This window comes from Monodelphis domestica, chromosome 6 (genome assembly GCF_027887165.1).
Source record: "Monodelphis domestica isolate mMonDom1 chromosome 6, mMonDom1.pri, whole genome shotgun sequence".
Lineage (NCBI taxonomy): Eukaryota > Metazoa > Chordata > Mammalia > Didelphimorphia > Didelphidae > Monodelphis > Monodelphis domestica.
In genome coordinates, this window is record NC_077232.1 from 96,778,946 (window position 1) to 96,851,034 (window position 72,089).

The 72,089-nt window shown below is 35.6% G+C and overlaps 1 protein-coding gene and 1 long non-coding RNA gene across 2 annotated transcripts; both read right to left on the reverse strand.

Moving 5' to 3' along the window:
• Positions 1–19,993: 19,993 nt before the first annotated feature.
• LOC100016081 (Golgi-associated RAB2 interactor protein 4-like) lies at positions 19,994–22,056 on the reverse strand. The gene has a single exon (XM_001369981.4). It carries the CDS (start codon positions 21,938–21,940, stop codon positions 20,078–20,080), a length of 1,863 nt encoding a protein of 620 aa, XP_001370018.1. The 5' UTR covers positions 21,941–22,056; the 3' UTR covers positions 19,994–20,077.
• Positions 22,057–22,514: 458 nt separating this feature from the next.
• Positions 22,515–33,755, reverse strand: LOC103100440 (uncharacterized). The gene is made up of 3 exons (XR_469172.3): positions 33,647–33,755; positions 25,914–26,087; positions 22,515–22,666 (listed from the first exon to the last, which is right to left on the reverse strand). It is a non-coding gene; the product is annotated as an uncharacterized LOC103100440 (long non-coding RNA).
• Between the last annotated feature and the right edge of the window lie 38,334 nt (positions 33,756–72,089).

A 72,089-nucleotide genomic window follows, 5' to 3' on the forward strand; every position in this document is an offset into this window, starting at 1 on the left:
GGGCAATGGCAGATGGAGGGGGATCAGAAAAAGCTCCATGTAGAAGGTAGTTCATGTAGAAGCATCAGTTAGGTGGCCCAGTGGAAAGAATATCTTCCTTTTTAATCATGATATTTATTGTCTTAAAAGACATGCTGTTGAAAATGAATAAAAAAGGAAAAATGCTAAATCCCAGTGATTACCTACAGATTAAAGACAGACTAAAAAGAACAAGATAATCTTGAATTTCCTACAAGTCACTTTTTTTCCCTTCTTGTTGCTTGACTAGATTTTTAATAAAAAAAAGTAAACTCCCTTTCCTCTAAAAATGTCCCCAAATGGTCACAGACCAACATTGGTCATTTGCTATTTCTTTTTCCAAATCATTCAAGTGACTTTAGAATCCACTCAAAAAAGATTTCATACGTAAATTAATGCCTTGCCCTAAACCACAGAACGCCCAAACAGGGTTTGCTCTATAAATAGGAATTCTCTCAGGGTATTTACATATACTAGATTTTATATAATGGTGAATAATTCCATTCAACAAGGATTTAATAAGCACCTACTAAGTGTGAATACTGCTAGGTTTTGAAGATACAAGAACAAATAAAACAAGTTCCTCCCCAAAGAAGTTTATGTTAGCATGAATGTACTCTCAGGTTTTTTTTCTTTCCGATAATAATTTAATAGTGAAGTTTGATTTGAAAGGACTCATCTATTAATAAATTGTAGAACTGGTCCATGCAAGGTCAAATGGAATTGAGCTCTTTAACCTTTGTAGCACTGTTTTCTAGGCTGAAGTTCTCCAATTTTTAAAAAAAAATCACATACCCCAAATAATAAAATAATTTAAAGCACATTCCAATGTAAAAATTAAATTAATGTACAATAACTTCAATATTATATTTTGTACACTTTATTAATAATCACTAGAAGTAACAAAATAAAACCATGTGCCCATGGCTAATTTATCTACTCAAGCAGCCTGCTCTACCAATGTCCCGACTCAGGGAGGAAAGAGACCTAAACATGGAACTCCACCCAGTTTATCTTTTTTCTACTTAGCACATAATGACAGGAAGTGAGTGGGCTCATGGGTAATGCAGTTCAAAGGTACAAGATTTCTAATTACACATTCCCTCAAAGATCCTTTGGAAAACTAGTCTCTCCAGTGGATCTTGTAAACATAACCAACTTTTAAATTACAATAATTTGGGGATAAAAGGAAAAGAGAATAAAACCAATGGTTGCTAGGTTTATTGACAAAAAGCCAATTAGGGGGCAGTCCCTTTTGGCATAAAAGTATGCATATAAAACAAATGTGTTCAACCCCCCAGAGTTCAAATCACCACATCCCAAAGGTCATTCTGGATCTTCTGGTGCAGCATGTGGTCTGTGCAGGCATCTTCATGGTGCCTCTCCAAACAGTTCACTTTCTGGATTCAGAGAGGTAGCAACTTTCTTATCCTGAAATTGCTCTCAAAAGAATTTAAACTTTGCATTATAGCATAATAACACATTCCACCTGAGGAGGATGGTGACAAACACAGGGATCACTTAGGGATGCATGGCTGAGTTATGAGGTATATGAATCAATTGGCAAGAGAAATCAAAAACAGCAAAAAATCCAAATAGAAGAGAAAAAATAGCTTCTAATAATAGGTCCTTGAATCAGGGTCCAATTAAAGTGATTTATGCAATTATGCACTTACCCAGTTAGTAGCCAAGAATACAGAAAGTTTGCCACACTATGAAAGACAGAAAAGGCACTAGATTATGGGAGCCAGGAAGGCAGCCAAAGTGAGGTGCTTGATAAAATGTGGGACTCAGGGAAGACCTGCCTCTGACATGTCAAAACTTGCACCACCTTGAACCTCAAACAAATTAAAGTCCTCTTTTCTTGTCTCAAAATTGGTTGGTCTCTTTGACCATGTGTTCTTTGTCATTATGCAGGTTAGCTTTTGTTCTTCTTTGGCACTGTAAAGTGGCTCTTTTTGTATTCCCTTCTCCTAGAATCAGACAGAACCATTAAGTAAAGTCCCATAATTTTTTAAAACACTCAATGACATCATTTTTATAGTCTAAAGCTTTTTGGGTATGCATTGACATTGGGGCAAATATACTTTAAACTTATATTACTACAAAATCAAAAAAGTTAAAGAAAATCTTCTCAATACTGGTGACGTGCTTCAAGTACAAAAAGGAGAGAAAAAATAAAATTCAAATACTATATATACTGCACATGCAAGGAAAAACAATAATAAAAAGTTTTAAAAATAAAAAATACAATCAATGACACACTCTGTCAGACAAGGAGAGGTAGAACACAAAGGTTTCTTACCCCAAAAATGAGATCCATTTCCTTTTTTAACTTGGCCATGAACCACAACGTGAGTGTAAATGATTTTTTTTTACAAAGTAACAGCTTTATAAAATAGTAGTACAGTAGATAATGCATATTTAAAGAAGGTAACAAAAATTCCCAAAATTCACAATAGCCCAGTTAATAACAATAGCAGACAAACTCACTCTCATATAGGATTAAGAGCCAGGCTTAGAGTTGGGAGGTCCTGAGTTCAAGTCTGACTTTAGACATTTCCTAACTCTGTGATCCTGGGCAAGTCACTTAACTCCAATTGCCTATCTCTTACTTTTCTGCTTTGGAAACAATACTTAGTACAAGATATAAGGTAAGAGTTTTTTTTAAAAAGTAGGAGTGACATAGTTATACCTATGTTTTAGGAAAAACATTTTGGCAGCTGGCGACACAGTGAATAGAACATTAAGCTTGGAATCAGGAAGATTTGAATGAAATCTGGCCTCAGACACTTTCTAGCATCATGACCCTGGGCAAGTCATTTAACTTATGTTTGCTTCAGTTTCCTCAGCTGTAAAATGGTGATAACAGTAGCACCTGGCACATAGTTAATGATTGTCTCCTTCCTTTCTTCTTTTTTATGTAGAAGATAGATTGGAGGGAGGGAGAAATTTAAATCAGGGAGACTAATTAAAAGGTTATTGAAATACTTTTGATGATGAAGACATGAACTAGGGTACTGGTTATATGAATTATAGGGAAAAGTATAGATGTGAACTGTATTGTGTAGGTAGAAATGAAAATATTTGGCAACTATTTATATATATATAGGGTTAATGTGAGGAGCCAGGAATAACTTGGAAATTATGAATTTGGTTGGCTAAAAAGATAGTAGTATCCTGGGGAATAGCAAGGAAGTTCAGAAAAGAGGTAGATTTACCTGGGAAAGATAAAGTAATGATATCTGTAATACAGATTATAAATTATTAATGCCTGCTTGTTCTGTGCTTGTGTGTGTCCAGTCTTTCCTACCCCAAAAATAAAAGTGTGGATTAGGGTCTTAGTGCCTCAGGAAGCTGAATCTATCCACTATGCGATGCTTGTCATGGCCATGAGGTGATATCACTACCTTCATGGTGGCTTTCCTTATTCCTTAGTTGTTTGTGCTTTTCTTACCATGCAATATTTTTGTGTATTCACATTGTGTATTCAAATAGATTTTTTATCTCATTGCTGTAAATATTCAATCAACATATCATTCAATCAGGCAGAATTTACTAAATGTCCCTTATGTGCCAAGTACTGTGCTAGGTATTAGAGATAAAAGGACAAAGAATGAAGTTATCATTTCTCTCAATACGCTTATAGTCTAGTGGGAAAGACTATAAGTACATTTAAAATATCAACAGCTTAAAATAAACACAAAATAAAGTGAATATATACCTATATTATACACACACAACTGTTAAATACAAGGTATAATTGGATGGAAAACACTAGCATTTGGGAGGATCTGAAAAGACTGCATGCTGAAGATGGTGCCTTAATGGAAGACAGGGATTTTATGAGGTAGAAATAGAGAAAGTGCATTCCAGGCATAAAAGGCTAGCAAAGGCAATGGAGGAGGGGCATGTAGTATTATGATTGAGGAACAGAAAAAAAATCCCATTTGATTGGATCAGCAAATATGGGAGAGGGAATGATGCCCAATGAAGTTAGAAAGACAGATTAAGGCCAGATCATTCGTGGCTTTGAAAGCAAAATGGATAAATTTACTTTTTTCTCCTTAAGTGGGTTGGAAGCTCCTGAAATTGTCTGAGCAAAAATCAGATCTATGGCCAGATCTGAGCTGAAGAAAAATCACTTTGGTAGCAGTGTGTAGATTGGACTGGAATTGTGAGATGTTTGAGGCAAAAAGATCATTTAGGGAGTTATCTGGGCAAGAAGTAATGAGGAACTGAATTCAGGTAGTAGCTAAGTGAATAGAGAGGAAAGATTAAAATGTTGAGGGAGAAATGGCAAATTATGAGTTGATATATGGGGCACAGGAGTGTGAGGAATTCAGAATAATGTCAAGATTATGAACCTGAGATATTGGAAGGTTGGTAGTGCTTTCAACAGATCTAGAGAAACTTGGAAGAGAGGAGGATTTAGAAGGAAAGATATGTTTACTTTTAGACATATTCTCTTTAAGTACACCTAGTCCTATATCCAATAGGCCATTAGTGATATAGTTCTAAAACTCAGGAGAGAAACTGGGAATAGATGTATACATCTGGAATTCATCTGAATAAAGATGATAGTAAAATCAATGGGAGCTGATCAGATTATCAAGATAGAGAATACAAAGGGTGAAGAGAGGAGATCCTGGTTCAGAACCTTGGGAAAACACTCGTAGTAATGACTATGATATAGATAAGAAGTGTTGATCTCCTTACTAGAAGACTGCAAGTGACCAAGGAAAAAATCTTTGTCTCTCTGACAAAGACTTCATTTCTCAAATATAAAGAGAACCGAGTCAAATCTATAACAATACACAGAATTTCTCAATTGACAAATAGTCAAAGGGTATGAACAAGCAATGAAGGAAGTAAAACTATCTTTGGTCATATGAAAAAATGTATCAAATCACTATTAAGGACAGGTAAATTAAAATAACTCTGAGGTACTGTATCACATCTATCAGACTAGCTAACATGACAGAAAAGGATAATGGTAAATGATAAAGGACATGTGGAACAATCAGGACACAAATACACTGCTGGTGGTGTTGCTTAATCCTGCAACACTACTGCTTGGTCTGTATCCCAAAGAGATTAAAGATAAGGGAAAAGAATCTACCTGTACAAAGATATTTATAACTACTCTTTTTCTGGTGGCAAAGAATTGGAAACTGAAGGGATGTCCATCAATTGGGGAACTGCTGAATAAATTGTGGTATATGTTTGCAGTGGAATACTATTATAATACCACAAGAAAAGACCCATAAGATAATCACAAAAAAAACCCTCAAAATTGGAAAGACTTCTATGAAGTGATGCAAAGCGAAGTAAGCAGAACCAGGAGAACATTGTACATGGTAACAATAACAATGTATGATGATCAACTGTGAATGACTTAACTGTTATAAAAAAGGCAAGGATCCAGGACAGCTTCAAGAGACTCAAGAAAAAAAGGATAGACATAGAAAGGAGACAGATATTCTGAACACAAATTGAAATATACCATACTTTACCTTATTTCTTTCGTGAGTTTTTACCAGCATAAGCAATATATGTTTTCTTTGCCTACTTCTGTGGGAGGGAGATGTGGGAGGGAGAGAGAGAACACAGATTGTAAAATATCAAAAAATGAATATTAGGAAATTGTATTGATGAGTAATTTTTAGAAAAATAAAATTTATAAAAATATAATTGGTGGATGTTTAACAAAAGAAAATACATTTGTTGCTCATTTGTTTTAGTTGGGTCTGACTCCTCATGACTCCCATTTGGAGTTTTCTTGGCAAAGATAACAGTGGTATACCATTCCCTTTTCCAGTTCATTTTACAGATGAAGAAATTGAAGGAAACTGTGGCAGATATAGTAAGTTTCTGAGGCCAGATTTTTATTCAACCCTTTCTGACTCCATTCTCCATGCTCCATCAATTATACCACATAGTGATGGAGAGGAGGGGAAAGATATGAGAGATACTAAGATGGTAGAGTTAGCAAGATATGGCAACTGATTAATTAGATGCAGGAGGAGAAGGAGATAAGAGAGAAGGAAGAGGCAAAGATGACTCCAAGTCTGAGATCACAAAAACTGGTCTCCTTGTGCACAATACAATATAGATAAAGTTACTTTATAATTTTATAAATCAATATATGGCCTGGGTTATATTTGAATTTTATACCATTGATATGCACCATGAATCAGCCAAGGAACATAATTATTATAGGCAATTCTTAGAAGTAGAACAAGTAGGAGGAGAATTAGGAGAGAGTATTGTCATTAAAATTCAGACATTAAAGTAAATTCAGAAGATCAGAAGTGTCAAATACTGCAGATTCAGATTATGAAGAGTTGAGTGAGAGGAGAAATGGAGTCAGCAAGCATACATTTTCAAGGAATTTGAGAAACGGAGGAAACAAGACAATAGCTTGAGGGAATAGTAGAATCTGGTTATGGATTTTTTTTAATAAAGGAGGTGGTTTGGGTATTTTTTGAAGGCAAAAGTAAAAGAAATAGTTGGTAGGAGGAGGTTGGGAATTGTAGAGGGAATAATTATTATGTATACAGTTTTCTGGAGAAGATAGGAAGGGATGAAATCAAGAAGACAAAAGTATGGGGATTGGTCCTGGAAAGGGACAGAGCTTCCTCATTTTCAGTGACCAGAGTAAAGTTGGAGAAAAGTGAGAAATGATCTCAAGGCATTTTGAGGTTAAGAAAATATGACCAAAGAGAACTCTGACTATACTCATTTTTTTTCAATAGAGGCAATTTCTACATATAAGAGGGTAAGAGAAGAAGGAATTTAGGTGGTTGAAGAAAGAGAAAGTTTGAAATTGATTCTGTGGCAAGTGAGATAGGGAATGGATTAAGGATGAATTAGAGAAGTGCCTTGCTGCATTAAGGGTCCAGTAGAGGTTGAATAACTTTCTTAATGCAACTGATCAACAAGACTGAGGAAAATCCTATAGCTTTATTCATCAGCTCATGCAGGGCACAACCAATGAATGCCAGCCTATGCTGTGTGACTTTTATAAGTGGCCTCCTCTACATTCCACCCAAGTACAAGACCCAATATCAGAGTATTTCATCTACTTTGTCTTGTTATGGAGAGGATACCAATGGATAATAGTCTGTGATTCCCTCCTTTTCACTAGGTTATAAATAATATGTCAGTTTACTTAATCTATGCTTTATATCTCTTCATCTATATGAATGTTGTTTACCCAAGTAAATATTAACTCCTTGAGGACAAAGACTATTTCATTGTGGCTTTGTATCTGCAACTTCTAGTATTGTAATTCACCCATAGTAGGAACTCAATAAATGTTTATTCAATTAAATTGAATAAAGGATTCTCAGAAAGTTTCCCAATAAGATCTCTGAATTAATGTCTGTAAATAGGTTTCTCCAAGGAGCTTATCATTCCAAAATAAATGGAGACTAAGATGTATTTTTCAAAGGCCAAAATTGTGATAGGGATCATATATCATATGGCAATATAATTATCAATTTTATCTCAATAATAAAGAATGGCCACAAATAACAAAGATAATTTTGTTATCCTAGAAAAGTTGACAAAAATTTAAATATCTCTTTGAATATTATGAAAATTTGTGCATGTTTATCTCTAAATCTTAAATTTTTATTACTCATGAGATGTTCTTTGTCCTTTTTCTAAGAGGACCAATGACATCATGGTATGATGTTTTGACTTATGTGTAAATTGATTTAAGTGAGGCAGAGTAACTGCACAGAGGCAGCAGGCTTATTTTTCCCCCCTACAATAATAAAAGTCCAATGGCAAAACAAAAGTTAGGATGAATGGCAATGGCCCAGGATGCAGGGATGAATCTTTCAATCTTCAATGTCTGATCAAGCTTTAAGTGTTCCATAATATTTGCTTCTGCAGCCTTTATGGCAATGGGAACAAATTGTTCTCACCTGCCCATTCTGCCAGGAAAAATCTTCACATGATTGCAGTAGACATTACCCTAACTCTCTAATGGGGTAGTGTCAATTACTTTCAACTTGATTTAGAGATGATTTTCCTAGGTGTGAAGATTAAATTTAAGTCTCCCCTGATTGTGAAAATGAAATTAATTAACTCTCCCCTGATTAGAAAAATTAAATTAACTCCCCTGTCCATTTTTAGATTTAATCACCAAAGGTATAAACACTCCATTCACACTTGAGTTGGGGAGGTTGGTGACCCACATATGCAATAGTGGGTGACGAATCAGAATTAAACTGACTGCTCCAGGGCAGTCCTAAAGCAAAGCTTCAACTGTGATTGGTAGATATAAAATTAGGGGAAGGTACAGGAAATGCTGCAAAACAAAGTGTCTTTAAAAGGGAGTTACAACTTCCTGAGTGCAGTTTTTACTTGGAGTTCTACTTGGAGTTGAACTTCCTATGAAAGACAGTTCTTCATTCTTTGGAGTTGAGACTGGAGAAGAGTCTGCTGACTGGACCTGAGATCCTTTCCAAGTGTGGCTGTTCTTAAATCTCTTCTTTGGACTGATTCATGGTAAGTGAAAAAGCTGACTCCTTTCCTGGATTTTCTGAAAAAACTAGCCTCAGGAGAGACCTGCCTCTTGAGAGGGACTTCCCCAGGTCCTCGGCTTTGCCTGCCTGGATTGAGCCAGGAGCCAGGAGTAAGTTACTTAGTGTTTAGGCTAGATATCTTACCCTATCCTCTCTCTGATTTTCTTACTTCACCCTTTCTATATTTTGTAAATAAATCTCTTTGGAATAAATTAAATTCCTAGCGACCCTATTTTAAATATAATCCAGTCCAACCTTTTTATATAATGTAGCCCTTTTCCCTCCTTATATGGTATATGGCCTCTTTGCATGCATCAGCCTTTTGGAGTCACAAGTGAGAGTTGGGTGAATGATGGACACCAAAGGTAGATGAGCAGTCTTGAAAAGGGCTCAACAAATCCTAATAACAGAGGTGTTAGTCCCCTCTGAAGACTCCAGACTATTTACATTATCCTACAGAGTTTTGCTATTCTACTTAGGCTTAAAAAGATGAATTTGGTAACTTTCAGAGAAGAACCTCCCCAAAGCGTAGTGTAGTCTTGTGGAAAGAGCAATACTTGGAAGTCAACTTTTTGGCAGTTTAGTAGTAGACCATGGTCTCCACCCATAGAGGCAGTGTCTTGGGATGGTAGATGACTTATAGTTCCTAGATGATTTGAGGATGGTGACATTTGGGCTTTTTGCCCTTGTTGACAAGATTTACATTTCTGACTTGGTTTTTGATCAGCATTCTTGCAAGATCTAAAAGTATCTTCATTGAAAAAAACATGCAACTAGTGTCTGAGTCAAGTATACCTTTCCAGAGGGTATTGACTACAGGAGAAATAGCAGCTTCAGCAACCCTGTAGGTCATAAGCTGGGTAGAAAGCTGACATTGTGATTGATTATTCTATTAAATCAACTCTTTTAATTGTTTCATGATGTACTTTAATTATATGACCTCTCCAGCTGTTGACAAAATCCTTTCTCTTAAATGTTTCTTATCAATTCGGCTGATGGAGTTTCCAGAGTGAGCCTGGACACCCCTGAACACCCCTCACTATCGAATTACATATGCAGCCCAGCCACCAGAAGTGTTGCCTGGCAACAGCCTCAGCCTTTCCACTTAGGAGACAGGAGGGAGAAAAATAGACAACCCGTAAAACCCCAGCACAGTAATTTCTCATCCCATTTGTGGCAGAGAACAAAGTGAATCTTCGGCTTTAATGGTATCTCTAAACTGCAGCCCGAAGATATTTTTGCTACAAAAAGAGAATCATTAGTATCTATTGCACTTAAAGTCACAGGCCTAGTTAGGGCTTCTAGCTGCCCTCCTTTGGATACCATTTCATACTCAGGAGCTAAAGAAGTAATCAATAACCCTGGTAACAGACTGGTTACTTAAGGAGATGTGAGTGGGAAAAGATCTGACAGCCCCTGAGCTTGTATAGACTCATGAGTAAGTTATAGATGCTCATAGTTGGAAGGACCCATAATCCAATCCCATCATTTTTATAGGTATGGAGAGAATGGAGGAAGAAAGAGAAAGAGAGAGAGAGAGAAACAGAAATAGACACAGAGACAGAAAGAGAGACAAAGAGGGAGGTGGAAACAAACAGAGAGGCAGAGATGAAGGAGTATAGAAAGTCAGAGACAGAGAAATGGAGATGTAGAGAAAGAGATGCAGAAAAAGACAGAAAGACAGTGATAGAGAAAAAAAAAGAAGAGATAGAGAAAGAGGCAGAGACAGAGAGACACAAAGACTGAGATTGACAATAAGGGACAATAGCCTTTTGTTTGGACTATCTGCTTCAAATCCCTACCCACTCCGAGTCTATCTTCCACTTAACCATTAAAAGCACCTTCCTAAAATCAGCTCTGACCAAGCTTCTTATTCAATAAACTTCAGTAGTTCCCCTACTACCTCCAAGATCATAGCTAAAATTCTTCATTTGGCATTCAAAGCCCATCAAATGCCTGCCACAGTTTGTTTCCAACTTCCTAGTCATCTCATATTTTGCTCCCTTACATCTACTTTCCCCATGACACTGTTCTCCTTAAGGTTCCTCAACTACAACCTTCCATCTTCCATCTCTATTTCCACTGGTGTCCCCCATGCTAGAAATTCTTTCCCTCCTCATCTCCATCTCCTGACTTGCTTGGTTTCTTTCAAGTCCCAGTCAAAATTCTACCTTCTACAAGAAGACCTGTATATTTCTTATTTATCAAAACTTGTTTGTTTTCTTTCCCATTAAATTGAGAACTCTTTGCGATCATGGACTTTTATTTTATTTTATTTTTTGCCTTGTGTTGTATCTGCACAGTGCTTGGCACATATTAAGTTTTGATAAATGATCTTTGACTGGCTGAGAGAAAATATGGGCTTAGAGACCAGAAGACCTGTATTTGAATTCCAACTTTGGTATTTATTCACTGAGTAACCTTGGGCAAGTCTTTTTCTATCCGAGTCCACCTTTCCTCATTTCTAAAATAAAGATAATAATAATTTCATGAATTACCTCCCATGGATTTTATTAGGAATGAACTTGATAATGCATGCAAATTGCTACAGAAATGGACATTTTTTCCCTTTAGTAGATTGTTGTATCATATATTGTGCCACCTTCCTAATTGTTAGTATCTTCTTCCTCCTCAAATTTCCTTGCCTTCTATTATGTTTGCATATATTGTATTCCTTGCTCCTTCCCCTAGATTCTCAGTAGTATAATGAATCATAGGATGACACATTTAGAGAGAGAAGGAACCTCAGAGGCCATCCAACCCCCTCATTTTATGGATGAGGAAATGAACACTCTGGGTGGCTGTGACTGCTTCCAAGTTATACCAGTCATATCCACCCATTCTGTCTGGTTAGGTCTTACTATCTAGGGGTAGACATCCCCCTAATCCACTGATAGGTTTGAGGTGTGTCAGGTGGGAAAGGAATTCCAGCAACCAGGAGAGGATTGCTAAGAGCCATGAATGTTCTCTAATCTTGAGCCCAATTTGTCCTGGACACTATATACTCCTGGGAAACTGTGTCACAGACTGTGACAGAGCTGGAACTTGATGTCAGGTTCTCTGATTCCAAATTTTTCTGGTGTGCTACAAATGTAAGTTATTCAAGGATGAATTTTTTTTGCCTTGAAATTTTCAGTCAAGGGATCTTAAAACCCAGAAATGCTTCATGATTTTTTTGTTGAATTATTTCCCTGAATGGGATTTAGAATAGAAAGGAAACTTACAGATCAACTAAACATCTCTCTCCCCAACCCACCCCCTGCCCATATTTCATAGGTAAGAATACTGAGATGAGTGAAGTGAATTGTGTGAGGATACCCAGCTCAGAAGAGGCAGCACTAGGACACAAACCCTTTGGACTCCATGTCCAACTCTCTTTCCATTACTATATACTATTTCACTCTAAAGGATCACTCTAGTGCAAATATCAATGGTATGGAAATGGGTCTTGATCAATGACACAAGTAAAACCCAGAGGAATTGTGCATCAGCTACAGGAGGGGATTTTATTATTTTATTTTTATTTTTTTATTAATATAATATATATTTATATATATAATATAATTTTTTATTAATAAAATTAAGAAAACCCAACAACAATATATTATTTTATGGTTGTCTCCCAATAACACATGATGTAGGTAGTATTGACATTTTTATTCTTAATTGATCAAACTGATTTCAAGTGAAGCACTACCCAAAGAAGGTAGGTGGTACAGCAATTGAATTCTGTGCTTTGGAATCAGGAAGATTCATCTTCCTGAGTTCAAATATAGCCTCAGATAGTTATTAGTTATATGAAGCTGGGCAAGTCACTTGACCCTGTTTACCTCAGCTACTCATCTGTAAAATGAGCTGGAGAAGGAAATGAAAAACCACTCTAGTATTTCTGCCAAAAAACCCCACAAAATGGGGTTGTAAAAAGTCAGACATAACTGAAATAACTGAACCACCAGTACAACAAGGTCACTCAGCTAATAAGTGGTGGATTACAGATTCAAGTGTAGATATTTTGAATTAAGACCTATTAATATCCCCATTATATGCTGCTTCATACTTATTCCATGGAGAAGCCTTTGAGATCCTTTTCATTAAAAATGGTAGGATGGCTTCAAGATCTTTAAAACACATGTGGGAATCTGTTTATGTATCATAAACTTCTCAATCCTATTTGTGAAAAGGTAAAGAATAAAATGGATTGTAATTGTCCCTTTCACTATTTTGGACTTTAAAGGCTCAGACTTGGCAGTAATTCAAACATGGATTCAGGATGGAGTGGAGGGAGGGTAGGTGAGGCAAATGGAGTACCTTAAAAAGAGCAGCTGAGAGTGTCCTGAGCCTGTGCCTGGAGAGGGGCCAGTTCATTCCTGCCCACTTATTCCCTGAGTCTTCAGGTTCTTTCCTCTGGAGAATGGGGATAATAATATCTATAACTATCTAATTTACCAGGATGTTGTGAAGATTAAATGAAGTAATGCATTTAAGAACTCTTCCAAACTTAAAGCAGTGTCAGGAGCGCTAACCATAGTATCATAATAAATTCAGAATTTCAGAGCCACAAGGGATGTTGGAGGACAAATTATATCTGACTAGCAATTTCTTCTATACCACTATGTGGAAGAGAATAAGCATTTACATAGCACCTGCTATGTGTTGAGGACTGTGATAAATGTTTTTACAAATAAAATCTCTCTTGATCCTCACAACAACTTTGAGAAGTAAGTATTATTATGATTCCTATTTTACAGTTGAGGAAAGTAAGGCAAGAAAAAGTTAGATGACTTATCCAAGTCAAACAAAACCAGGTTTGAGATTGGTTTTGAACTCAGGTTTACCTGTTTCCTGCCATTATGCTCTATTCATTATACCTCTAGTTGCTTCTGCCATTGCTGACTTTGGGCATAAATCACCATCAGCCTTACTCTTTCTTTCAGGCATGGAAGTCTTGTGGCAAGACAAAGAACAAAAATGATCCAAATAAAGTGGTCATCTGGCTTATGCTTGAATAGCTTTGGTGAGGGGAAACCCAGGACCACCTGAAACAACCCATTCTTTACCAGGGTTTTTTGAACACTCTCTGCAAAATCCACTAATGGACCAACAAATTACTTCGCTTCTCTCAACTTGTACTAACTTGTCAAGTTGACTTCTGTATCCAGTTGCAGAACTTTATATGTATTCTCATTCCATTTTATTTTACTATATTCAGCATATCATTGTTAACATATTTTGGGGTTCTGTTCCTGTAATCCAAAATGCTGGCACTCCTTCCTAGTTTTGACACATTTGCTAACTGAAAAGCCCCCCACCCCAAATATGAAATAACACTTGGTCAAGGACAAATTCCCTGGGGTGTTCATTAGTGACCTCCTTTTACATTGATATCAACCCATTAATATCTTCAGATCTGATTATTCAATCACTTTTTAATCTGCCTAATTCAGTTCCTGGGACTCTTTTTCCTAGGTGAGGTTTTACTTTTTTTGTCCAGAAACAAGTCATCCTACCATCTTCTAGTCATTCCCAAACCATTTTGGCTGGTGAGAACTTGCTTGGTAATCCTACTTTGTAAGAAGACCTTAGTTAGTGTCCCAGTCTCTTTACCACTCTGAATCTCTTTTCTAGAAACCACAGTCAAATCAACACAACAATTTACATAGAGTAGTATTCAATCAATTTATTTAAGAATAACTCACTATGATTTCCCAGACCCAAACACTCCACTCTGTCTACTACTCCTTTTAGAATGTAAACATCTTGAGGTCAAGGACTGTCTCCTCAGTTTCTATTTCTAACTCCAGTGGTTAGCATAATAAGCACTTGCCATATAGTAAACACTTGATAAACACATTTTCATTAATTTCTGAATTCATTTATTCTCATTTAATCTGTGCCTCTTTACTCTAATTTCTATACCAAAATATTATATAGCTCAAATTTTTCCATCACAGCTACAAGGACAGTGTGAAAGATATTACCAAATGCTTTGATAAAATAGATGCAGGGGAAAATCTCTAATTTGCTAATCTGTAGTTCTGTCAACAAACAAAAGGCTTTGAAAATAATTTTTTATGACCTTCTCTTCATTGAAGCCATTCTGGCACACAGTGTAATATTTATTGGGAAAGGAAATGGGATTGGAAAAATAGGGAATAAATAGGGAGGTTTGTATGGGTAAGTAGGAGTTAAGGGGAGAAAAGGAACACTGCTTGGTGAGGCAAGGGAGGGAGATGTCCCCTGCTGAGAGGAAACAGCAGGGGTCCGATAAGATCTTTTTGTCCTGGAATGATTGAGCTGAAGTTTAGCTTCCTCTATGACCAGAAAAGATAGTCCACTTATCTGAATGCGAATTCAAATAATATAAAGTTTAATAATCCAGTCGGAATTGGAGTTTTTCCTTAGCTTCAGAGTATAGGGCCAGGCCCTAGAGGCTGGCGGAGGGTTTTCCCACTTCCGTCTCCTCTATATCAGTCCAGTTGTGTATAATTCAGAATCTTAGCAGTAGATAGAAAGCAAACAAGAACAAATCTAACCTTCAGAAGCCTGTGTCTTCGGGCTGAACCAAGAAGGGCATGCCACTCCAGACTGGGCTGAACAAGCTCCTCTCTCCTCCAACACCTGGAAGCACATGCTCCCACATGGCAGCAAGGAAGTGCTAGTCACAAGACCCAACTGCCACTCCCAGTTGGGCCCTTCCCTCACAAACTGTCAGTCTTGTTTCCTTTCCACAACAGTGATCAGTTTATGATCTTAGTGATAACTGCTTCCTTTTCAATGAGGTCATAACATTAATCAAACCAAAAGCATTTATTAAGTGCTTTTGCTTTAGTAAGATATTCTAGAATTTTGCTAGAATTAGAAGTCAAACCATTAGTCTGTAATTTGCATCATAAACTGAGTTCCTATTTAACTTCAGACACTACTAGCAGAGTTTTGAACCTGGGCAAGTTTCTTAACTGTTTGTCTCAGTCTCTTCAACTGTAAAATGAGCTGGAGAAAGAAATAACAAATCATGCCAGCATTTTTGCCAAAGAAACCCCAAATGATGTTACAAATAATCAAATAAGACTAAAATATGACTAAACAACAATAAGAGACACAAATGTAATGTATCCAAGCAAATATAATATAAGGTAATATGTGATGGAGTAAGAAAAATCAAATAAAGATGCTAACCTTCGGTCCATCATTCACAGGAAGGTACAAATGTCTGGAAAGTCTTGATCTAACCATATGCATTGAATTCTAATGAAAATCTTAAATGGTAGGAATGAAGCCCTAGAGGGGAAATTTCAGGCATCATTCAGAAGGTGAAGAAGGGAAAATTATTTTTCAATTCTTAAACTTTTCTGGTGCTCCTCAAAGCAAATCATATAGGCTTATTTTATGTGTGTGGAAGACCAGGCCCAATTCTGTATAATTCAGACCATCATTTCAGGGAAAGAAATTGAATTGTCTTAGAAGAAGATACTTGGTATTAAATAAACCCACTCCTTTCAGAGACAAGTAAATGGAATTCTTTTTTTCAAAGTGGTAATTCTGTTTTCACTAGGGTACCACTTAAGAAATAACTATATGAATAAAAAATAATAAATCAACACAGCCTCTAAAGGTAGGATGAGTATAGAGATGAATTAATACTCATCAGTTGGTATTGAGAAATGATAAGACAGTTATTGACGTGGACCAGTCAAAAATTCCAAAAATAACTCAAATTCGTATAAAACTTTAGGTTTTGGAAAATACTTTCCTCACAATAACATATCACAGATTATCACAATGAGTTTCAGAAATGTAAAGCCAGTTGTCCTAGGACACAAAGCTAGTCACTATTAGAGCTAATTTGAACTCAAATTGTTTGAATCCTACTTTATTGCTCATTCTACTATTCTAAGCCCTACATCTCTGAAATAGCTATTGTAGTCAATCAAAAAATAATTTACCATCCAAAATTAGGAATAAAGTGATTCAATTATATTGGATATGTCCAATCACTTTTGGAATATTGTGTAAATTTCTGGCTTTCTTATTTTGCAAACTGGAGTAGATCCAAAGGAAGATGTGCAGAATGGTGAGATTCTGAAATGGGGACTGTTTGACACAATGGGCTGCTTAACTGAGAGAAGGGAAGATTTAGGTAGGCAATTGATAGCTACCATAAAGTATCTGATGAGTTATCACATGGAAGAAGAATTTTGTTGTTATGTTTGACATCAGAACACAGAACTGAGTGGAGAAAAACTTCCTAACAATTAAGGGTGTCCAGAAGAGGAACTAGTGGCCTCAGAAGGTAGTTGGCTATTAAGATCTCCCCCCTCAAAGAGTTTCCTATATATTTTGGAACTAGAACATGCATTTATTAAGGTATTATAAAATAAGCAGATGTTTATTTGTCTGTAAGATAAAGTTGAAACCTCAGGAAAGGGAGAAATCAGAATAGTCTCATGTAGCTAAAAGGAGATTTTGTAGACTATGTGCATTTTGAGATGAATCTGGAGAATGAGTGTGGTTTTGATATGAAGAAAAGAAGCATTCTTCTATGTAGGATATATGATGGCTATGGCCACCCAGGAAATGAATTAAAAAATGGTTCTCAGTCTTATTTAGAATCCTATAATTCTACAGTGACAGTGTCTCAGAGTGGCAGAAAAGAAGGCAGAGTACAATAAATGTCAATGAGCTTGTAAAACATTTATGAAATATTTTTTGTATTTTAAATTGAGATTCTTATTCAATCAATTAGCCAATCAATAAGCATTTATTAAGGGTCATTTCTTTAATAAGTGATCTTAGAATTTTACCAGGAATAGAAGTCAAACTACTGCCTTATAATTTATAGACTAAATATCAAATAAAACCAAATAAGAAAGAGCATTTGTAAATGAAAGCACAGATATCTATTAATAAAATTTCATTTTTTAAAATTATAACACATTCATTAAATTTCTGATTAATGCCATAACCAATAATGATTCCAGAAGACTGAGCATATAACTTTTATTAATAGAATTTACTTACAAGTGTCTCAGCCGCTCCCTATTCTCTCTGCATCATAAAAGGGAATTTTATGATTCATATCAGAATTATTTTGGTTTGCATTTCATCAGTAGTAGTTTTTTTATATGTCTTTGATTTCTTTATCTAAAAATTGTTCATATCTTTTGGTGATTTATCAACTGGGTTCTTAAACATTTGAAAAAAAAATTCTCTCTATATTTTAGATATGAGACCTCTGAGAAGCTATCTATAAAATGTTTTTTTCCCCTAAATTTCTTTCCTTCTAATCTTGGTAATATTTATTTGTGCAAAACCTTTCCAAGTTAATGTAATCAAAATTATCCATTTTACATCTGACAATGCTCTCCATCTCATTGACTCAAATTCCTCTTTTATTCATAAATATGTTTAGTATTTTCTCTGTTCCAATTTCTGATATCTCCTTTTATGTCTACATCATGTATCCATTTTGCTGTTATTTTAGTGAATAGCATAAAATATTAGTCTATACTCAGTTTTTTCCCAAATGCTTTCCAGTTGTCTCAATAATTTTTACTAAATATTGATTTAAAAATTCTTACCTTCTTAGAATCAATACTAAGTATTGGTTTCAAGGGAGAAGAATGGTAAGGGCTAGGCAATGGGGGTTAAGTGACTTGGCCAGGGTTATACAACTAAGAAATGTCTGAGGTCAGATTTGAACTTAGGACCTCATGTAAATAAAATATTGATTTCTTATCCCTCAAATCTAGATTTTTTTTTGTGAAATACAAAGTTACTATAATCTTTTACTATTGTTTGCTATATGTCTGTTCTATTTCACTAATCTAACTTTTTTTCTTAGCCAGTACTAGATAGTTTTGATTAACTACTGCTTTATAATTTAAAATGTGATACTGCTAAACCTTTTATATTTTTCATGACTTCTTTTGATATTCTTTATATTTTGTGCTTCCAAATGAATTTTGTTATTTTTCTAGCTCAAATAAATTTTGAAAATTTAGTTGGGATTGTACTGAAAAAGTAGATTATTTTAGGTACGACTGTCATTTTAGTTCTATTTGGCTCTGCCCATTCATGAACTATTCTCTATTAAAGTCAACTGTGTAAAAATGTTTTATAATTATGTGCATGCTAGTCATAAAATCCAATTCTCTTTAATTCCACTGAGAGAGGTAGAACGATCAGGTTGAGGAAGGTGATTATCTTGTTCTCATGCTTATTGTACTATATTCAAATCTGGGCACCCCAGTTCATGATCACCTAATAAACTATAAAGCTTACAAGAAGAAGCAAGGAGCCTGGGAGATGGAGTGCCACAGATGAGAAACTGAGAGAAGATCCATGTGGCTAGACTAGAGTGGAAATTGGGTACAGTTGGCAGGAAGGAATTCATGTGAATATAGGAGCTTTAATAAATGCTTATTGGACTCAATCATCATTCCATTAATACTACCTGGATGACTCCATCCCTACCCATTCATAGTAGAGTTCCTTTTAATTCCACTGGTAATAAAGAGTGTTCTGAGAATCCAGTTCTGCAGGATAGAGAATTGATACATTGCTTCTCCATCCTCCTCCACCCGGCCAATCCAAAATATACAGTAAGACAGACCTCATCCTATCTAAATTGAACAGATAAAGGATTCCATTTTCTCCTAAGAACCCATCTATTCTACCCCCACTGTAGTTGAGTGGAGAAACCCTGGGCCCTATCCTTTTGAATCCCTTGGCCCTAATTCTTTGAGTACATTCATATTCCTCAGACAACTAGCAGTGGAGAGGACCCATTAGTGATTCAGAATCACATCCTGACAGACTCAAATCACAGATATCAGCTATGGCTATTGCTTCTTGGGGTCTCCCAGGCTTGCTTTGACTCCTGAGGGCTGGAGAGGGATGGAGGGAGGAAGGGAGGAAAGAGGTGAGCTAGGGTAACAAGGTACATGAGTTTTCCCCCCTGGAGAACTCTCCCCCAGCCCTGCCCTGCCCCACCTTGCCCTGCCCTAACATCCCTAATTTCTTGATCTAAGATGATGAACTGAGAAGAAGAGAGAGGGGAAGTCATGCTGGGCCAGCTTGGGAGGGAGAGAAGAAATCTGACTTTAGTTGTTTTCACTATTTGCCACCCCCCAGGAGAGAAAAAAGTTTAGGGCTCAGAGGCAAAGAAAAGCCCTCATCATCCTGTTCCTGTACACAGGTTGGGGCTTTCCCCTTTGGGATAGCATCCTCAACACCAAATAAGCTTAAGCCCTGCCCCAACTGTGACATCAGTGTCGTGGGTCAGTCATGGTCCTGGAACAGCTCTAGTCCTGCTCCTGCCAAGTGAGGCCCAGCCCATACCCCCTTTTCACCTATACTCAAGTGTTAGCTGATTCAGCTAGAGGCACAGAGAAGCACTGGGAGGAAGGCAAAGAAAAGGGCTTAAAGAAAGCCAATCATGAGGGCCAAACAAGATTCTTTAATATCCGAGCCCGCCGGCTTTTCTCTGTGGCCCTGGGTGGTTTGGGTGGGTGGTTTGGCTAACGCCGGGGTGCAGAGGGGATGAGAAGGGTTGGTGCAAGCCGTTGGGGACCCTTTGCGTCCATCATCAGGACCAGCTCCTGGTCATCCTCCTCTGCCTGTGACACCAGCTGTGTGATAGTCTCCATATCCATCATCTCCGCATTCTCCACGATGGTGGTGCTCAGGGAGATCTCAGTGGCTGAGGCCTTGGAGGTTTCCACTGTGTCCTCCATGCTGGTGAGGACTGAAGTGCTCTTGGAGTTTGGGATAGAGTGGGAGCGGGAGAAGTTGCGCAAGAAAGAGGCGATACGGCTGGGTTTCTTAGGTGGGGCAGCAGGTGGTGTGCTGACTGAAGTCTTATTCTTCCCCATTTTATGAGAGGTCCTGGAATTCTTCAAGTTTGGGCTATGGGTGGTGGCTTTGTGGGCAGACGGGCTGTGACGGCCTCCCCTGGACCGGTGGCCAGATTTCTGAGAATCCTTGGAAGACATGCCTCTCCTAGATGTCTTCTGACCAGTGCTGGCTGCCCTCTCACTCCTTCTGTGGCCCCTTTCTCTTTGCCGGGAGTGCCTCCGGGCCAAGATTATCCTTTCCTTGGATGAGTCTGGGCTGCTTGGGGTCACCCTCTGGCTTCCATCTCGTTCACTCATGTAGCCCTCACTTTGTAAGTTTGACACAAGGGGGTTATTGGTCCCCATTGTGGTGATGGCTCCCACGCCCGCTATGGCTACGACTTCATGTCCAGCGGTAGCACCTACTAAGGTCCCACTCACTGAGTCTCCGGACATGCTGGCAGCTCCAGCCAGTGCTAGACTCACACCAGCAGAAGATAGGGCCTCTTTTGCCAGGCCAGTTGCAGTCCCAGCCAGGGCTACACTTAGGCCAGGCCCCTGACTGGCTGCGGTAGCTGTCCCCATGCCCAGGGGGACCCCAACCATAGCCTTGCTTACAGGGCCCCTGCTGGCAGCAGCTCCCATTGCAATGCTTGGGACAGATGGTGTGCTGGGGGGTGACATACTAGGCACCCCCTTGATGGTGAAGTGCCGAGTTGCCAAGTCCTTCTCAGTGTCACCTTTGCCACGAAAGCCCTCCCCAGCTGCAGTTGCCATGATGACTTCTGGCTTTTCCCGAATAGAGGCCTCGGGCCCCATGTGAAGACTCTTGATACTCACTTTATCCTGTTCTCCTTCGCTATGTAGAATAATTGGCTCTTGTGACGGAGATTTATCTTCAGCCATGAACACTGGAGCTTCAAGGCCGTCTCCAGCAGGTATGGCATGGGTGCTACTGTAGCCCTCGATGGGTGGCCGCAGGAGGTAGATCAGCTTCTCCCAGTAGGAAAAGAGATCTTCTCGGGCATCTGAGGGTGGGCAGAGCTGGAGGTAGAATGATCGTCCGCTGGCCAGCTTCAGCCGAAGCTGCTGCTTCTCACGGTCGTGAACTGAGATCTTCACAAACTTCAAAGGGAGCAGCCTAGTCAGCTCCAGGGTATTAGAAGGGTGAGGAGAGGGGCGCATTTTGCGTTTGTAGCTGCTGCCCTCCAGAGTGGACTGATTATCAATGTATGAGACAGGCCGGGCCAGCAGCATGACATTGGGCAAAGGGAGAATCGGGCTGGTGGATACGATGCCCACAGTCACCATGCGTACCCGGTTATGCACATCGATCACCTCCCCTCTCTTGCTGATCTGAATGAAGTCGCTCTCGAACATGGGGGCATACTTGAAGGCATCATACTCCCCCTTGTACAGCTGCTTCTGCAGCTCCCCCATGGAGGTGTTGAACATGCCCACAGCTCGACCACTGGCTGCTGTATAATAAGGGAGCATGGACTCACTGCTTACCGCCCTCCCTCCCTTTTCTTCCTTCAGAGTGGACATCGCTTTCTCCTCGTCTTTGTTCGCTCTGGGGGACAGACAAGACTGGTGGCAGACCGGAGTGCAACCGCTCCACTGCCTCCTGGCCGCGCTCTCGCTCGACGTCTCGCGCGGGTGTCAAGGGAGAGGGACCCGAGATCTGGCGTGAGGGGGTGGGGCGGCGCGGGATGCTCCCTCCCTCCCTTTCTCCCAACGGTCCCGCGGCCAGCCTGGCCTGAGTTGAGTCTTGAGGAAAGGTAGAAACGCTGTTAGGCAGAAATGAGGTAATTCATTTGCAGACATGGGGGATAGCCTATAAAAAAGCACGAAAATAGGAGATGAAATGCCATGAATAAGTAATAGCTAGCAGTCCTATTTGGCTGAGAGTAATATGCTATCAGCCTATACAGGTAGGCTAAAGCCATTTTTAAATCCCCTGCATCACCTCAAAATTTGTGCTTTTCATTCTAGAGCAGAGCTTTTTAGCCTTTTTTGTGTCATGGACCTCTGGCAGTCTGATGATACCTATAGAATTCTTTCTGGAATATTTTTTAAAATATATAAATAAAATACATAGGATTACAAAGGATATGAAATGTTAGTGAAAATAAAGATTTATTTTTTCCCCATCCAAGTTCACAGACCCCCTGAAATTTATTCATAGATTCCTTGGAGGTCCACACATCCAAAGTTAAGAATCCCTGTCCTAGAGGCACTGAGAAGTAGTGGTTTCTTGATCATATGTGAAACCTGGTAAAAGATATACTTTAGATATATTAGTTTGTCAGGTGTGCCATGACTGAATTAGCAAGATACAGAGATAACCCAATATTTATAGGACCAAAAAGAGTTTGGAATCACCCCATCCTCACATGCTTTTTTTCAAAATATAAGAACCATTTTTTTTTTGGCCAAAGCATTTTGACCATAAGAGATGCTTGATAGATATTAATTGAATGGAATGGAATTTCCTTCCTCTGGATGAATATATAAACAAAAGTTGTTGTAAGAATTCCAACATGATGTTAAACTTAGAATTACGGGGGGAAATCTTATGCAAACTTGGCCCTAAATGCTTATGTCTTTTGAGGTCTGGGTTTGGTTTTACCCTTCCAAGAGATTGGCTGTAGAGACCCACAGTGATAAAGATAAAGCCATTTATCATCCTGACCTTTTCATTCCTTGCATCAAGAAAAAAAAATGTTATTTTAAGATTTCCTTACCTACTGTATGCTCTGTATCTGAGACACTCTTAGCAATTTTAGCCTTCTATGGCAGTTGTATTGTGGATATGCTACTGCCATGTTGAACCTAGATAAGAATTCTTTCAACATCAAAAGAAAGAAGAAAGGGGAAAAGTCCCATAGATAGCAAAAATCAAATGTAGTTATTCTTCACTATTCATGAATATGGTCATTGCATTTAGAATTAGAAGAGACCTTAGAGATCATCTAGGACAAATTCTTTAATAATTTTTTGGTGTGTGTTCTGGACACCTTTAACAATGTATGTAAGTCTATAGACCTCTTCTCAAAATAAGGTATTTAGTTATATCCAGTAAAATATATAAGTTCACAAAGGAAACAAATAATATCAAATGTAATCATCTGTTTTTAAAAATTCACTGAGCATAGTTTTAAAAAGTCCAATATAATCCAACTTCTTACCTTACAGATGAGGAAACTAAGATCTATATGCATGACTTGTTCAAAGTCACAGAGATATTGTAAAGCAGTTTTTGAAATGATGTGATATGGCATTGTCCATGTAGATTAGAGAGGCACGTGGAGTAACAGAGAAGAATTGGATGCAGAACATTTAATTGTGAGATATAATTTTGGAATATATTAACGATTTGGACATGTGTAAGTCACTTAACTCTTAGTTTGATGAGATTTAGTTTCCTCATCCATAAAATGGGGGTAGTAATAACTAGCTCACAGAATAATAAGTAAAAAAGAAAAAAACAAAACTTGATACCTTAAGCTATTATTGTTTTCAACTGAAATGAGGAATGAGGAGTCCTAGGTCTGTCCCCTGGGTGTTAAATCTTGACCAAGTTACTTAATCTCCCTATTATGTCAATTTTTTAACTATAGAATCATACAGTTAAGGGAATCTAAAGATCAACTTGTCTTACACATGCGAGTGGAAATGTACTTTACAACATCCTTGAAAAAGGACAGTCTTAGCTTGAAGTCCTTTAGTGAGGGAGAAACTCCCTAACAATACATTTCCTTTTTGGATAACTAAATTGAGGAAGTTTATTTTTCTTATGTTAGGTTAAAATATTCCTATGTGAATCTTCCATCCATTGCTCCTCTTTTGTCTATAGGAAACATGCAAAATAAATCTAAATATACCTTTATTTCAGGCTAAATATCCCTAGTTCTTCAGATGCTCTTTGTATAAGATGATGTTGATACCTTCTTGGTCCTTCTTGTAAGCTTTAAAGTTTATTAGTTGTTCATGAACTAGGCTATCCAGATTTGAACATAACACTTGAGATATAGTGCAAAAAGTAGGAGTAACTGGAGATTATCACCTTCCTCAATTTGATCATTCTACCTCAATGGAACCCAAGAGAGTTAGGTTTTGTGAGTGAATGGGTATTAGTCTCATCTTCCTAACTGCCTTTTGTCAGCCTGTTTCTTTTCTTTCTTCTCCAAATACCAGTCACAATTCTGGACATATAGTGGGTTCAAGGAATGTTTCTTGGTTGATTCCAAGAAAGTATATTATTATCATCATTATTATTATTTTGCTTTATTTGTGCCTAAAACTTTGTCACTTCATGTGAGGTTTTCTTGGCAAAGATACTGGAGTGGTTTACCTCTTCTTTCTCCAGCTCGTTTTACAAATGAAACTGAAGCAGAGTTAAAGGACTTGCCAAGGGTCACACAGCTTCTAATTTTCTGAGGCTGAATTTGATCTTATGAAGATGTCTTCCTGTTTCCAGGCCCAGAACTTTATTCACTGGACCTCTTAGCTGTCCCAACTTAAATTATACAAATCTCATCTCATTTATTTAATTTATTAGATCCATAAGGACCATTCTCATTCTTGGAAACAATTTCACTCTACTGGACCTTGATAAAAAATATAACCAAGACATAACTATCTTGCCTCACCTCCCACCTCTTACCCCAATTTCCAATCTCCAATTTGGCTCTTGTGCAATTTATATCCTATTAAATCTTCCTGGGATACTGGATAGGATGGAAAAAGATGTAATTGGTAGAAAATACCTTTTTGTTATAGAATGAACATTGGAATTGAAGCCAGGAGTCCTGGTTACATTGATCATGTGATTCTTGATACACTTCTGACACTATCTGTGACTATGGACAGGGTACTTACTCTTTATGAGACTTCACTTCTTACCAATAAAATTAGAATAGTTATCTAAGTAATTTGTAAGGCACCTTCTCACTCTAAATCTTTTTTTCTGTGACCTCTTGTTTTAAAACTTTCATTTCAAATATTCCTTTTATAATAAACTTGACAAATGTCCACAAAGATGACCTTTTTAACATACAAAGAACAAAGATTGTCTAGGAAGCTTTTGCTTTCTGTTATACAATTTTTAAAAATATGTATCAAATTTAACATGATAGTAAAAACATATGTCACGTAGGGGAAAGAGTAACTGAGAAGGTTTTCTTTTGGCATAATCCTTGTGGGACAAATGCTAACATCCCTCCTTTGTGGCATCACCAACATCTTAACTTTCAAATGTTGGCTCCCCTTTTACAGGCAGCTAATTGAATGGATTAGTGAATTCCCCATTCTAAATGAACTTGCTGATGAAGGATAGGTCATGGACCATGCTCATTAAGTTCTGAAAAAAATGATCAACAAATTGCTGATGAAGATTCAGTTGATGGCAGCCAAGGTGAAGGAGAGGGGAAAACAATGTTTATCAGCAGGAGATGAAAACACTTTGGAGACTGGGGACAGGCCACTCCACCCCATGCAAAACCTATAAAATGCTCACCAATGAGAATCTGATGCATAGTTCATTTGCTTGAAACTCTCCTGGCAGCCATCTGGATCTGAGAACAAGTAAAGTTGATTGTAGCCCCTTAATATGATAGTGATAAACCAGTGACAATGGATATTTGTAATAGGTGACAGCAAAAATATCTTGAAGAGACGTTTTGGCATTTTTCTGAAAAGAAAAAAAAAGAATTATACTTCAAAATATAAAGTGCTCTTTGGAGAAGACCTTAACTAGCTTATCATATATTTTTAATGGCAATATTAATAATGAAAGTGGCGTGTGACATGCTCATTTATGTTAGTAACTAACATTAACACAATATAGCAAATTGTCTTATTCTACTTAATCTACTTCATCTCTAGGAATCAGATAAATTAGGTTTTATTATCCCCATTTTCCACACTGGGAAACTGAGTCTTAAGGTATATTAAAGAGTTGCCCATTATTATATAGCTAATGAATACTATAAGTAGGACTTGAACATAGGTCTTCTAGACTTATTGGTAAGCATAGGCCTAGACTGATTTCTCTTCTTAACTCTCCCTGTTGGAGATTCTCATTTTCCTAAAAGCTCAGCTCAAATTCCACCTCCTAAAGGAGATCTTTTTCTTATTTTCTTAATTGTTAGTCTTATGCCTCTGATATTATTTTGTACTTATATTTTATATCTTATATTTATTCCTTTTATATGCATCATTAGAGCTGGGAAGCTAGGTGCCACAGTAAATAGAGCACGGGGCTTGGAATCAGCATGTCTTATCTTCCTCAATTCAAATGTGGCCCAGGCACTGAGTAGCTGTGTAGTCCTGGGTAAATTACTTAACCCTATTTCCTTCAGTCCTCTTATCTGTAAAATGAGCTGGAGAATGAAGTGACAAAGAACTCCATTATCTTTGCCATGAAAACCCCAAATGCAGTCACAAAGAATTGGAAATGACTGAAATGACAGAACAACAACATTGCATCATTGGGGCTTATGGAATATAAGCTCCTTTAGGGCAGGGGCTATCTCATTTTTATCTTATATCTGCAGTGCTGGGTGTCACACCTGGCATATATTGACTTTAAGTCCTGTCTAAAGATGGTCATGATCATCTTGTGAAATTATACTCAATGGCAGTGAAGACTAAACTATATAAATTCTCCATAATTGATTTCTTCAGTGAAGTTATTTGGAGTGAGATGGGATTAGCTTTCATGCCCTTTCCAAACATATTTTATGAAGTTATGTAACTGAAAATTTTCAGAAACTGGGCTGGAAGTCAAACATTCTTATTCTCAGTTCAATGTTCTTATCTAAATCCTATGATCCTATAACCTGGGTTTGAATATGCTCTTTGATACTAGCTTTGTAACCAAAGTTCTTCATGCATAAAGATAATCATTTCATTACATAACTTGCATTCATGTAATGTTAAGAAGGCCTTTTTAAACCTTATTAGTAATATATTGATATTTTACTTTCCATTCTGTTTTACAAATGGTTAGGATTTTTTATGATTAAAAAACCATACATTTTATACATTGTACGTGTTAAATAATAGCTCTGCTATCAGTGATACTCTTTACCTGTCTTATTCTCATAAATATTGAGATTGAGAAGGGAATTTAGAAAAACTCTAACACTTTGATTTCTATTTGATTTTGAGATGCAGTAATCCATTAGCTGACCTTGACGATCTCTATTTCTTCATCACTTTGTCAAGTTTCTGGCAGCTGGAACCCTTTGCTTGCCCTGTCCGGGAATATGACCTTGTCTCTTATTCCCTGAAGGGACCTTGAAATGACTTCTGAAAATGGAGAGACATGTAATGTCCCTGTTCCTAAAGCACCAAAGAGTTTTCAGCACCCACATGTGACCTCATTGCATTTCAATGTGTTAACTTCATCCTTTGCAGATCTTATTGCATGACAGTCAAGGTTCTCATGGATAATTCAAGCACCTACAGCTTTTCAGCTCCAGTGAAAAAAGTAAAACTTAGTGAGGAAGGGGAATGGATTGTGAAATGCAGCTTTATTGTTTCTTGAAATCATAGAATTCTTATGCCCAAAGGACTTTAAATGATTGCATGTCCTTTGATCCAGCCATACCCCTGCTGGGTTTGTACCCCAAAGAGATAATGAGGAAAAATACATGTACAAAATAATTATAGCCACACTTTTTGTGGTGGCAAAAAATTGGAAAATGAGGAGGGTCCATCATTTGGGGAATGGCTGAACAAATTGTGGTATATGATGGTGATGGAATAATATTGTGCTGAAAGGAATAATGAACTGAATGAATTCTATGTGAACTGGAAAGATCTCCAAGAATTGATGCAGAGCAAAAGGAGCAGAACCAGAAGAACATTGTACATAGAGACTGATACACTGTGGTACAATCAAATGTAATAGACTTTTCTACTAGCTGCAATACAATGATCCAGGACAATCCAGAGGAACTTATGAGAAAGAATGTTATCCATATCCAGAGAAAGAATTGTGAGAGCAGAAATGCAGAAGAAAAACATAGGATCAATCATGTGATTTGATGGGGATGTGATTGGGGCTTTGCCATTAAACAATCACTCTACTGCAAATATGAATAATGTGGAAAAAGGTTTTGAGCAATGATGTATGTATAACCCAGTGGAATTGCTTGCCATCTCTGGGTCAGGGAAGGGAATAAGGGAGGGAAAAATCATGAAGTGTGTAACCTGGAAAATATTCTAAATAAGTAATTATATTAATAAATAAATAGAATTCTAGAGTGGGAATGCCTCTTGTATATCCTTTAACACAACCTTCTCATTTGACAGATGAAAAAACTGAGACCCAAAGAGGGGCAGCCTAAGGCCTTTCTGTATTTACTCATGCTATCATCCATTCCTAGAACACAATCCTCTTGCAAAAGGAAAGGCAGGGAAGCCAGGATTTTCAGAGAAATTCAATTTAATAAGCATCTTCAAAGCTCCAAGTGCCAGACATTGTGGGTAGTATTGGGGAATACAGTGGCAGAAATGAAGTCAATCCTTCAAGGAGTTCAAGGATAGTAAGAGAATGATTCTGGCAGAAATTTGTGACCAGAAAGAAATCCATGCAATTTATTCAGTCATAGGAACAGAGTGGTGGAGATAGGGGGACATCAAAGAACATCAAGTTCAAACCCCTCATTTAGCAGATAAGCAAACTGAGGCCCAGAAAAGTAAAAGTAACTTGCCAAAGGTCACATAGAGCCAGAATCTGACTCCAATACTTCAACAAATGTTTATTGTAGACATCTAGTGTATAATGGTTGTATAATTCTCTTCATTTTCTTAAAGATTCTAGTGTTGGTCTCTTTTCCTTTGGCAGCATGGAGATGAAGAAATGGAAGCCTTGAAATCCTGCTTATTTATGGATTGAGAAATTCTAATTTTGGTCACACATACCTTAAGTGAAATGACCCCTAAACCAAATAAGCCATTGACCTATAATAATGATTGAGAAAGGATTGCCATGTAGCCAATTGGATATTGATCAGAGAGAGGGCAGAACTGGATAGGTCAGCTACCTCTAGTTCCAGTTTACCTTCTATATATAGACATAAACTTAGATTAGACAGAGACTCTGGATTGTTATTCAATATATTTCTCCTTGACTTTTGCCCTAATCATTGATTTCTATTTCTCAGTTAGAAGGCAGTACTGATTCTTGCCTCATTAAATGTGTTCTACCATGTAATCAACTAGATGGTAAACTCCTTTATTAGGTTTAAAGTCCCATTTTGTTTCACTCAGAATACTCAGGGAGTGACACATAGAAGGTACACAGTAGATTTTTATAGAAATGAATTGTAGACAATTAAATAGTGAACATCAAGGATGAAGTTGGGTTATGCAAGATTTAATTATTTTCAATAAATATTTAATGACCCTTTACTATGTTCCACAGTCTGTGCTATGTGTCATAAAGGATTCAAAGAAGCATAACATCATTCATGTCCTAGGAAGGACTATGTCATACTCATATGTAGAATGAAGTCATATTTTGGAGGATCCTGAATTCTAATCTGAAAAATATGAGACCCATCCTGAAGATTATGGGAACCATTGGATGTTTTTCATAAGGGAAATGAAATAATGAAATAGATGACACTTTGAAGTCAGACTAGAACAGAAATAGACAGTTTCATAATAATTTAGTTTGAGGAATGGAAGGTACTCTGTAGATATTCTGGTCCGGAACTCCTCATTTTCATATGTGAAAGTTGAGGGCCACAAAGGGATAAAATTAGTCCAACATTATAAATGAGTAGTAGTGCTGGAACTCACATCCCAGTCTCTGACCTTAAATCCATTGCCCTTCACTACACAACATTATCCTAACTGAAGCCAAGGCAACCAGGTAGAAGGTCTTCGTGTTATTTTAACTTTTAATTTATCTCAGTTAGAAAGCCTTATTGACTATAAGAATGTGGATATTTTATTAGCTTTCCACTTAAGTATTCATGATGTCTACTCTACTTCAACTTGGGGCAAAAAATAGTTTTCCCATAAATTGGTCTCTAATCTTTGTCATAGCTAGGCTTCTATGACTTATCAGTTTCAGTGGATAAGATACTAAACTTTTAGTTATGGAAGTCTGAGTTCAAATTCTAATTTAATAACTATGTGACCTCCAGCACTTAAAATCTAAACGTTTAAAAATGCATAAAATTAAGTACTTAGAACTTGTAGCTTCAAAGATCTAGACTAACTTTAAATTTGTGATCTTTGTTGGTCCATAAGGAAATTCAAAAATTCATGAGGTAAAATCCTGATAATTATTTCATGTCTATGTGTCATCCCTTCTATACAGCCTTAGTGTCTGTAAGGCCCAGAGTATTATCTTCTATTTATTTTGCTTCCTTTACAAAAACTACATACATACATACAGTGGTAGGCCTATAAAAGAGGTTGCTAAATTCAAATGAATGGAAATTGCCACTGCTAAGGCTCAGATTATGTTTTTAAGAGGTAAATATTAAAATAAAATGGTTTGTGCTGACTAATTAAGAAATATAGATGGATGGAGCCGAATAGACTACATACTTAAAAATGTAAAAAAAGATGAATATATGATAACTCCAAAATTTCAAAACACTCAGGAAAAATTATTCAATAACTGGATAGCAATATGAAAAAAAAAACATTGGATAGGGCCAACATTTCATAAAGAATTATAGACTCTGAGATTTGGAAAGATTCTTAGAGATTTCTAGTCCTACTCTATGAGCAAAGAAATTCTTTTATAATACTCCTGAGAATTAATTACCAAGTTCCTGTTTGAATACCTCTTCTGAGCTCAATCTACTTTAAAAAAAATTCTAATTGTTAATATGTTTTACCTTTGATCAACTTATATATATATATATTTCTCTGTAGTTTCCATATATTGCTACTAATTTTTCATGATGCAAAGAAAAGAAGCCCTGAACAAATCACTTGCCTTGTTGTACATTATAATTCTACTTTGCAAAGTTAGATAAAAATCTGTACACAATTGATCTCATAGAATTATTATAGTAATTGCTTTTATAGGACTTTAGAAATTATAAGTTTGGCAATATGGGGAACTGGAGCAACTCTCTCTGGCTTCTGAGAGCTATTAGTATGGAAAGGTTGTCTTTTACTCCTGGTCTTATAAATTATTTTAAGGTTAGATGCCTTCATCTGGAAGTTGTTTTGTTTTGTTTTGGTTTTGCAAAGAATTATTTTCTTTCCTGATAAATTAGCAGTATGCTCTCATTTGAAACCTCTCTTAAATGGGGAGAAAAATTTTTCCCCGTTTCTGATGGCAAGAATGTACAAGCACATTCTCTCAGTGAAGCTCTGTCCAAGGTACCGGAGGAAAAAAATCACCTGGATACACATGTCCAGAAATGCCTATGTAGACTGTACATTTTAGAACACCAGCTTATTATGACTTTGGCATTTTCCATTTAAGCTTTAATGGCTGCCTGAAAGTCAGAACATTTTATTATGGCTTATAATAGTCATCATAACAATAATATCTTCAATTTGTACTATGCTGTATAACCTTTAAAAAGTGATATACAATACCTATCCCCATATTAGAAACCTGGAGGCTGTCTTTGACTCTTTCTATTCTCTCACCTCTGATACCCACTCAGTTATGAAAGATTTTGATTATATTACTTCAATATCTTTCACTTCTTTCCCTTTCTCAATTCTTACTTCTACTATCCAAGCTTAGGATCTTATTGTCATCTGATGAATTACTGTTAACAGTTTCCTAACAAGTCACATGTCCACTCTTTCTCAACTCTCATTCATACTCTATGAACATAGATCTTCCTTATCCATAGATTTGATGATGTTTTTGCTCTGCTCAAATATTCAGTGGTTTTCTACCAATTCTTGATTAATCTTAAAACTTCTTTCCTTGGAGCTCAAGAATTCCCGACACCACCACATTTTCCCACACAAATATTATATTACTACTATTTGCATATTTTAAGATATTATTAGACTGAAATACTTTATTTTTTCCAATGTACTGTGCTTCTCAAGTCTCACGGCTCTGGAAGCAGTGTTCTTTATACCTTATAGGCCTACCCTTCCTCTATTAGTAAGGTTCTACCCAATCTTTAGAGTACACATCAAATTCCACCTAAGCTATGAAGTTTCCCCCAATAATTACAATTAATTATGATATTCCCCTATGTGTTGCAGCTAATTATTAACCATGGTAGAACTATCCAGACGTCTTGAATCTCAATTTTAGACTTTACCTGATGCTTCAGAACATTTTTCCTCATCTATTTGGGAAAATACAAAATTATGGAGCTATTTAGTTTACTAATGCAGAGGTGAATAGTAATTCACTGAAGTGCCCAAGACTATGACCCTAGATTCTGGACATAATTGTGGCATGAAATAGTTTTATTGATATTCAATGCCCAACCTCTGAGCATGAGTTTCACATTTTGTGAGGGGATCAATTATAGGATCTTCAAAATCCCTACTAATTCTAACATTCTATAGCTTCTACCATTTGTACTCCTCTATTCTATACCTCCTTCAACCAATAAATCCTTATTTTTCCCTACACAACTGAGGTAACTTCCAAAATGATCATCTTGTCTTCAGTCTTCTCTAATTTTATCTATGGGTCTGGAAACTTATTTTTTTTTAATGAGGTACTTCAATATAACTTGTTTCCATTGTAATCCTATATATTTTATTTTTATATTTAAAAACATTCTGAGAAGGGGTTCATGGGCTTTACTAGATTTGAAAGGGATTCATGACACAAAAATGTTCATAAATTATGGCATAATAGAAATTGATAAACTATATTCAAGACCAAATCTAACTGTCTGAATTTTTTTAACTGTCCACAAACTGGCATGATTTTTAATATTTTAAGAAAACTATTTAAAATGGAAAAAAATCTCAACTTTTGAACTGTATAAAAAGATAGCAACCACATTTGACTCAGGGTACATACTTTCTTTTATTCCTGGTATACTAAACAGAACACTGGCCTTGGAACCAGGAAGGCATGGGTTTAAATCTTGCCTCTGACTGAGTTTCTTCATCTGCAAAATGAAAGGCTTTGATCTGATGAACACTAAGGTCCCCTTCTGCTCTATTTCTATGATTCTATCTTGATATATATATATATATATATATATGTATATATATATACATATGTGTGTATGTGTTTACCTATATCTTGGTATTCTATATATCCATGAATACCTCTCTAATCCTGCCTCTTCAACTTTGCTCCAGCTGTTTAGAATCAGAATCATAAGACTTCAGAGTTGGAAGATATCTTTGATGCCATCCAGTCCAATCTATATCTGATAAGAATAATAAAAAATATGTTTACATCATAGTCTGTAAGTAGTCATCTGGCCTTTACTTGAAGACTTCTATAAAGAAGATTTCCCACTTTCCATGAATCCCATTTTGCTTTTGGAAAGCCCTAATTGTTAGTAAATATTTATTGGCATTAAGACTACGTGCTTTCCTGCAACTTCTATTTTTTGGTCCTGATTCTTTCCTCTAGAGCTGAACAGCAGCATTCTTTTCCTACTTCAACATAAATTTTTTTCAAGTATCTGCACACAACTATCCCATTCCCCATAATACTTTTCTTATCTAGGATTAAAATCAACTATTCCTGCAACTTATTCTCACTTGGCAAAATTTTACCCCTTCACAAAACTGACTGACCTCTATAGATACCCTCCAGTTAATCAAGGTGCTTCTTAAACCATAGAGCATAGAACTGATCATAATATTCCAGATGTGATTTGATTAGGGTAAAGATAGTGGAACCATCATATCTCTAGTCCTAAACTTCATGCCTTTCTTCATGAAGCTGCACATTGCACTGCCTTTTTGACCACTGTAAGTACTGACTTTTAATTTTTAGTTATTTAATTTAAATTTAATAATGTATTAATTGCTTGTTACATATTTAATACTGTAAGTGTTGATGATACAAATATTAAAGTTAGATAGTCCCTGACTTCAAAGAACATGCATTCCTTTTCTAGTGTTATCTTTGAAATAACAGACAAATATGTATATATCCATAGGCACATGTATTATACACACACATGTAAATTTAACATGCATATATACAAATATGAGTATGGACACACTATGTATACATGCATACATACATGTGTATATACATGCATATATATGTAACAGCCTCCCTCCTATTTTTTGAGTACTAATTTTTAATCCCTTCCACATACCTTCCTTTCTGAATAAAGGAGGAAAGAATTTTGAAACACATACTCAATAAGAAAAAATAGTCAAGAAAAATAAATTTCTCACATTGACTATGTCCAAAAATATGTGTCTCATTCTACATGTTGTCCCTCACCTCTATTGTCTTAAGGCAGGTAGTCTTCTGGAATCATGGTTGATAAATGCATTGCCTAGAGCTCTTATCTTTCAGAATTGGCCACTTTTTAAAAAACAATATTTCTTTTACAATACATTTAATATTATAGCATAAATTATTCTACCCACTTCAGGGTGCATCAGAGTACTTAATATTTTTTAAGTAGAGTGCTAGGAATTGATATACTTTACACTTTCCTGATTAAATTTCATCATATCAATATAGACAAGGTAGTCTAGGCTATCCAGGTCTTTTTTGGGTTCTGCCTGTCACCCAGAAAAAGGGCTATCCCTCTTCACTTTGTCAGTTGTAATGTTATAAGCATATTTTGATAATATATGCCTTTATCCAAACCAATAATAAAAATGTTACGTTACACAGGGATAAGCACATGTCCCTAGTACATTACAATAGAGAATGTCTTCCAAAATGATTCCAACTGTAATGACTATATCCATTCATTCAATTAATTCTAAATTACCTAAATATTGTACTATTACTTAGTCTATCTACAACTTATCTCTGAGAATGGCATGATAGACTTTGACAAATGTTTTACTAAAGCTAAGTAAACTGTATCTGAACATTCTTCTTATCCACTGATCTAATAATCTTTGGAAGAGTAACTGAGGTTAATGTGACATAACTGTTCACTGTTCTTGATGAAGTCATGTTTTCTTTTTTTGTTCAATCCCCCTCGCCCCCATATATTCTGGATTGATTCCTTTATAAAATATTCTATAACTGTGTTCTCATCACTGCTTTCTGGATTATTGCAATTGACTTCTGATTGGTCCCTAAGCAGTTGGTTTCTCCCTTCTCCAATCTATGTTCCAAAAAGCTGCCAGTCCATCTATCTAAATTACAAGTTTGAGTGTTACTCCATGCCTAAGAAGTTCTAAGAAGTGACTCTTCATTACTCTTATGATAAAATACAACTTCTTTTAGGCATTTAAAGCCTTTTCTAACATGTCTTCAGCCATTTATTTCCAGATTGGCTGATTCAATACATTGTCTGCTTCATGCATTTAATGCTCATTCTAAACAATCCTCATTTCAGTTCTTTCTATACAGGAATTCCTCTCTAATACTCCAGTCTTTGCATAGAATCTTTCCCAGATTTTGAATCTTGGAACTCCTGGTTCCCTTCAAAGATTATCTAAAGTGATACATTTTTTAAGAGGTTATTCCTGATCCTCCCACCTTCTACTTCTACACCAATCATTGTGTGCTTATTTTGTATAGATCACATATATACTTAATCCTGAACATATTGTATCATTCTAATAGAATATAAACTTCTCGAAGTATCTCTCTAATACCTAGGACAATATCTAGAACTTTGTAGCTTACTGAGTTTTTAGTAATTGATGCTGTAAGTCAAGACCAGAATAGCTCTATCTTTTTTTGTAAACTTTTTGGCAGCAGCACAGTACATGCCATAACTCTTATATGTCTAAGGCATAGCAGAGGATTTTACACATAGTATATGCTAAATAGTCGTTGACTTGAATTTAGTTTTTTATGTTCTAGGTTACTATCTAGCTCTCAGATTCTGTTTTCAATAGACCAAGACAGTTATAGATTCCATGTCTTACATTCTTATGCCCCTTCCATACATCATTTCAAATTTTATACTCTAGTCTCTTTCATTCTGATTTCCTATGTTCTGTGTTTTATGAGCCCTTATAGTTCTAAGAGTCTAGTGAGTTTATGGAGAGGTTGAAGGAAAATAAGATAAAACATTTTAGTTAAAAAGAAATGTTTTTCATGAGTGGAGGCACAGCCCTTGACCTATGATTTTAAGATCTGGGTTCCAATACTGCAAAATGGTTGCTGTGTGATATTGTATGTTACTAGGCTATTCATCACAAATGACTATGACTAACAATAATCATTGTGCCTATTGCTTTTATATGAAAAAATAAAAAAGAAATGTATCACTCATAGATGAAATAGAAATTGAATCTCTGTTTTCTTCCAGGAGAGACTAAGAGGGTCTACATCTCAGAAGGTTGAGGTTTCTGGGCCAGAGCTGAATAAGAAATTTGGTTGCAGATGGAAAAATGTTTTAATTTTAAAAACAACAAAGATTATCATGGAAAGAAAAAAAAAACTCAAGTAGCTCTAAAAGAGTAAGTATTGACTTACTGACACTAAGAATTAACATTAAGGGACTCATTATGAAGGAGACACAATTTGTTTTCCAACAGCTACAGCTTTCCTTTTCTCCTGCTTTTTACTGCTTTGGTGATACCACATCTCTCTGTCTACTCAGACATTCAATGCCCTTACACTCTCCCCAGATCCCTTTCTCCACATCCTTCTCAGGAAAAGATCTAATAAATTCATTCACAAACAGGCATAATGACTGACAAAATGTAAGTGATGTTAGTCTCTGAGAAATATTTGCATTTCAATGGAAGGAAAGACACTTTTATTCAAAGCAATGCATGTTTAATTGTAAAATTTCAGTAATCAGTGAGCAGGAGATGTTTGGGGGCAGAATGACTTTATTTGTGCCCTTAAAATCACAATAGGTAAGTAAACATGTACCTATTACTCCATTACATAAAAGTCTCTTAAAGGTAGTATAGATGGTGTGACAAGTCAGGCCAGCATGGTCCTCAACCCTACATAGGGGAACTGGATGAACATTCAAGTTGGGGCACTCAGGAATTGTTTTCTGAGTCTGGTTCTAATCTATGTACTTGTAGATAGGATGTCCCTCTCCTTACTATAATTTCTATTGTGTTTCTAATGTGATTAGAAAGATCTTAAGTTTTAAAATTAGAAAGAACCTCAGATACCTACTAGTTGAAATGCCTCATTTTAAAATTTAAAAATGAAACCTAGAAAGTTTAAATGGCCAGAAAGATCACCACCCTCTGCCATAGTAAGTAGCAGAGTAATAATTTTAACTTTGGTCCTTCTGACTCCAAATCCAGGACTCTCCACTATAGTAGATTAACTCCATGATGGGAAGAGTTAAAAATGATGAGATTGTAAACTCTTCAAAAATGAGAAGACTGGTAATAACCTCAACAGGAATGGGAAAGTCAAGAAAAGGAGAATTATCAAGAAAGTTAAGTAATTTTGCTTTGGACTTACCTTGTTTGAAGTGCGCATGGAGCATTAAGTTAAAAAAATGTCTAGTGCTCAATTGGTGATATGGAATTGGAACTTAGGAGAAAGACTAGGGCTGGAGATGTGAGTTATATGCTAAGATATGTCCATAGAAACTGATGAACCCAATAAGTGAGAGAGTATAGAAAGAAAAGAGGGCTAAGAATAGAGGTGAGTGGATATGCTTGTATGTGTTGTGCATTTGATTTGTGTGGGAAATGGATTAATGTTTCAACATTCCTGAAGTTACAGTCACAGAAAGAAAAAGTCCTAAGGTTCTGGGTGGTGGGAATAAAAGTAGAAATCTAGTGGCTAACTGGACACCATGATAAAATGACTATGGGCATAGAATTGGTAAAAATAATAAATTATCTATAAACTTTTATGCTTAAAAATGCCTTATAATAATCTTGTGAGTTAAGCTAGCACAAGCGATATAATCTAAATTTTGTGGATGAAGTCAGGGTAATAAAAAGAGGTAAAGTGACTCCCAAGATCACTGAGTTCATAAGTGGCAGACATGGGATTCAATCCTAGGTCATCTGATTTCTCAGCCTGACATTCAAATCTCTCTATATGGAAGCCATCTGTATTTCTAATCTTATTTCTCAATATCCTTTTTAATTCAGCACTAGTCCAAAGGTGAATATTTACATCAGTTTTACTTCATTTTGATATTGAATAGGCTTAATAGTTCATGATCTTTCATATGATTACTATACTGTTCAAAAGCCATCCATAACTTTCCTCTCACTAAAAAATGAAGTCTAGTGTCCTTTGTCTTTTATTTAAGGTCCTCTGCAGTCTGGCTGCAATATATCTTTCCAGATTTGTCACTATTTCCCTTCACTGGCTCTCCAATGTAACCAGAGTGATCCCACTATTTCCCCAATATTCTTTGCAAAAATAATTGACTATTAGTAAGATGAAATCATTATCCTCATTGTCATGTCACCATCATCCATAGCTAGCACTTATATAGCACTTACAAATGATATTTCATTTTATTCTGCCAACAGCCATGGAAGGTAGGTGCTAATATTGTTCTCATTTTCCAAATGAAGAAATTGAGGCAGAGGTAAAGTTACTTTCCAAGGTTATACAGCTAGTAAATATCTCATACTAATTGTTGAATGAATATAATTGATATGTGATTATCCCGAAAAATCTGTGCCTATAGTAATATCAGTTTTTGGCTTAGTGAACATCTATCTCATTTATTTATTAATATAAATTAATGGAATAAAAATGCTCATCACCTTAAGTTGGTCAAGGACATACTGTAAAAAATGCATTAACTATGCTTATAGTGAGGAATGATGCTGACTAAAATTTAGGAAGATTTTCTGTTAATGGAAAATTCCATTTTTGTGTCCTAGATTCTTTTCTACTTGATTAAGTATCTTGGTCTTGTGATTCAGCAAGTATTTTCTTTAAAACAGAGATGAAATATCTTGTTTAAGGGAATAATGTGTTTGCTAATAGAATCGCTCAATCTTAGAACTGGAAGGGGTTCACAAGGTAATCAAATTCCCATTCAATGCCCATATCTATAGGATCTTCAATAAGCAGTCATTTATCTTCTGCTTGAATTCCTACACTGATGAGTAGCTCACTACCCACCAAAGTGTTCATTTTATTCTCAGATAAATCTAATAGTTAGGCAGTACTTCCTCATTCTAAGCCAAAATTTGCCTTATTATAACTTCTTGACCTTTGTGTTAGTTTTCTCTTCTAAGCAAACCTAAGTCATGCTAATGTAACAGGCTTTCAGATATTTGAAGAATGCTATTCTATTCCTCCTATGAATTTTCTCCAAGAAAAACATAACTAATTCCTTCTATTATTTACATATACAATCCTGATCTCACATGAGTTTCATTCCTGCCTTTCTAATTGTGCACTGGACATCTTTATGTCCCCCGGCACCTCAAACTAAACCTGTATGATACTGAACTCATTGCTTCCCCTCTAAATCTGATTCTTTCCCTAACTTCCCTGCTTTCATTGGTGGCCAACGACAGCCCTGTCCTCTGGGTTTTAAGCCTTAGAGTCATCTTGATCTCCTCTCTATCGCTCACTCCCCATCCCAAATTAATCATTTGATAAGACCCATTAATGCTAACTCCACAGAAACAAAAAAGAAAATAACTCTGAAGAGGCAGCATTTCTTTCTCAGACTATAGCGACATCAGACATTGAAGCCATAGGTATTTCATGACTCTCCCTTCTTCTCCAGTTTTCCTTCCACACTACTATAGTTCAGGCCCCCGGTGCCTCTGGCCTTTACTCTTTTCACAGCTCACACTCTCTTCCTCCAGTCTCTTCTGTTTCCAGTACATCCTTCACACAGAGCTGAAATTACCTTTCTGCAATACTCATCTGACTATACTACTGCACTACTCAAACACTTTTAATGATTGATTATCATCTTCAGTTTAAAATACAAGCTTGGAGGCAGCTGGGTAGCTTAGCAGATTGAGAACCAGGCATAGAGATGGGAGGTCCTGTGTTCAAATCCAGCCCCTGACATGCCCTAGCTATATAACACTCAGCAAGTCACTTAACCCCCATTGCCTAGCCCTTACTGCTCTTCTACCTTGGAACCAATAAATAGTAATGATTCTAAGATGGAAGGTAAGGGTTAAAAAATAGAATAAAATAAAATAAAATGCAAGCTCATCAGACTGGCCATTTGAAAAGCTTTCACAATCTGGTTTCTTCCTATCTTTTTAGCCTAATTTTATACTTTGTCCCATTGTACACTCTAAATTAATTCCAACCAAACTAAACTCATTTCTAAACTTGCTATGTTGTCTCCCACTGCTGAGTATTTGTTTGGAAGGGTCTCTAGACTTGAAATGCAATCATTCCTTGTCTGATAATCATTTTATTCCTTCAGTACTGAGCTCTGGTGTCAGTTCATCTCTCAGGAAAATGGATATATTTTCAGATATTCCTAAACTGTGTACCTGGATCCCTTCCTTGACCTCATTATACCTTACATTATATTATTTTTAAGTGTCAGTCCCACTGTCACTCCTTCAGTGGAATGCAAACTGGTTGAATAAAGGTGCTATTGCCACAAAAAATTCCTTGTATCCTCAGAACCTAGCACATATTTTTTTTTGCTTAATAAATATTTGTTAAATGAATGAATGAATTTTACATACAGCATTACTCTATGTCCCTCCCCATCCTTAGGATTATTATCTGGGTACCCTCTATCCTATTCATATTCTTTAACATAGCAGCATACCAACTTCTAAAGGATCAAACACTTTTTCCTTTTGAAATTTCACTGTGTATTCCTCATTACTTTCTGCCTGAAGCTTCTTTGCATGCAATTTTCACCTCTCTGAGATTAAGCTACCAGCATCCATTTATACCCATCTGTTGGTACTTTACAAAACTGCTCTTGCTGTAGAGCTATCATGTTTTTTCCCCCTAAAATCCTCCCCAGGCATGTTCAGCCCACTGCTGGAACAGAGCCTAATCCCATCACAGCCAGTACATTTACCCAGTTCTAGCACATTGTCTCTGGTACAATACCCAGGCACCTAATTGTCTTTGTCCATGCAACTCTTTGGAGGTAATGTCACGGAGAAGAGATTTCACAGATCATATCCATACCCCAGGGCATGTGATGTTGATGTCCAGTGGTCTCAGATGACATTAGTAGGGAAGTTCATCCTATATGATCGCAGTGCTACTATTTACCACAAGTAATAAAGAAGTTAGAAAGTAAATATAACTGGCTTTTGTTAAAAGCAGTCTATGTGCTGAAGTCTATAGTCTATGTGAGGCATGGGGTTGGAGATTTTTAAAGAAATAAGCAACAAGTCTCTGTTCTCAAGGACTTATGACCTAGTTGAGAACACAAGCACACAAATATCTATCCCTAATCTATATCTCTGCCTTTATATATATATATATATATTATATATACATATATAATATATATGTGTATGTATGTATGTATGTATGTATGTATGTATACACACACACATCCAATGGATTTGAGAAAATTTTACCAACCAACAATTATTTTGGGAGTATCATCATGCCATATACTTTGGAGGATAGAAAATGGTCTTGTCATCAAGATACTTGTTATTTGTTGTTTGTCCTTCATTTTTGAAGGACATCATGACATCATGAGGAATGTCTTGACTTGAGCATGAGTTGGTACTTAAAATATAACTGGGTCCCAGCTAGGTGGCTCAGTGGATTAAGAACCAAGCCCAGAGCTGGGAAGTCCTGAGTTCAAATATGACCTCAGACACTTCCTAGCTATGTGACTCTGGACAAGTCACTGAACCCTCATTGCCTAGCCCTTATGCATTTATACAGAAGATCAAACAATAAGAATGTATTACCTACTCTTTTCTACTCATTGTTCACCATGTTGGGAATATAAAGTCAAAAATTATATCTGCATGGGAAACGCTCTCCTTCAATACAAATCTCAACTTGACAATCAATTAGATAGGTTTTAGGGAGTTGTTTGAGGAAAATAAAGGTCTAGTGATTTACTCAAGCCAAAAAACTAGTAAATATCAGCCAGCATTTGATACCAAGTCATCTTGACTTCAATCCCAGAGCTCTATATACCAGATAGATAGTCTATTTTTGTCTGTCTCAATCTCTTTAATCCCATATGTTCACTGGTTCTGGGTCATTTTGTTGATTAACCAAGTTGACCTTTTGGATCCCTCTTAACAATGGATCCCAATTAATAATGGATCATGCCTATACCCAGGGTTTCCTTTATAAACAGAAGAATTTAGATAGACATATCTAGTTTGTGGAGTACATACACATAAACAATAGTTTGTGGAGTACAAAGAGAAAAAAAATCCCTACTCTCCTTAAATGATAACTCATATTCTTTTTTCTTCAAAACATATTTTTATTAATATGTTAATAACCTAAATTCTACCCACATCCCTTCCTTTCTTTCAGAAAGTCATCTTGTAACAAAAATTAAAAAGAACAAAACAAAATAGATATGTGGGGAAAAATTGACAATATAGGTGATATTTCACATTCATAGAACTCTCAAATCTGCAAAATGATAGAGAAATATGTCTTCATATAGCTTTTCTTTGGAGATTAACCTTTTAAAAATAATCTTATAACATCCATTTTCGATTAATTTATGATTGCTGTTCTTCCTACTTACACTATTTTAGCTACTAAATTTATCATTTTTATTAGCTTTGCTTACTTCATTTTGTATTAGTCCATTTGGATCTTTCCATGTGTCTCAGAATCAATTGTTTCTTACAGAATAATAATACAGAATTCTTATAGAATATTATAGAATATTTCTTCAGAAAATTCTTACAGAATAGTAGAGGTATATGAGGTGTTGAGGGAAGACTAGAATCTCTGGTGTGAGCACTTGCTGAGTCCTTTTCAGAGCTACTCTTCTCTTTTTGTATCCACTTGCTGCTCAGTTCTCTCCCTTGGCTCCAAAAAGCTATAGCACACCTCAGTAAGCAATCCCATGGCAGGCAAAACCAGGTTGAGTATAACTGATAGTCCTCTGACCCATCAGTGAGTTAGTGAGGTATCTACCTCTGGCATGTAAAGACTTCCCTTGTGGAATGGGTGGATAAGAACAATTTGTTCCAACAGACATGTAGGCAGCAAAGGCAGGTTCTGTTGGAGCACTTAGAGAGATTGGTTAGATATCAAAGAAACCAAGACCATCCACTACATCTCAAGTCATCACTAGTTGTCCTGATTTGTCTTGCTCCTGCACTTCAGTAACTTTGGAAAAGTGAATGAGATTGACAACTGTGCAACTATGCCCCACTTAAATCCAATTTATGCATAAATCAGAATACCTCACCAATCTTGTCATTTTGGACCTCTTTGAGAACAAAGGACGATAACCAATGGAATAGTAATATTTTATTACATTTGTGTATCATAATTTGTTTAGCTATTTTCCAATTGAAGTTGTTTATAGTTTTTTTTCTACCAGAAAAAACAAGGATATAAATATTTTGATATATAAAGCGTTCCTTTTATTGACTTCCTTAGGTATTTATATTAAATAGTGGAATATCTTGTCAAAGAATATGAACATTTTGATCACTTTATATAACTCCAAATGGCTTTCTAGAATTTTTGTAACAATTCACAACTTCAACAACAATGCATTAGTGAGCTACTCTTTAAAAAATCTCTGAAACAGTTATTATTCCAGGCTTTTGTCATCTTTGACAACTTGCTGGATGTGAGATGAAGCCTAAGGATTATTTTTATCTATATGTCTGTTAGTAAATGGGAATATTCTTGCATACAACTATTAATAGTTTACAATTCCTTTGTGTGTTAATTTCCACTGACCATATATCCATATATATCCATATATATCAACATATGGAGAGAGAGAGAGAGAGAGAGAGAGAGAGAGAGAGAGAGAGAGAGAGAGAGAGAGAGAGAGAGAGAGAGAGAGAGAGAGAGAAATTATGGATACCAAACTCTTATCCAACAAATTTGATACAAATGTTTTTCTCATTATACATCTTCCCTCATTATCCTAGAGATATTAATTTTGTGTTTACTGAAGTCTCTAAATTTAATGTAGTCAAAACTATCTATTTTTTTTATAATTGTCCTTGTGTTTTGATTAAGAATACATGTTCTACCCATAAACATGAAAACTATATGTTTGCTTCTCTTCTAATTTTTTATGGTATGATCTTTGAAGTTTAAGTCACTTATCCATTTAAAATTTATTGTGGAACATGATATAACTTATTCTGAGCCTAACTTCTGCCAAATTGCTTTCCAGTTTTCTTAGCTTGTGCTTTAAAAAAAAATTTTTTTTTATCAGACCACAAGTAAGCATTTATGTCTAAGGCTTATTAAACACTGGGGTATCTGAGAATTTTCATTTCTATTATGATATATGCCTTTTAGCTAGAGAAATAGAATGGATTAAGTAAGTGTGATTTGGTTGTTAAAAATTGAAGAGATTTTAAAGTATGCTTGTAGGTCCATTGAAAGGATACATCAAAGAAGGAAGGATTGAAGATTTATCAGAAGGAAGGGGAAAATGTAGAAGTTGAGAGAATTCCTGGCCTATCAATCTTTGTTAAGATCTATATGGCTTTAAACTACTAAAAAAAGAGACTAGAAGATAAATTATCCTATGTATGTGTGTCATAATGAGTTGTAGTTAGCATCTTGAAAATAGAGAGAAAAAGTTTGAAGACATCCTCATGGAGAATGAGATAGTGACAAGGTTAGATAAGGTTTGTCAGTATTGATGCCATTTCCCTGTTATGCTATATATCTATAGATGATTATGATAACCACAGGAAAAGTAACTTTTGGATGTTTTTTGGGTGTGATTTTAATAGTTACAATACATTTTTATCACAATAGCCCTTTAAGATAGGCAGAACCAATATTTTTCTTTAAGTTTTACAAATAGAGAAACTGAGACAGTCTCATAAGCTCTATAATAATTAAATTAAATAGTGATTATAATGCCTTCTTTGGATCTAATTAATCTAACATGTTCTGAAGCCTGATTTGAATTCTAGAAATGGCATAATAGATAGATATGCCATATATTAAATTGATAGCCTGTTATAGGAAGAGTGGATATTCATTGTGAAAAGCATAGGAGTGAAGATTGATCATGGCAGAGAGTAGAGATAAAAAAGTGATTTTTGTCATCTGAGTTTACTATAGACCATTTAAACAGAATGACAAAATGGATGAGGAGTTTGGGAGTCCCTTAAAAAGCCTAGAACAGTTATAGTGTAGTAAAAAGAGGAGATTTTAATTAGACATCTGCTGTTGTTATCTGCCCCTCCCCCCAGTATATATAGCTGCTAGTTTCTTGATTTGATTTATTGATAATTTCATCCCTTTTTTGAGGGTAGCAAAGTAAAATTATTTTCTAGATCTGATTCTCATAAGAATTGTTTCCTGGAGTGAAAATGATTGAAACCTTGAAGGGATGTGATAACTTTTTCTCAAGTTTGTTAAGATGTGAAGAGAGGAAGCTGGATATAATCTCATAGATACATTAGATTTATAGAAAATAGATTTTTAAAAGTTTAGGCAAAGGTAAGATAGGATTCCATTGAGTAGAATTATTCAAGGTAATTCAGCCTAAGTGTTACATGAAACTATAGTATGAAATTCTGAAGACAAAAAGTTAACTCCGTAAAGAAGGAAAGAAAGGGAAATTGAAAATCCTGAAGTGGACACACAGGGAGCTTGAATGATCATTTAGATTTTAAAAGATATGAATAGAAAAAAAGATAAATAGATGTAAAGAAGGGCATGTAATAAAGGACAAAAATAAGAGCATTACCAAGTTCTGTAAAAGTAATGTCAAAAGAAGACTGCTTCGGCCAAACAGACGGAAGAAACCAATAAGAAGATAAAACGGCTGAGATGGCGATACAGCAAGGCACTGTGGAGTGCTTCGGGTGTGTTGGAGCACAAAGGACAACATGGCCATCCAATGCAGCTGAGGAAGTCCCCAGGTGTAACGACTTTTCGTGCCACTGGACCCAGGCTTCCAACGCCGAGAGAGTGGGACTGTCTCTGTGCATCGACTTTTCCACTTAAATCTCCTTCACGCACAAGTGTCTTTGTGCACACTCATCTATCATGGATGAAAACGCACAAAGACAATCGTCATCCTCTGTTACCGAGAGACTACTACTACTCATAATGAAATAAGGTTGGCAAGAATACCAGTAAAAAGGTTTCTTTGCTCTTTTATTTACTCTGTGTGTGTGTGTGTGTGTGTGTGTGTGTGTGTGTGTGTGTGTATGTGTGTTTTTCTAAAAGTGGACAGAACTTCTCCAAAGGTAGTGACTTCTCCATCATAGTTCTTCAAGGAGAGTCTGGATGGACCACTTACCAGGCATGATATGGTAGGATTTTTTTCTCCACCAGTCCCTATGAATTAGGGAAGATGCCACTGATATATATTATATTTCTAGAATTCTGTGATTCTGTGAACTTCTTGTCCTGAGAGATTACTGACCTACTTATTAAAAAGGTCTCAGTGGGGAAGAAATTGATGAGACATTAATCCAGTCTGATCTGATTGGTCTCCCCAACTAGATTGGGATGGGAATAGGACTCATCTCTCTTGGCTTCAGTTTATTTATTTATAAGATCATGGAGTTGAAATCCATTACTTCTCTGGTACCTTCTTGCTCTAAATCTATTATCCTATGCTTCCAGCTTTCTTCCTTTCTGCTTACCTAATTTAGAATGAATCACTTACCCTCTTTGATCCTCAGATTCTCTATATGAAAAGTGAAGATCCACAGCTCAAAGATCTTAGATTAAGAGTTAGAAGGAGCCTTAAAAGTTAGCTGCTCATTTATTTCAAGATGATGAAATTGAGGCCTAAAGAGATTGAATTACTTGACCACAGTCACAGAGGCAGTAAGTAGCAGAACCAGGTTTCAAACCTGGGCCCTGTGACGTCAAAGCCTCCCACTATGCCCTCTTATGTGCATAGTCATCATTGGCAATGTTTATCTTTTTGACAGTCATCCATGGAAGGTTCTAGTCTAGATAAATACCTAAAAACATTATTTACTGGACAGTTAATCGAGTTCATTTATCTATGACACAAAGCAAACTAAGTGATATTACAGACTCCATGGGGGCAACTAAATTTGGGGTATGGTAGCTTTTGATTGAATATATACCTGGAGACACAATAGCAGTCTTTAGGAGCTATATAAGATGAAATTAAACCTATGGATGGTTTCAGTTATTTAAAGTGACAAGTGGTCTGAATCCAACAGGAGAAAGATATTGGGCCATGAACTCTTACTCATTGTTGTTGAACATTTGCTCATCCAGGCCTTCTGGATAATTGTTTCTGAGGAAATTCTAGGTTTAGAAATCTGTGTATTAGCATTTTCTTTGCTTCAAAAGTGACTCCTGATATTAGCTGGTTTCTTTTGTTTTGATTTTATTTTTGTTTCCAGAAGCAGTTGAGAAACCTGAGTTGGATAGGGAAGTTCACTTTGGTGATTGAACAAAAGAAATGTGAAGAATTAAATTCTCACCTTTAACATGCAGCCAACTGTTATTCCACATAAATGGAGAAAAATATCTTAGATTAGGAAACTTTTTAAAGTCACAAAGCTGGCAAGTACGACTCACAATCCTTATAAACTAGTGAGAAGGAACAGTACCAAAGTTCATGGAACAAAACTAGTAATATTCAAAAATCTAACCCCATTTTCACCCCACCCAAACTGGCTTGCCTGTGTGATATGACCAGGGCGTGGGTCTTCTATCATTAACTTCATTATATGGAAAAAGGAAAGTTAGTTCCTCTCTATAGTTTCCAGTTCTCTAAAAAGTGAAATTGAGAAACTAGAACTACATGACCTCTAAGATCTTTTTAGCTTTAACATCTGTTTTGTGTCAAAGGTCCCTTCGAGCTCAAATGTTCTGTTTTCTCTATTCCATGATCCAGTTTTAATAGACTGTTCTATGTTCTAAAGTCTCTCAGTTCTGGCATTCTCAATCAGAGTTCCCCTTTATCTCCAACATTCTATTTTATATTCTTAAGTAATTTCCAGTTCCTGTATTCTGTTTTCTAAGATCCCCTTTTCAACTTTACCATTCTTTGAGTCTAAAATGCATTTCTCTATAGCAGAAGGTAGCTTTGGAAGGGAAGGATTCACTGACTCAGCACCATTGCTCTTACTGTCATTTCCACCATCTTTTCCTCTCTACCTGTGACCATTGAAGCTCATTTCGACTCTCTGGTCTTGGGATCAAGTAAAAATATAGACTGCACAGTGGAAAGAAACAGCAGGAGTGAGAGTGATTCCCCTAAAGGCTCTAGCATCTTCTGAGAAGAACCAGCCTCCGGCTCTTTCTCAATTATCAACTTGGAGTTGAAATTGGCAGATGGCAAGTATGACTCATTCCTACTGTTGTGATGTTGGCAAGTCACAAGGATTATCATCTCTACATAAAGCAGCCAAAAATCCTGCCCTGGGTTTCTGCCACTCGAACAACCCCTTGGGTGTACTTAAATGAATCATTTTGCCTTTATGCCTCTCAAGTTCGGGCTTCTATAAATATATATGGTTACAAAAGTGATACAACACAGATTGGGATAGAGATCATTGTTCTCTTTTCAGGTATCACTTGGGAGACACTCTCCGTGACTTAACACAGAACAGGATCAGTGAGAGGTTATTTTCACTTTCTGCCTATTGGAATAAAGGGGAGCTTTGGGGCTTCTGATATTTTCTACATCTGTCAAGGAAGATTGGATATCAATACTATTGCCTGGGCAGGCTTTGGGATGCTTTTCAGTGAGGAAACCAGGACCAACTTTATGTCAAGCGCAGGTAGTTTATTGTGTTCCCTCCGTGTCTGTAACATTCATCTAGTGCTCCTATTTATTCCACACTCAAGACCTCAAAATATTTTAAAGTCACTCTCATGGCATCCCAGGTCACCTCTTCTTTAGGGTAATGATCCCTAGTCCCTTCTACTGATCCTAATACAACTTAATCTTGAGTGTACTTGCATTCTCATGATGCTTCTCTGGATGTGTTCCAGGTGTCAATGCCCTTCCTAACACGTGGTACCCAGAGCATAAAGTCATGCTCGAGGTATTGCCTGACCCTGGTAGCGTGCATGGGGTCTAGTATCTTCCTTGTTCTGGCAATACTGGTAATGTGCTTTAAATTAAAATTTTAACTATCCTATAGTAGGCTCCTAATAAATATTTTATTGAATTGATTATTGAATTTTCAGTTCACTAAAATTTTCTTTCACATGAGCACTTTATTAATTATGCCTTTTCCAGGGTCTGCTTGCTAATTGATAACATTCTTACATAGTTTTTTTCCACTTTACTTTTATGCCTACTAAATTATATATACATATACATATATATATCTCACATATATATAGGGTTATAAAAGCAACCTTACACATTTGATGAGTAAATAGTATTAGGAAGGAGACAGGGAGGTCAAGGACAATGTCTTTGGGAATGTTGAAAGTCAAATGTTAATTGGAAGACACTCTGCATTTGTCAAAGAAAGAATAAGACCAACAGAAGGATAAAGACTGTATAAAACTCAGTCTTATTTTTGACACCATCCATATAGTCATTGTAAAAGCACATGGTAGGTAGTTCAGGGGATAGAGAGTAGGCCTAGAAAAGGAGATCCTGGGTTCAAATGTGACCTTAGACACTTTGTGACCCTAGATAAGGCATATAACTTCAATTGCCTAGCCCTTGCCACTCTTTTGCCTTGGAACTAATACTTCATATTGATTTTAAAAACAAAAAAAATATTTTTCTTAAAAAAACATATGATATCTACCTAAGCCTGAGGGCAATTTTGTATCTTTCTTTTATGTATTTTCATGGCCAAGAATTAAACGTTAAGTGGCCAGCCTACTGGTAATGGTTCTCAATATCTTCAGGAAGCAGACATAATTTGTTTTTGAATTTAATGAAAATGAATTAATTTTTGCTAATTACATAAAGCCATTTCATGAATATAAGTTATTACTGTATTGTCATTGCAAAATGATGACCTTTGGAACTACTGAGATGTTTCAGATCCCTGTACTAAATGGCCTTAGACTTCAGGGCTTTTGGAGTTGTCTGTTGCCATTTAGAGCTCTGCCTCTTCCATGTTATGTGATACTTTCACATGTCACTTTTTAATGAATTCATGATGTTTGAATGAAAAATTCAGAAAATCAATCTCAGATGAATGAATCTGCTATGGATTTCGAAGCTATCTAACAAACTCTATTAGAGTCATGGATTAAAATGAGTCATTAGGATATGAGGGAGAGTCTGAAGAAAATTTTTCTTATTTCCCTCTTTACATACTATTAAAATTAAAATTTACTTATCAAATGTGTAAGGTTACCTCCACAATCTTAGAAATAGAACTTATTTATAAATATAAAACTGAAAATATATGTACAAGAAGATTATCAATCAGCAAGCTTTTATCAAAATCAACTATTGCCTGTTATCTTGGAAAAGGCCTGGTAAATGCATATTCACTTCTGATATGTATTTGCAGGCTCAGATACTGTATTTTTCCTCTTTTTGATTCCCAATCATGCTTTGAGTGGGCAAGGTTGCTAAATAGTTGGATTCAAGAAATATGGGGTTTAATACTAATAGAAATCGAGGGCTAACATCACTTGCTTATCATGGATTTCAATTTCTAGGACATTTATATGAATATATTTTTGCTGGGGAGAAGGCCATATAGATGGAATATATCAGTCATCTTTCACATTAGTGATTTTATTAGCTGGTATGGATTCGTCTATCAACTCTGCAAAGATAATTCCCACACCTATTGATCCAGCCTTCATATTCTCATTACTACTACTATGATTAGAGGATAGCTAGAATGCCAAGCCTGGAATCAAGAAGATTTTATCTTTCTGAGTTCAAATCTGGCCTCAGATACGTACTAGCTGTGAGACCCTGGGTAAGTCACTTAATCCTCTTTGCCTCAGTTTCCTCATTTGTAAAATGAGCTGGAGAAGGAAATGGAAAACCACTCCAGTATATTTGCTGAGAAAACCCCAAAAGGGATCACGAATAATTAGATATGACTGAATAACTGAACTACTGTAATTCAGACCCTTATGTTCTCCCATCTGGAGTATTCCTATAGTCTTCCAGTTGACCTTCCTGCTAGAAACCTCACCCTTTTCCACTCATTCCCTATGGACCTGCCTAATACATAATTCTGAAGCTTAGATTTGACTGTTTCAGACCCTTGCTCAGCTTCATTGGTTCACTATTAAGCCTGGAACAAAATGTCAGTCTTGGTGATCAAAAAATCTTGGTCAATAGTGGTTTGCAATTTCCTTCTCCGGTTCATTTTACAAATGAGAAAATTGAGGCAAACAGGATTAACTGACTTGCTTAAGGTCATATAGTTAATAAGCGTCAAAGGTCATATTTGAACTCAGAAAGAAGAATCTTCTTGACTCCAGACCTGGTATTCAACCACTGTGCCACCTACCTTCCCTATGTTAATCTTAACAATTACTATTTAAAGCCTTCCATCTTTCTAAGTCTATTATATATTATTCCACTTAAACATTCTGCGTTCCAACAAGACTTCTATTTCCTGTCCTTATGCTTTTGTATAGACTGTCGTCCATGCCTAGAATTTCCTTCTCCTCTTTTTGTCTTTAGAATCCCTTGTTCCCTTAATAACTTAGCTCATGTCACTTCCCAAGAGAGACACATTCTATCACCTCTAAATGGCTTTGTATTAATTTTATGTGCATTGGGCACAATGGCATGGGAGATAGAGAACTGGCCTCAATTGCAACAGGACTGTATTGAATTTTTACTTTAGATACAGACTGGCTATGTAAGCCTTGGTAAGTTATGTAATCTCTCAGTCCTGCTCCTGCCTACCAACTCTTATATTGAAGAGCATTTACTTATCTATATTCGTAGAGGCAATTCCCTTATAAGGAATTTCCTATAGCAGTGAAATCACATATCCAAAGAAAAATAAAGAATGAAAGATATTTTCTTATCTGTATAAACAAAATTTCCCCCAAATAGAATATTAGCTGTTTGAGGGCAAGGAGTGATTTATTTTTATTTTTGTATTTTCAGGATCTAGAATGAAGTTGTTTTGGATTGATGCTTGCCAATTTGAAATATACATTGAAAAGATGCTCATTTTAGTATTAGAAGACATTGGTTCAAATATTGCTACTGTCAACTAATACTTATGTTTTAAAAAAATTAATTAAGCTCTCTGGGTCCTTACTTTCCATATCTATAAAATGACAGGGTTGGACTCCATACCATCTATGGTCCCTCTCAACCCTAAAACTATGAGTATAATTTTCCATGAACTACATCTTTGTAGAAAGAGAATGCAGCAATAGATAGAGAGCCCAACTGCTATTCTGGTATCCACACAATATTAAAATGTCCAGAAAATGTCTAGTCCATTGAATCCACTTTGGAGGATCTATTTCTAGATTTAGTGACAAGTATCAGAGAATGAAAGAACACATGGGTTTCAAGATGCACTTGTGGATGGAGTACCCATGCTAATGAGGTCATAAATCATTTCAGATATTAATATCATTATCTGGTAAGGATAATGTATCAAGAGTCTACTATATTGGCATGGGAGTTCATCCTGTGATTACTCTTTTATCATTATTGGTAGAGAAGGGCCCTGAAGGCAATGTATGCATTCATTCAACATTTATTAAATGTCAATAATGTATCATGCTAGGTGCTGGATACAAAGATAAATAAGACTTGTTCTCTGTCCTCAAAGACCTCAGAGATAATTATAAATACAAAATAGAATCTAAGTGCTTGAGAAGCACACAGTATGAGATGATTTTCTCAGTGGAAAAGACATAAAGAACACTAAGCATTAATTTCTGCTTTGCTACTAAACCCCTAGGACTGCAAGACTTTTCCATCTGACTTGCAGCTGAAACTTTTCATATTTGTTATCTCCTCACTGAGAGCACGAACTTCTTATTTATACTTGTAGGGCCTAATAGGATGTTTTGCACACATTAAGTGCTTAATAAATGCTTTATTATTTCATTCATATAGGATACTATGATAGCTGATAAGGGAAAGATCACTTCTAGGTGCATGATATCCAAGAAGATTTCATGGAAGAGATAATATTTTGACTGGACTTTAAAGGCTGGTAGGACATGAGAATGTAAAGATGGTGGGGAAAGGGTAGATGAAAATATTCCAAGCATAAGAAACAGCATGAGCTTTGGTGGAAGCAACCTCGATTTTGAAAAACAAAAGTTTTGGGTAGGAAGAGGAGAAAGGTAAAGAACATTTAGGAGCAAAGGCAGAGATAAAAATAGGATGCTAAGTGTGTGGCAAGGGTAGCAGAAAAGGGATGTAGGTGTATGGACTATTTGTAGTCAACCTGACATTTGATTTTGAAGTGGTTTGTAGAAACATGGGATGTAACCTAGAAGTATCCTTAGAGGTCATGTAGTATAGCCCCTTTATATGATGGATAAATAAATGATAAAACATTTATTAAATGCTTATTATGTGGGAAACTATGAATATAGGAAGCAAAAAGTCCCTGCTCTCATATATGTATAACCCAGAGGAAATGCTTGTCAACTCTGAGATGGGGGAACAATGAGAGGAGGGAGAAAACAGGAACCATGGAAAAAATTTAATAAGAAAAAAATTTAAAAGCTAAAATTTTATAAAAATAAACAAAATAGGCAGTTTTAAAAAAGATTTTTATTAAAAGTATTCCTTGTGAGTCTCCCATGGGACAGTCATAGTAGAGTGGAAACTACAATGATTGGAGCCAGAAGATCTGGGTTCAAAACTGACTATGGTCTTTATTATCTCTGTGACCATGGACCACACTAAGAGAACCAGACTGTATGTCTTTAGAGGTCTCTGCCAGCTTTAAGTCTTTACTTTTGCCTATCTTAACTATATCTAATCTGTCCAACAGACCTGAAATCATAGAACTTCGAATCACTATTAAGCTTATCTTGTATAAATCCCTTACAGATGAGGAAACTGAAGCCAGAAGAGGTAAAGTAGTACACAGTAGAGCCAGAATTTGAACCAAGGTCCTCTAACTCCAAATTCAATGATCTTTCACTTGCTCAGTTTATGAAATGGATTTATTAAATGGAAAGGGAATATTCAGGAAGTTGGAATTTTTTCTCTTTGTTTTGTTTTGTGGTTTGGGATCAAGTTCCTTCTCCCTCATTTTTTTCCCATTACCATTTATTTTATTTTTAAAAAATATATAACAATATAATCTGTAACTTAATGATAACAATACATATGAATTTTATAAATGTGTTAAATTATAATATGCTTATATACGTCATTCTTTTTTCCCATCCCTCACACTTTTCCCTCCTCCTCAAGAAGGCAGGTAATATGATATAGAGTGTACATAAAATTATTATATAATGTATATTTCTCTGTTTACCATGTTGCAAAACAAGAAACTTATTGCTTACACTAGAGAAAAATTCATGGAGGAAATAATTAGTTTCTGTGAATTTGTAGTTCCCTTGATGTCCATATTATAAATACACTTCAGTGAGCTGGGTGTATCATCGATATGATTCAGTGAGACAATTCTCATTTTTACAAAATTAAAAAATGGGAAGGAACCTGAAGACTTAGCCTAGATGATCTGTTACTAAGGAAAGTGTCTTATTATGTAGATTACAGAAAGACAATATGTAGATAGAATCATACATGTATACATAACTTATTCAGCACTTTCTATGGCTCAGGCACTATGCTAAATACAGAGGATACAAATATATAAGCAAGATATTGATTGCCTTCAGGGAACTTAAATTCATGTATTAGAAAACAATATTGAAAGGAGAGCTGGAAAGCAGGGAAAGAACACTACCATTTTGTGGAGATGTCTTGGAAGTAGTGTGCAGTACTGCTTCCAGGCAAGATAAAGTTTAGCCACTGCTTAAGACCTTCAGTGATAGGTAAACTCATCAGTGCATAAGAAAACCTTTTCTACTTTTTGCTACCTCTGCATATTTTTTCTTATATTGAGACAAAACCCATGTCCATGTGACTGTTTTTGAATGATTCTGGTTTTGCTCAGGATATGTGATATGCTGGAAAGACTCCTAGGGTAAAACGAATTGTATTTGAATTTCAAGTATGGCCATAATTTTTTCCTCTGGAAAATGAAGTAGTTGGACCAGATAACCTTACAGTTCCCATGCATTTCTGTATATTTGATCTGGTGATTCTCTGGAGCAACACAGAATTAAGTTACATTCTTCTTTTGCATAACAGGCCTTCAAACCTTTCAACTCAGTGATCATATCTTCTCTGCTCTGAAATAAAATATTAAATAAATCCTAAACCTTATTCAAATCATGCTCCCAAGACAAATTTTTGAGTTATTTCATTATTCTTGTCTTCCCCCAGCTTGTGAAATACTCACTTAAAAGACACTGTTCAATTTTTAATGTGAGAATGGAGATAGGGTATGACTAGCAGTGAAGATGTCAAGATTATCACTTACTTCCTTTGATTGGAACAGTGAGCATTTTTTAGATAGACATAGCATGTTCCAGGGATTTTTTTCCCATCAAAATCACAATACTGACTCATTTTGAGATTTCATTCAATTTAAAGACAGTGATAATGCATAAAGTTAGCTAGAATTGGGAATCAGAAGATTTGGGATCAAATCCTTGCTCTGTGTGTCCACAGACAAAATCATTTAATTGATTTCTATTTCCTCATTTATAAAGTGACAATAATAATATCCTGAAAGCTTTGGTGAGGATTATGCCTTGTCAAATGTAAAAGGATTGTGTAAATTTTGACTATAAAAGGTTTGCTTCATTTTTTGCAACTACATAATGCACTTTATATTATCTCAACTAAATTCTCCTTTATGATGTTTGGTCCAGCATTCCAAATGATTGCTGTATCTCAGAGATATGTGTAAGTCCTAAAAACAGTCATCTTCATCCTTCTCATCCTTCTTTACTTTACCTGCATACATGTATATGTGTGCATGCATGTATATACACACACACAGAGACACACAGACACCACACACACTCAACTTAAATTTCTTTGAAGCTGACAACAGCAAAGATGGTAGAGTAGAGGCAGGAACACCCAAATATCTCTAAACATCCCCTCAAACCAACCTTAATATAAAGTTTCAAAATAAATACTAGAGTGGCAAATCCAACAAAGGCATGGTAAGAAGCAATTTTCCTGAAGAATATAATTGAGAGGGTAAGGAGAGAATGTCTCTGTCACTGGAGTGAGATAGAAGCACAGTCTCCAATAAGACCACACAAATAGCACAAGTCAACAGTGAACCCCTATCCCCTACAGCTTGAGGTTCTGAACCTGGGCTAAGACCATCAATAAGACTTCAAGACCTCTCATAAGTCAACAGCAGAGTACCCCCATACTCACTCCTTGAAGTTTGAGCCCCAGTGCTGCCTTGTATTGTGCCTGGCCAGTTCCAGCACAAGGAAGACTTCAGTGACCTGTGGTGAGACTCCATGTGTTAGCTCAAGCACAGTGAGGTCCTGAGCCTCCACAGTGTGTCTTGCTGTTCAAACAAACAGCAGGCTATCAGAGGAATTAAATTAGCACTAGGAAGAGGCTTATAGAGCTCTCAGCCCAAAGCTTATCCTATCATTTTGGAAGAATTGAAACTTGAAGACATCTAGGATTATATCTGAGGGTAGCAGCAAGAAAATACTGAATTTCAAGAGAGTTTCCCCTCTGTTCTGGGAATAGAACCAACATTTAAGATAAGAATAAAAGTCAAGAAAAAGGCAGCGAAAATGAGCAAACATTAAAAAAAAACCACTTAACTATAGAAAATTATTATGGAGACAAGGAAGAGCAGAGCAAAAATTCAGAAGAGGACAATGAGATTAGAGCAGGCACATGCAGAATTTCAATGAAAATGGTAATTGACCTCAGGCTTTGGAAGAATTAAAAAATCAAAAGAGGCAAAGCAAAAATAGGGAAAAGTAATAAAAATGACATAAGAAAAAAATAACATCTTAAAAAGCAGAATTAACCAATTAGAAAGGAGGCATAAACATCTCCTGAAAAGAATTCTTTAAAAAGCAGAATTTTCCAAATGAAAAAAAAAAGTACAAAAATCCAGTTAAGAAAGAAAAATTCTTAAAAAATAGAATTCATCAAAAGAAAAAAAGAGTTTTTAAAACTCATTGAAGAAAATAATTCCATCAAAATTAGAATTGGGCAAGTGGGAGCTAATGATTGCATTATACAAGAAGAAATAATAAAAAAAATTAAAAGAATGAAAATAAAATAAATGTTAAATACTTTATTGGAAAAAAAAACAACTGACCTGAAAAAGATAAGAGTCAGAAGAGATAAGTTAAGAATTATTGGAGTACCTGAAAGTCATGATTAAAAAATCAACAACAAAGGAACAGACATCACACTACAAGAAATTATCAAAGAAAACTGCCCTGATACTCTTGAGCCATTGGGTAAAATATTAATTGAAAGAATCCATTTATTACTTCCTGAAAGAGGTCCCCAAGGAAAAACTCCCAGGAATAGTATAGTCAAGTTCCAGAACTTCTAGGTCAAGAAGAAAATGCTGCAAACAACCAAAAAGAAACAATTTAAATCATAGAACCACAATCAGGATTATGCAGGATTTAGCTGATTTTGCTTTAAAGGATCATAGGATTTACAATATGATATTCCAAAAGAAGGCAGATTTACAAACAAGAATCACCAACCCAGCAAAAAGGAGTAAATCACATCATAAGAAAAATGATTATTTAATAAAATAGAGAATTTCCAAAAATTCCTGATGAAAAGACCAATTTGAAGAGAAAATTTGATATTTAAATACAGAACTCAAGAGAAGTATAAAAAGGTAAAGAGGAAAGAGAAAACTAAAGAGATCTAATGGGGTCAAACTGTTTACATTGTTACATGGGAAGGTGATACTTGTACCTCTTAAGAATTTTATTATTATTAGGGCAATTAGTAGGAGTATAAGTATAGTGTGCGAGAGTAAGTTAACTATATAGCCATGATAGTTTTAAAAAAACCAGAGTGAAAAAGTGAATTACAAGAAGAAAAGAGGGAAGGGAGAGGTAGAGTGGGGTAAATTATCTCAACTGAAGAGTCTCAAAAAAGGTATCAAACTGGAGGGAATTATGAGAGCGAAAATAGGCAATGTTTAATCTTTACTCTCATTGGAATTGGCTCAGAGAGGGAATGAAACACATACTTAGTTGGGTATAGAAGTTTAGCTTATCCTATATAGAAGTATGAATGGATTAAGAAAAGGTGGAGGCACTAATAGAAGGGAGGGTGATTTGGAGGAGGCAGTAGTTAGAAGTAAACACTTGTGGGAAGGACAGAGAAAAAAGAAAAATAAAAAGCAGGAAAAAAGGGGGGAAAGAGGATTGAGGGAAACACAGGGAGAGATGTAAATGAATAATTTTGATTGTATTCAATTAAAAAGGCTTTTTACAAACAAAATCAATGCAACCAAGATTAGAAGGGGAACAACAAATTGGGAACAAAAGTCTACAACATTTCTCTGATCAAGGTCTTATTTTTTAAATATAGGGAGCTGAGTAAAATTTATAAGATTACAAGCGATTCCTCAATTGACAAATGCTTAAAGGATATGAATAAGCAGTTTTCAGATGAGGCAATTGAAGTTATAGACAGTCATGAAAACATGTTCTGGGTCATTATTGATTAGAGAAATTTAATTAAAGCATTGCTGATGTACCACCTCACACCTATCAGATTCACTAATGTGACAGTAAAGAAAAATGATAAATTTTGGCAGAAATGGGTCAAAATTGGGATACTAATACAAATTGATAGAGTTGTAAATTGATTTAGCTATTTTAGAGGGCAATTTGGAACTATGTCATATCCTTTGGTGAACCACTACTAGGTCTGAATCTCAAAGAGATTAAAAATAAAGGGAAAAGGACCAATTTGTTAGAAAAGGTTTATATCAGTTCTTTTTGTAGTGGCAAAGAATTGGAAACTGAGAGAATGTCCATCAACTGGGGAATGGTTGAACAAATTGTGGCATATAATTGTGATGGAATACTTTTGTACTATAAGGAAAGATGAACAGAATGATCTCAGAAATACCTGGGGAAATCTACAAGAACTGATGCAGAGTGAAGAGAGAAGAATCAGGAGAATATTGTACACAGTAACTGCAATATTGTACCATGAGGAACTGTGAAAGAATTAGCTATTCTGAATAACACAATAACATAAGACAATTCTAAAGGACTTATTGCAAACAATGTTATTTATTTCCACAGAAAGAACTGCAGTTCAAAGCATATTATTTCATCCTTAATTTGTATGCATTTTAATTTTTGGATTTTGTTTTTATATGAGTATTCTCTCAAAACAGTGACCAATATGGAAATTGTTGTAAGATCATACATATATAATCCATATCAAATTTCTTACCATTTTAGGGTGGTGGAAGGAAGAGGAAGATAGTGGCAATTTGGACATTAATAACTTCAGAAAACATATGTAAGAGATTGCTATACATAAATAGGAAAATAAAATATTAAATTAAAAATTAATTTCTTTGAATCTTTCAAATCCCTACCCTCTAGACAAGAATTTTTGAGATGAGAAAGCCCTAGACTACATCTATGTGGTTGACCTGAGAGGACATTTTGGATATTGTGTTATAGCATTTAAAAAATTAATACTCGACCTCAGAAAAAAGAGCATTTCCCTGGGAGTTATGTTAAAGAACCTGGGTTCTAATATTGGCTGCTACAAACTAGCCAAATGACCTCAGACTAGTCACCTGCCTTCTAAAACCCTTTGCTAACCTGCAATTTGACTAGCTGCACTGTAAGTTTCCATCTAGCTCTTAGGGTTTAAAAATTTAGCCATTCTAGGAAGTTGAGAATTTTATCTTCTTGTTTTTAAATTTCTTGAAAATAAGTAGAGTCTGTATCAGATCTGTCACTGTATTATAATGTCTTACAAAGTGAAAATACTTAATAGGTATTTGTTGAGTAATTAAAATTATCCTGAGTTGAGCACATTTCAGTATGATGTCAGACTTGTGATTTCATTAGTATAGATTTTTTCCTTAATGATGTTGATTACAGTTTTCCCCCACTCCAGTAATTTAGCAGATTGGTCCTTCATGAGTTGCTGTGGTTCCAGAGAGTCTTCCTTAGGCATACTTTCTTCAGGTACTAAGCCTCTCTCAAAGGCTGAATCTCAGATAACACTCATACAATCCATGAATCACCAAGTAAGTCTCCTGTATTCAGTTTCAACAGTTTGGGATTTAGAGATGGAAATGAATTTAACAATCATCCAAACTTCTCTGACAGATCCCAAGCTCTGTTAGCAGGAATTTTGTAGCCCCAAGTCTCTTTTATGCAGGGGTATGCATAATTCATCTCCAAGGGCTCTAGAGAACTAATTGTAAAATGTTCAATCTGAGCACTTATTCTTGAGTAGGCAAACATTACAAATCCTGCTTGATTTATGTATTTTCTTGATTGTTTAGGCTTCAAAAAGTGATGGAAGAAATATTGATAATGCAGATTAAATTTAAAAGTGCCTAACATTTCATCAGAGAGCCACTTGTTAAACATTTACTACCATGCCCCTGCCTTTATAGTCCAAGGAGCTCCCAGAACAGGACTTTATACCACAAAGAATAGAAAAAAAGCATCTGTTTATTTGAAAGCTGGGTATATTTAGCTTTCAGTTATTCAAATATATGTTTACATAATCTTTAGCTCTGCCATAAACTAATCTTCAGGATAAGATGCAAATTCATATATTTATATTTATATTCATAGCCATTCATTTATGTTAATGGAAAAATAAGATGCTTAATTCTTTCTAACAACCTGAATTTTATGTGACCAAACTTTTGATATTATCCTTATGGAGAGAGAGATTTGAGTATGATGATAATACAAGCAGGATGGTTCAGAATTGGTTGATCAAATACTGACTGCCTGAGTAGACTTCTATTTCAGAAAGGTCCACAGACTTTTTTCACTTAACTAACAGTTTGACTCCCCATATCTTCCCCTTCCTTGATAGTCAATGTTCCCTCACATGAGTGTCTTTACCTCCTGCTTTTAAGTTTCTCATTATGTGTTATCTTCTTGCCATAGAGAATAAATGTTCAGAATAGACAGAAAGGGGAGAGAACTAATGCAGAGAATAAGGAAAAGAATCTTAGAAAAAAACATAGAGGAAATGAACACAAAGGAAGTTAGAAGAAAACTTAAGTTAGGCAAAAGAAGTTTATGACACTGGAGTGAAGGTCTGTCTAGAATCCAAAAACATGGCAGCACAGCATTGGGAGAAGCTTTGGGAGAACCTGTCCAGAGATGGTAAAAACTGGTCAAAAAGAAAGTATAAGGGCTGTTTTGCTGCCCTTTGGTATAACTGGATCTGATTCTCAAATATACTGTTCATATTTAATTTTGGTTCACAGTTTGAGGGTAGAGAGAAGGGTGGTTGGACATAAGAATGCAAAACCCTTGATCACAATTCCAAAGCAAAGAGGAGTACTGGGACTTTTTACTGTAGGAGATCAGGGACCTTTCCTGTGTAAAGACCAGAAGACAGAGCAGGAGAACAATGCCCAGACCTTTCTCAGGAAACATTATCTCAAAAACACCAAAAAATTTGTGGACTCCTAAAACTCAGCTTTGAAAACAACAAAGCAAAAAAGTCTGAAATGCTTACCACTCTCATGTGAGCAGGGTCCAAGTTTAACAGAAAGTTCAAAGTCAATAAATAATTTGGGAATCTGGAAATCTGGAAAAATAAGCAAACAAAAAGAGAATTTGATAATAAAAACTGCTATGATGGCAGAGAAGAGAAACATATAAGTTCAAAAAAAGGTAATAATGTGAAAAAGATAGTCCAAAAATCTTAAAAGAAAAATGCTGATTGGATATAAGCCCAATAAAAATTTCTAGAAAAGTAAAGGAAATGAGTGTTTGGAAGAGGTGGATGGGAAAAGAACTGAGAGTGATGCAAGAAAATTATGAAAAGAGAATTAACAGCTTGGTGAAAGAGGAACAAAAACAGAAGAAAATAACACTTTCAAAACCAGAATTGACCAAATAGTTTAAAAAGAACCAAAAATCAAATAAAAGAACTTTTTAAAAAGTAGAATTGGGAAACTCCAACACCCCTCCCCCACAGATTGATCTAAGAGCCTTGCTGACTAAGTCCCAAGGGCAATAGCTGCAACAAACTACAGTCAACAACCTTGACAACATGGCAGGAAGTCCAGCTTATTTTCAGATTCTGCTGTCAGCCTGGGTAGATCTAATAACCTGATCAATCAGCAGAACAGCAAAGAAGCCCCTCTAGGACAGAATAGCCCAAATCCACAGTTCCAGCACATAATGAGAGGAGCAAGACTACAGGGGATAAAGAAGGGGGGAATATGAATAAATAACAGAAAAAGAAAAAAGAAATTACAATCCACAGCTTCTATGTGGGCAATGAAGAAAGAGCAAATGAAACAGGAGGATCAAGGAACACCAAGCAAAAACACAGAAACTCCAGCAAATTGGACACAAGCTTTGGAAGAACTCAAAATACAATTTAAGGGGGGTAGCGTCTGGGTAGTTCAGTGGAGGGCCTAGAGGCCTAGAGACAGAAGGACTTGGGTTCAAATTTGGCCACAGACACTTCTCAGCTGTGTGATACTGGGCAAGTTACTTAACCCTCATTGCCTAGTACTTACCATCCTTCTACCTTGTAACCAATATACAGTATTAATTCCAAGATGGAAGGAAAGGGTTTTAAAAAATTCACTTAAAAAAATAAGAGGGGCTGAAGACAACGGGAAAATAACTTAAAAAGCAAAACAAATCATCTGGAAACAGAAAATAGTGTCTTGAAAGTCAAAATTAATCAGCTTGAAAATGAGGCAAAGGAGGTGAAAGATCAGAAGGAGAAGGATTACCAAAAAGCCAGGGATGAAATTCAGTTGTTAAAAACTAGAATCCAATGAATAGAAGTAAATGACTTCACAAGGTAGCAGGAAACTATAAAACACAATCAAAAGAATGAAAAAAAATGAGGAAAATATGAAAAACCTCATCCACAAAATGGAAGATTTAGAAAACAAGTCCAGGAGAGACAATTTAAGAATCATTGGTCTACTGGGAGATCATGATAAAAGAAAAAACTGCAGATCATTCTAAAGGAAATTATCCAAGAAGAGTACCCCAAAATTCTAGAGGAAAAAGTGGAGATTGAAAGAATCCACAGCTCACCTTCTGTAATTAATCCCCAACTGACAACACCCAGTAATGCTATAGTCAAATTCAAGAACTACCAGACCAAGAAGAAAAAAAAATATTACAAGCTATTAAGAAGAAGGCAGTCAGATACCATGGAACTACAGTTAAGATGACACAGGATCTGGCTGCATCTACACTGAAGGACTGAAAGGCATGAACTATGATATTCCAGAAAGCAAGGGAACTAGGTCTACAACCAAGAATCAACTACCCAGAAAAACTGACTATATTCTTATAAGAGAAAGTATGGTCATTTAATAAAATAGATGACTTCCAAGCATTCATAAAGAAAAGACTGGACTTGAACAGAAAATTTGATACCCAAACACAGAACTCAAGAGAATCACCAAAAGGTAATTAAATGGGATAAAACAACAGCAACAAACAACAACAACAACAAAACTTTTTTAAGGGATCCAATAATTTAAAATGATATGTATCCCTACAAGGAAAGAGGATATTGGTAACTCTTAAAAATTGTTATCACCTGGGTAGCTAGAAGAATTCTACTTAGAGGGAACAGTGACAAATTGTTTGTATGAAATGCCAAGAAATAAATATGTGTGTGTGTGTATATATATATATATATATATATATATATATATATATATATGTGTGTGTGTGTGTGTGTGTGTGTGTGTATAAAACTAGAGGTAGAAAAGGAAAAGAGGTTAATACTAAGAGAAATGGGAAAAGAAACAAAAAGAGGTAAATTTATATGTCATAAAGAAGCTCATGGCAGGAGTGGGAGAGAATACCAGTACACTAGAAGGGTAAAGAAGTTGGAGACAGGAAATAATTTCATTCTTACTTACATTGAAATTGACTCAAAGAGGTTGAAGAACAATCAAATCCATTGGGGCAGAGGATTGATTTGTGCCCTATAAGGAAGTAGAAGGGTAACAAATGAACTGGTGGATAAGAAAGAAATACAAGGGAGGGAGAGGGAGAGGGGGTAGTTCAAAAGGACCATAATGAAAATAAGAGGAGAATAAGAAGGGAGGGGGTAGAAATGGAAGTAAAATAATGGTGGGAATTAGGGGTACTGATTAAAAACAAAACACTGGTGTAGAAAAGAGTGAAAGAAGAAAGGGCAAGACTAGGAGCGGAAATCAAAATGTTGAGAAATACATAGCTGGTAATCATACATCTGAATGTGAATGGAATGAACTCACCCATAAAATGCAAGTGAATAACAGAGTGGATTAGGAGCCAAAATCCTACCATACGTTGTCTATAAGAAACACACATGAGGCAAGTAGACACACATAGTAAGAGGATGGTGCCAAATCTATTGGGCATCAACTGAGAAAAAGAAGGCAGGAATCTCAATCATGATATCTGACAAAGCCAAAGTAAAAATAGATCTAGTCAAAAGAGATAGGGAAGATAATTACATCCTGATAAGAGGTAGTATAGACAATGAGGAAATATCAGTACTCAATATGTATGTACCAAATGGCATAGCATCCACATTACTAAAGGGGAAACTAGTGGAGCTCAAGGATGAAATAGATAGAAAAACTATACTAGTTGAAGACTTGAACCTTCCTCTATCAAAACTAGATAAATAAAAAAATAAGAGGTAAGAGAAGTGAATGAAATCTTAGAAAAATTAGAGTTAATAGATATGTGGAAAAAATAAATAGGGAAAAAAAGGAATACACCTTTTCAGCAGCACATGGTACATTCACAAAGATTCATCATGTACTAGGGCATAAAACATTGCAAACAAGTACAAAAGAGAAGAAATAATAAATGCAACCTCAGTTCACAATGCAATGAAAATAATAATTAGTAAGGGTACATGGAGAGGTAAATAAAAAATTAATTGGAAATTAAACAATCCAATTCTCCAAAAACTGGTTAAAGAACAAATCATAGAAACTGTAACGCCATTACAATGATGAGACATCCTTTAAAAACCTATGGGATGCAGCCAAAGCAGTACTGGGGGGGGTATATCCTTGAGTTCATATATTAACAAATTAGGGAGGGCAGAGGTCAATGAATTGGGCATGCAAATTAAAAAAAAAACTAGAAAGTGAACAAATTAAAAATCCTCAGATGAAGACTAAATTAGATATCCTAAAAATCAAAGTAGAAGTTAATAAAATTGAAAGTCAAATAACTATTGATTTAATAAATAAGACTAGAAACTGGTACTTGGAAAAAAACCAAATAAAATAGATAAAGTACTGGTCAATCTAACTAAAAAAAAAAAGAAAGAAGAAAACCAAATTGACAGTATCCAAGAAAAAAAGAGAGACCTTACCTCTAACAAAGGGGAAATTAAGGCAATCATTAAAAATTATTATGCTTAATTATACAGCAATAAATAGGGCAATCTAGGTGACATGGATGAATATTTACAAAAATATAAACTGCCTAGACTAACAGAGGAAGAAATTGAATACCTAAACAACCTCATATGAGAAAAATAAATTGAACAAGTCATCAAAGAACTCCCTAAGAAAAAATCCCCAGGACCAGATGGATTCACAAATGAATTCTATCAAACATTCAAAGAAAACAAATCCCAATATTATACAAACTATTTGACAGAACAAGCAAAAAAGGAGTTTTACAAAATTTCTTTTACATCACAAATATGGTACTGATTTCAAAGCCAGGCAGGTCAAAAACAGAGAAAGAAAACTATAGACCAATCTCCTTAATGAACAAAGATGTAAAAATCTTAAATAGGATACTAGCAAAAAGACTCCAGCAAGTGATCATGAGGGTTATTCATTATGACCAGGTAGGATTTATACCAGGAATGCAAAGATGGTTCAATATTAGGAAAACCATCCACATAATTAACCATATTAATGAGCAAACTGACAAAAATCACATGATTATCTCAATAGATGCAGAAAAAGCTTTTGACAAAATACAACACTCATTCCTACTGAAAACACTAGAAAACATAGGAATAGAAGGGCCTTTCCTAAAAATAATAAACAGTATATATCTAAAACCATCAGCAAACATCATCTGCAATGGGGATAAATTAGAAGCCTTCCCAATAAGATCAGGAGTAAAACAAAGATGCCCATTATCACTTCATTATTTAACATTGTACTAGAAACACTAGCAGTAACAATTAGAGAAGAAAAAGAAATTGAAGATATCATAGTAGGCAATGAGGAGACTAAGCTATCACTTTTTTTTTTAAACCCTTACCTTCCATCTTGGCGTCAATACTGTGTATTAGCTCCAAGGCAGAAGAGTGGTAAGGGCTAGGCAATGGGGGTCAAGTGACTTGCCCAGGGTCATACATCTGGGGAGTGTCTGAGGCCAGATTTGAACCTAGGACTTCCCATCTCTATGCCTGGCTCTCAATCCATTGAGCCACCCAGCTTCCCCCTTAAGCTATCACTCTTTGCAGATGATATGATGGTCTGCTTAAAGAATCCTAGAGAATCAACTAAAAAGCTAGTGGAAATAATCAACAACTTTAGTAAGGTTGCAGGATACAGAATAAACCCACATAAGTCATCATCATTTCTATATATTTCCAACACATCTCAGCAGCAAGAATCAGAAAGAGAAATTCCATTTCAAATCACCCTAGACAATATAAAATACTTAGGAATCTATCTGCTGAGACAAACACAGGAACTATATGAACACAACTACAAAACACTCTTAGTAAAACTATATCTAAATAATTGGAAAAACATTAATTGCTCATGGGAAGACAAGCTAACATAATAAAAATGACAATCCTACCAAAACTAATTTACTTATTTAGTGCCATACCCACTGAACTACCAAAAAACTTTTTTTTTTACTGAATTAGAAAAAAAAACCCATAAAAATGTTTATTTGGTAGAAGAAAAGATCAAAGATATCTATGGAAGTAATGAAAAAAATGCAAAGGAAGGTGGCCTTGTAGTCCCAGATCTCAAACTATACTATAAAGCAGTGGTCATCAAAACAATATGGTACTGGCTAAGAGATAGAAAAGAGGATCAGTGGAATAGACTTGGGGTAAGTGACCTCAGCAAGACAGTCAATGATAAGGCCAAAGATCCCAGCTTTGGGGACCAAAATCCACTATTTGACAAAAACTGCTGGGAAAATTGGAAGACAGTATGGGAGAGATTAGGTTTGGATCAACTTCTCACACCCTACACCAAGGTAAACTCAGAATGTGTGAATGACTTGAATATAAAGAAGGGATCTATAAGTAAATTAGGTGAACACTCTTTGGGAAAGGAAAGACTTTAAGACCAATTAAGTGTTAGAAAATATTAAAAAATGTAAAATCAATAATTTTGATTATATTTAATTAAATTTTTTGTACAAACCAAACCAATGCAACCAAAATTAGAAGTGAAACAACAAATTGGGAAAAATCTTCATTAAAAAAAAAAACCTCTGACAAAGGTCTAATTACTCAAATTAATGAAGAGCTAAATCTATTGTACAAAAAAATCAAGCCATTCCCCAATTGATAAATGGGCAAGGGACATGAATAGGTAATTTTCAGTTAAAGAAATCAAAACTATTATTAAGCACATGAAAAAGTGTTCTAAATCTCTTATAATAAGAGAGATGCAAATCAAAACAACTCTGAGGTATCACCTCACACCTAGCAGATTGGCTAACATGACAGCAAAGGAAAGTAATGAGTGTTGGAGGGGATCTGGCAAAGTTGCGATATTACTTCATTGCTGGTGGAATTGTGAATTGATCCAACCTTTCTGGGAGGCAATTTGGAACTATGCTCAAAGGGTCCTAAAAGACTGTTTGCCCTTCAATCCAACTATAGCACTGCTGGGTTTGTACCTTAAAAAGATAATAAGGAGAAAGACTTTTACAAGAATATTCATAGCTGTGCTCTTTTTGATAGCCAAAATTTTGGAAAATGAGGTGATGCCCTCCAATTGGGGAATGGCTGAACAAATTGTGTCATATGTTGTTGATGGAATACTATTGTGCTCAAAGGAATAATGAACTGGAGGAATTCCATGTGAACTAGAAGGACTTCCAGGAATTAATGCAGAGTGAAAGGAGCAGAACCAGGAGAACATTATGCACAGAGAACGATACTCTGTGGTACAATCGAATGTAATGGACTACTCCATTAGTGGCAATGCAATTAATCAGAACAAATTGGAGGGATTTATGAGAATGAACACTGTCCACATTCAGATGAATAATTGGGAGTAGAAACACTGAAGAAAAACAATTGCTTGATTACAGGTGTTGATGGAGATATGATTTCAGATGTAGACTCTAAATGATCATCCTAGTGCAAACATCAACAACATGGAAATAGGTTTTGATCAAAGACATACATGTAAAGCCCAGTGGAATTGCACGTCATCTACAGGATGCGGTGCAGTGAGGGGAGGGAAAAATATGATTCTTGTAACCAGGGGAAAATGTTCTATATTGATTAATTAAATAAAACTTAAAAAAAAGTGGAATTGGCTAAATGAAAAAGAAGTTACAAAAGCTCAGTGGAGAAAAAAAAATCATAAAAATGAGAACTGGGCAAGTGAAAGCTAATGACTCTAGGAGACATAAAGAAACAATAAAGCAGTCAAAATAATGAAAAAGAAAATATAAAATATTTCTGTGAAAAACAACTGATTTAAAATATAGATCAAGAAAAGATATTGGAAGAATTTTTATACTACTTGAAAATCACAATCAGTAAAGTAATCTAAACATCAGATTTCAAGTAATTATAATGGAAAATTTTCCTGATATTTTAGATCTATAGAGTACTATATATGTGATATGCCAATTTAAATACCCAAACCATTTTTGAATTTGGCAAAATAATATAAAAATTAGAATAACAAAAGATATAGTATATCAAGGAGAATGAGGAAAAGATGTAATAGCCTAGAGAAAAATTCTTTTTTGTATAGTTGGTTCCATTTTTTACATAAAACAGAAATGATGGCTCACAAATATCCAATGTTTGAGAAACTGGAAAACATACATTATTGAGGAAAGAATTCTCTATCTGAAAGTAACTATTAGAAAAACTGGAAAGCACTCTGGAACACATTAGGCTTAGAAAAAACATAATATTTTATTCTATTAGAAACTCAAAATGCATGTATCACCTAAATATTAAAGATTACACCATAAAAAATTAGAAGAGAAGCATATTCCATAGTTTCCTTAGCTAGGTGCATAGATGGATTCTTAATAAGGAATGAAGGCAATTACAGAAGAAAAAAAATATGATCATGTGAAATTCAACCATTTTTACAGGAACAAAAAACATTTCAAATAAGAAACGGATAGTTTAATTGGATATTTGACTTATTCAGTACTGCTAATAAATATTTGTTGTGTAAGTTATCTAGAATGCTAACAGAAAAAATGAATCTAAAAGCCAGTCTTTGATAAACAAGTGGTCAAAGGATATGAATCAACATTTCTTAAAAGAATAGTAATAAAATTTTAACTATCATAGGGAAAAATGTTCCAAATTATCAATAAAGAGGATTTCAAATAAAAACAATCCTTGGTTTTAGCCTTATGCATAGTAAGTTGGAAAAAATGATAAAAGATAGGAATGAACAATATTAAAATGGTCATGAAAAGGCATGCACCCTAATGCATTGTTGGTGGACCTGTGAATTCCAGAACATTGTAGAAAGCAAATGGACTTTTTAAAATAAAGTGACTAAAGTATTTCTACTTCTTGAGCCATTGATTCTACTTCTAGGCATATGCCCCAAGGGAATCCTTGATAAAAAATAAAGGCTTCACATAAATAAAAAAATTTACACCTTCACTTTTGAGTGTATATATGTATCTATGTGGGTTTATAATATATAATAAGTAATTATATGCAATATAAATATGTCATAAATAAAGCAACTTAAAATTTTAAAATGCTTACTAATTGCAGAATGACTAAGTAAATTTGGCATATTCTGTAAGAATTGACAAACATGATAAACAGAAACATGGAAACAATCACATGAACTTAGCGTGCAGTAAAAAAATCAGGAAAATAATATACACAACTACAATGAAAATTGAAAGATTGTTTATAAAAAAAATTGACAGATTGAATGCTGTGAAAGTATATAGAAAAGCCTTGGCTCCAAAGAAGAGATATAAGAAGATAAAGACACCTCCATCCTTTCTTCCTCAAAGATGTCAGGGAAGTATGGATATGGACCATTGAAAGTTTTTTGATGTATTGATCAGATATATTGAATTTTTTTCATCTTCCCCCTTTTCAGATATTTATTTAAGAGATTGCCTTTTGAGAAAGGGGTTGTATAAAGAAATATTTTGTAGTGTGAATATTTTTTTAAAAATCTAAAATCTATTAAGAATTAAAGAAACCGAATATTGTCAAAATTAATAGAATCATGTTTATCCTCAATTGAAGAGATAAACCTCCCCTCTTTTGCAAAAGTCAGAGTTTAAAGTTATATGAACATTGCCTATATTATTCTTTTTCTGCCCATTGATTGGTTTTGCTGAAGTTCCCTTCCTCTCTTTTAGAGGATAGCTCTGTAGAGTATGTAGGGGAAGGAATGCTAGGGAAAATGTATATGATAATGCAAAATTATATCAATAAAATCAATTTAAAATAAGATGATGAGGGATAAATGTAATATCCTGAATTTAGTTTTTTGTTAATTCACCTTCACTAATTAATTTTGTGGTAAAGATATGACCAGACAACAATTTACATGAAAAAGACATGCAATTTAAATGAACTGGAAACTTAAAGTGAGTCAAAAGTGTGACATGGTTACTTTATCTACTCAGAGCAGATCTGGCAAATGCCAGATTTTTAAAAAATCAATGTAGCTTAGTTATCTAGTTAGGCTCTCTACAAAGTGACTTGAATGAGCAAATTTTGTTTGAATTGATGCAATCAAATGGATAATTGCCAAATCCTTCTTCATTCTGTATTTTGGAGACAAGAATTTTTCCTTTCAATTATAAATAGAAGAAAAAGTAACTAACATTTCAATATGCTGAAAGGATAATATTCTTCTCCTGCTCCTTTCTGAGTTGGTTTCCCCGCCCCCCAAAAAAACTTTAACATGCCTAATTGAAAGTTAATTGTATGATTAAAAACATAGAAAGTTGTTCATTGGGAGATGAGGTAAATGATTATTCCAAAAATTATTCCAGCTTTAGATAACAAATATTTGGGTGCACTTTAACAGAAGAGGGAATTAAGTCTCAAAGTAGTCAAATTTGCTTGAGCTCCCTGTTCTAGTAAGTGGCAGT

Excerpts from the sequence above, each read along its gene's own strand:
- LOC100016081 (XM_001369981.4), bottom strand. The coding sequence starts at position 21,940 with ATGTCCACTCTGAAGGAAGAAAAGGGAGGGAGGGCGGTAAGCAGTGAG.